This window comes from Streptopelia decaocto (assembly GCF_964273445.1).
Source record: "Streptopelia decaocto genome assembly, chromosome: Z".
Lineage (NCBI taxonomy): Eukaryota > Metazoa > Chordata > Aves > Columbiformes > Columbidae > Streptopelia > Streptopelia decaocto.
In genome coordinates this window covers 45,938,450-46,010,538 of record NC_138657.1, presented here as the reverse complement: position 1 = coordinate 46,010,538, position 72,089 = coordinate 45,938,450, and the positions used below count along the sequence as shown (strand labels likewise).

Genomic DNA, 72,089 nt, shown 5'->3' with positions numbered 1-72,089 from the left:
GGCCACAGAAATGATCACAGAGATGGAACACCTCTGCTATGAAGAAAGGCTGAGAGAATTTGGATTGTTCAACCTGGAGGAGGCTCTGGGAAGACATTATTGTGGTCTTTGAATACTTAAAAAGGGGCTCATAAGAAAGATGGAAATAAATGTTTTACCAGGGCCTGTAGTTAGCCACAAGGAGTGATGGTTTTAAACTGGAAGAGGACAGACTTATGTTAGATGTAAGGAAGAAATTTTTTATGCTGAGGGTGGTGAGGCACTGGAACAGGCTGCCCAGAGAAGCTGTGGATGCTCCATCCCTAGAAGTGTTCAAGGCCAGGCTGGATTTGGCTTATAGATGAAGCTAATAGATAAACCACATTCTCTGCGCCCTCGGGGCAGCTTAATAAGTGCATTTTATGTCTTAAAAATATTTTTGCACCATACTTGGGCAAGGCACTCACTTTACACTTTTTTTTTGCATGCAAATCTGAAAGTGATTTCATTCTATCAGTGTTAATCCTTTCGGGAACTCAGAGATCCTGTACATTGCATCTGTCTGGGTCTGCTAATATATAGAGAAAGAAGGTCTCTGCTATCTTAATTTCTTCCCATTGCAATTGTTTTAGATGTTATTGAAATGACAAATCTGTCTGATATTTTATATACAATGTTCTGTGATAACTTGTTAAGGAGGTTCAGATCTAATTTGACAAAGATACTCAAATTCCTTCCTAGATAGAAAGGCTAAAGAGTAAAATATTTATATATTAAAACTAAAGCCAGTTGGGGGTTAATTACTAGATGGTCTGCAATAGCTCTACTCATTAGATCTTACTCCTCAGGAGCACATTTTCATCATTTTTGTTTTCAAGGATGCTTAATTTTCCCCCAAGGAAAATTAGCTTAGTGAACCAGGGCCTGAATCTTCATCTTTCTCAGGTAATGTCTTCAATTTCTCAGTGAACACTGAAAATAAAATGCTACTCTGCAACAGCACTGACCCAGGAGAAACTGGGAATGCTAATGATTCCATTTTTGAAAGCCAGTCAGATCCAGCAGCCATTATTAATGTTTTACTCCATCTATACTCAGGGTTCAGTGTTTCCTCCCTTTGGCATTTCTCCCTTCTTTCCATAAATACTACGGTAAAGGCCAAACTGCTACTGATGCTGCAGAGATAAACCTATACAATTACAAAAAGACCTATCACACCAGATTTCAAATACTAATAAAAAAATCCTGTAAAAAGTCCAATATGTAATGACCAAATTCCACATTTTAGCTGTAACCTTCATGGTTTAAGTCAGTGCGAGATAAATTATCAGATTCTGTGTTGCAGTATGATTTTGTCTCCCAAACTGATAGCAAATGAAAGCTACTGTACAACAAAGTACATTGTATAATAAGGCTGCCACTGAACTGGAATGAGGGCAAGCTGCCATACTTTATTAATGTTGCAGCTGAAACTAAAATAGAAGAATAAAAGCCAGATCCTACCCTGTGTGCTCAGTCCACCCTGGCAAGCAACACGTCAGAAGTGTCATTCAGCCTATGGCTTCTGCTGCTGAAGGAGCATTTAAACTTCAGCACCTTCCTCTCCAGAGGAGACTGCAGCAGAAACATGAGAAGATAGCAGGATGGGAAGGCCTATTTTGGCTTTCCCACAGACCTGGAGGTTGAAGACTGCAGATGGCTTATGCGGCCTACATGGAACAGATTTACCTCTGTATGTGTGTTTCATGTATTTTATTTAATACAATTAAGGCTGAATCAGAATTTGGCTCACAGGTGAGAATGCCACACATCCCAGTTCTGGTGTACAACATCTATGGCGTTGTAGCACAGCCTGGAAGTGAGTTTGTCACAGCCCTTGGCAGCCCTCAGACTAGGCATAGACAGCTATAGCTGCTGTGCTCTTTCATATGTGTGAGATAAAATTCACCATGCAAATCCATAACATACTACAGTGACAGCTGTAGCTAAATAATGAGCAAAAACAAGTTTCTGCTTTCCATTACATTTGCACAGCACTCCTTCTGATTCTGAGGTTTTGTCAGGCTATGGCTGGAAAAAGAATCCGACCCCAAGATCTGCCCTGTGGAAAATTTGCAGCTCTCTATGTTAGAATAGAAACAGATAATACTTCTGTTGCTTCCTAGTTATAATCAGGCAGCGTCTATACCAAGTACTTTTTTACTACTTCTGTTGGCAACTGTATTACATTTTATGTTTTAAGAGTTTGCGTGACTGAGTTTCCAACTGAGAATTGTTTTTTCAAGCTAAGCACAACAGAGGAATAGATGAGCAACTGTAAAAAGTTTACAGAAATAAGATATCGTTCTTCAAAGAATATTTAAAATGCTTTGTGCATATGCTCAAGATTTTCAGTAAAATCATACAGATGGGCCAAATCTTTGTCCCACTGAAATAAACTCCTATTATGGTGGTAAAAGGTGGTGTAGCCTGTGACTTTTATCAGGACAACTGTAGCAATATTTACCTGATAAAGCTATACACCAGAGAAATTTTGAAAGCATCCAGAAGTCCCCTCTTTCTTCCATTAGGTCACTTAGTGTAGCTGTTGTTTTAGTGACTCTTCCTAGATAGGACTTGGCAAGATGAAAGCAGTAGTAAATGCACCAAGAAGAATAAAAATAGCAAATGTACAACAGTACACCAGAAAACTGCAAAGCCAAAAAAAAATGCTAGCTTGAAAATTCTTTGCAAAAATAAAAAAACTCTGGCCACCCAAGTGAGGACCTGGAAATGGAAATGATACTGCAAAACCAGAAATTATCACCTTTTTATAGACTGAAGAGTTAGAGCACAGTCGTGTGGTGTATGTCTTTTTTTTTTTTTTTTTAAGTGTTGCCTGGTAATTTGTAAAATTTTGAGGACATTGACTTTTTTTGGCAATTACAACACCGAATCAAAGAAGAAAAACTATTTGCTGCAGAACTTTGCAATGCATTTGGTTTCCATGATTTTTAATAAGAAATTGTTAATAAGAGTTTGTTTTTCCTTTTATAATCTGTAAATTATTTGTCTGTTTACATCTTTTCATCAAATGTAATGGCTGTTTAAAAGAGAGCAATGGTTGCAGTTGCATTACCTTATTATGCAATCAAATTTATATTACAGCGTTGGCTGTATTACGACTCATGAACAACAGCAGCTATTTAAATTCACAATTCAGATTATACAAAACAAAAATATATGTATTAATTGCTATGAAATACAAACACTATCTAACGCTTCTTTATCAGTCCAGTTCAGCATTATGTGCCACTAAGATTCTAGCAAATGCTTAAATTCAGTATGAATCTAGTACTTCCAGTGCACAGAGGATTTGGCATCACAGCATAGGCACCATCACCCACACGCGGCTTTCCTGCATGTCTGGTAGCCCCATGAGAGAAGTAGCTGCCAGTAGGCCAAAAGTCACCTTCGGACATGTGGACATCATTTCTGGTTAAAAAACTAATAAATTTCCTGGAGCATCAGGCGTCACTCTTCTGGTATTTGAACTGTTCCTCTACATCTGCACTTTTTGCCAGAGTGGGAAGTATCCTGATAGTTCACTTTGCCTCAGGAATGGAAATGATGCTGAGCTTTAAACAATGAGGTTTCATTCACACAAAAATCATATTCCATTGGTGAATTACATCCTTTAATAAACACAGATGGTAATTTTCCTAGGGGTAATACTAACACTGAGATTAAATCCTTACTCATATACAATCCCTTCTACATTATATCAGTTATTGGCAGTCTGGCTTCCTGACAGAGAATATTAAACTCTTACAAGTAATGCTTCAGCTTAGGCACTTGATGTCTTCGGAAGTTATTTTTTTCACCCAAGAGTGTTTAAACAAAGGAAACTCAGGAAGTTTAAGCAGAAGGTATTGTACCAATTCTCTGTGGTAACTGCTGGGACTAAGTTGATAGGACCCTGCATACAGATTCCTAGCAACAGTACCCCTGTATATGCTACTGCTCTCATTAAGTTTGTCATGGACTTAACTGCAACCCCCAAAGAAAATAACATTGGGTTTCAGAGAATTCAAGCATTTTCAGACAGCTACGGATAATTAATTTGTCTGCATTAGAGTGACTTATACCAGGTGAACATTCTTATTTTCTGCAGCTTTGTTAGAGCATTAAGTAGATAACAGATTTTCCTAATGCCAAGCCATCAGATTTATTAGTACTGTGGGACAAACAGATGGTCAATGCCCATCCTACAGTGACACCTTGGTTGCCACAATGCTGTTGTGATATAAAAATAATGGGGATCTTTTTGGTAGGAAAGGCCGATACAATGTAATCATACACATCAGTAAAAATAATTCCATGATGCATACTGTAGCATAGTGAATACAAGTGAAATGGACTTGTTTTTCAAGATAGTGAATTTAGCAAGAGAGACTGTAGTGATACTTTTCAACTGTAAAATATAATGTGTAGGTGTTTTCCTTACCCTTTCCTCATATTTGTGGAATGAATGAACGTGTTACAAGAATATTCCTTTTGGGAATGTTTAATTGCTTCAATGTGAATGATGCTAAGCCAAGCACATAGAAGGGTATAGCATAACTCCACAGATGCTGGGGTGAGATACTGGCATGCAGCACATAAACATGATATGATCTTGTGAGCATGAGTTTGGGATAGCTGTAAAAGGGATAAATAGCTACGTTGCAGTGGACTTAGCCAGATAACTAGACACATCATCACCTAATGCTGTTTTTGTTAAAAACTGACCCTTTTAGTCTTTGCTCTCAGCCTACCCAATCTGTTTCAGAAAACGCAAACTGTATCACCTTGTCCTGTACAGATAGTGTTCAAAGAAGAAGGACCCAGTGGTGGGAGCTAGTGGCGAATGTTTCCACCAGGAAAGTATTTTTTCATGGATTCAGTAACAGCCTGATGAGACAAGGTGACACTGGGAATGTGTTGAATATGTATCTCTACCGACAATCATCTTAACTGTGTTCTCTTCAAAGAGAGACACTTGTTTTTCCAACAGTTCTGGCAACCAGTCAGACCCACAACACACAAGCAGTGTGTTGGCATCGCAGGTACCTCCAGCGTCCACCTCTGGCTTTTCCTGTGATGAGCCCGTTCACCAGCAGGTACCACCCCTGAATTGTTTCTGGACACTTCTGTATCTCTCTGTAGCCTAGTGCCAGCCAGAAGACTGATGCCTGCCAAGGTGCATCACAATTATTTTTCTCTTAGTAAAAAAAAAAAAAAGTAAATTTAAGTATTGGAGATAGTGTTTTTTATCTGCTGCTATACTCACTAATTGTGGCTGCAATACACAGTTTATCTGTTGGCCTGAGTTGTATGTACTCTTCTGCCATCTGCAACTCACAATAGGGGTAGAATTAAGGTTTAAATATCAAAAAAAATCTCTAATTGACAGATAATGATTAAAAACCCAGGTGTTAATTCCCACAGACACCTCTGCCTGGAAATTTGGCTTCACTTCATGAATATTTCCAATGATGATGCTAAGTCTATATGCAGGTCCTGGTGCCATACACCTTTTCATATTTTGAGTATTCATCATAAGAATGCATGCATAGTAGGTGTCTATGATACGTGAGCAAAAAAATTATATCTTGGCCACCTAGGCGTACCAGGGTCATTGTCCAAGCAGTATTAATAATAAGGTACTTTTAAATGCAGCAAAAATTAAGACTGACTCCTCCCACTTCATTTTTATTGCTGTTTTCCTGTGCCTTCTCACTCACTGTTCTCTCCTCCTATGTTTGCTTAGTGTAGATTGTGTGTGTTATGTTTTTCAGCCTCTTAGAGAAAATAATAAACAGGAATGAAGGGTCGGAGTCATCCTGTTTCTTCCTAGTTCTGGTAGTGTGAATGGTACTTCTACTCTTGCCTCTGTCAGGGTTATTTTACCTCTGTCTTCCAGGAGAACATCTCAACATTCATTTGTTATGGGTATTTGCTCTGTAGGTATTTGCTTGTATCATCCTCAGTGGGAACAGGAGAGGTGGAAGGATGCCTGCTTAGATGTTGGTTGTGAGGCTTAGGTTGGTCAATGTCTGGATGTCAGCTGGACCTCCTCTAGTCTGTGTTTACTTACTGAAGTAAGGACAGTTCTGAAAAATATACAGTGACCATTCAGCATGCCCAAACATGGCATAGCATGCTCCTTGAGACATTTTCTGGGAGGGAGAAGACCAGAAAATTAAGTCTGTGTCTGCCATATCCTAACTTGCTATCAGGCTGTGCCCTCTTTCACTGTGAAGTTAATGCTGAAAATATGAGTTTCTTTTATTACATGGAAAGCACTTACTGAAATGGGCACATATTTGTAGAAGTTTCAGGTGACTGAAATGCCATATTTTGGTGAATAAACTCTACTTACAGGGACTGAACGCAGCTGAAGTTGTGCAGCTCTCTTGGTCTACACAGGCTCAATTGCTCCACTGCCTGCAAGGACACAGTCCTCTTCCACAGGGCCATCCCATGATGGGGAGGCGGACTGTTGGTTTTCCTCAAGATCCAAACAGCAGATCTGAATCAGAATTAAGACCTTCCCTGGGTCCTTGCTAGGACCTCTGACCTTGATCAGTCCTAGACACACCATGTTTCTCCACAGTAACTGTGAAATGGACTTCTGCCCCTGAGAGAGACCTCTGCTCCTAGAAGAGCCCACAGACAGTGGTGGCCCTAACTCAGGTCAGTTAGAAAGCAGTTTGGCATTCTTTCAGGTACATCAATAAATCGGTGTGTCTCAAGTGAGGAACACATTTTAACACTGCATCCCAGGAAAGGCCTCCAGAATTAAAAAGTCTTCTGTTATGCCTGGTGACTTCTGAAATGCTTTTACTCTTCTTTTACTCATTCCATTTCTGTTGCCTGTCTTCCCTCCACTGCACCTTCTGCACACCTGGCTGTTAAAACCAGACACACATAAGTGTAGATATGCTTAATGCTGTCTAGACAAGCACACTGTTAAGCTGGGTTGGGGCAGCAGTTGCTATAGTGATGAACAAACAAGGTCTCGTAGCTGCAAATGAGGTAGCGGGAGATTCATACTTTCTTTGCAGTATAGTGGTGACACCAGAGTGAATTTACAGTGCAAGAAACAGCAACTCTGTGTCAACTATTAGCAGAAGAGCCATAAATAGAAAGGGATACAGCTGGTTAAGGACTAGACCTTTCTATTTCACAATGAAAGTGAAAAATCTGAGTGTTGAAATAACAGCCCCAAAACTGCTCCTGAATGCAAAGAAAACTACTAATTTTGCATTTTTTCAATTCCTGTTGGGTATAAAGCAAAACCTTATGTCATATGCTGCTTTTACTTTAACATTTGAAGCTTACACTGAAGTTTTGGCTTAACAGGTGGTAGCTTTTCACTGGGGGCAGAGGGGGAGTAGGCAGAAAAGCCCTTTCCAGTTTTCACACCTTTTCTGACTGAAACAGCAGTGCTGGGGAATTGCTGGGTCAGACTCCAAGAGAAAACATGAGATTTTTCTCACTGCAACAAGGATTCAAGCGAAAAGTTTTTCCCCTTTTCACCATATTTCATAATACCAAGACAAAACAACTCTCACTTCTCATGGAAGAAGTGAAGCTTCAGCAACCTGTTTACAGGTTACCAAGGGGAAGGGCAAGTGGTCCTGAAGCAGCAGCACATCATGGTAGCTCCTGCTCCTTTGCTGTCCCCACCATGGTGGTGCCCAGGACATGGCACCGCTGCAGCCTCTCCATGGCTCACACCCCCCTCTGCTCCATGCATGGTGGCATGGGGTCCATCATAAAACCATTTTGGTTGTAAAGGAAACCAAGCACAATGCTCACATGGCAAATTTCCTAAACAAATTGTTTTTATTTTCATATGAAGATCCTGAAATATACTTCACTGAAGAGAAACATATTGCAAAATAATTGTGCTCAGAGGTAATAAAGCAAGGAAGTACCATTTCAGGAACTTATGAGCTCATGCTTATGGGCTCCTTTTCTCTTTATTCCTTTTGCATAATGTTTGTATCAGGCTGCTAGATGTAGCTAAGCTGTATATTTTAATATACATATTAATGTACACAAGCCCATGAGCTGTACGACATGAAGGAAATATTTTTCTAATAGAACAAGTTGAAGCAAATATTAAATAGTCTTTGTCCCAAATTTTTCATCTGTTTCAGAAACAGGGAGATGTGGGGTTACAGATTTCAGGAGAAAAACCACGCATAGAAGCCCAGATGTCTTAAATTCGTCTTAGTGAGGTGTATGCTTGACCTCAATGCTGCTTGTTTACTTCAAAGTGGGGTGGATAAGCTGACTGTTTCTGGAAGCTTCATTTCAAAAGGAGAATCACAGGGGTTATAAATCACCTGAAAATTCTGGGGGCCAGAATGACAATTAGATGGGGCTAGACCATTCAGTCATATCTACAAATATTTTAGTGTAAAAGATTAAAAATTAGCAAAAGTAGACAAGCTTATTAGTACATACAGATAAAATTCCAGTGTTTTTCCAGCCATAAATCTTGTTTTATTACTGTTTGATTGCTGACTGGTATGAAATACATACTATTGGAGATTACTATTTCCACCCATTTCTCATGTCAACTTTTGACCAATGTGAAAAGTTTGCTGGTTTTGGTGTACATTGGGAAAAGTTTGTAGGTAGCATGAGATGTGTAGAAAGCACTGTAGCTGATTGTAGCCAAGGCAGTCTTTTTGCCAGTGTACCCTGAACCAGGTCCATCAGTTGTACAACTTGTATCACTGAATAAATGTTTGTGACAGGATAACTGAGTCTGTAAAATCTTTCCGTTGCGACAGCACAGTTGATGAGGTATGTATGCTTTCCTGGCTCCTTACTAATGTAGTTACATGGCTAAAAGTGTGTGTGGCCCACATCTCAAAACCGGATACATACGGAGAAGACTGAGACTTGTCATTCTTGCTTAGATACACTCCTACAGAGTTAGGCAAACTCAGAATTTAAGGACATTTTCCTTGGGAGTATGTTAAAAAAATTATTGCCAGAGTTCCTGCTATAAATACTCAGGTTAGCAACTTCATCATGTATGTGCTGTTACTGAGGAATTATCCATCTAGTCTGTAAGAATGAGTTCCTTAAACACTGCAATATCTGCACTGCTATTTCCAATAAATGCCCCTGCTCAAGAATAAGCTCCATCATTATGAATAGTGAACACAGGGTGGGGGGAGGGGGATATTCCGGACTATTCCGTTATGGTATATTTCAGAACATTCATTTCAAAGCCCCAGAGACTTTGTGATTTTTGAAGCTGTTCACAAGCTGATTTTGTGCAAAATGAGAAATAACATCTATATAAAGGCCTCAGTTTTGACCCACGTTAAGAATTTTCCAAACTCATAAAAATTGCTAGATCCCTATGTAAGCCCCTGATTTCAGCATGTTACTAAATTTGAAAAATTTTTGGCACAGTACTATTTTAGATACACTTTGTTGGTCAATATATTTATATTTCTCAGTATATGTGCATTTACCTAAGTAGTTCTGGTTTGTCAGTGTGTTTGACTTACCTTCTCTAGAATTTATAGTCTTTTAAATAACTCTTCTTTGGCTTCTAAGACCCAGATTCTAATTCATTACAGCCTAAACTTTCTAAATTAATTTGAATATTTTCTCAGAAGAAGTGGAAACCTGGATTGTTTTGTTCAGCATTGTTTTGTTCTCAGAGGAGAGGAAATGAAACAGGAATTTATTTCAGGGAAATGCAAGTATAATATACACTTTCAGGTATATAGGGTGGCTTCACGTAAATCAATGATTATGGTTGAGGCCTTGTATGCTTCCTAAAAACTCATGTGCTCTATACTACATAGAATCTCTTACATATCTTTTCATTGACTTTTCTTGGAAAAGTCCATTCTATTTGTGACTTTTGTCCTTTATGCCAGTGGACAGCTGGAAACGTATTCAACCTTCTGTTTACCACCACCTCTTGTCTATTAGGGTCCAACCTGTAAGGCTTCCCCTGTACCCTTTTTTTTTGCATTCTGGAAAGGAAAACCCAGAAAGAGAGTAGCGGAGAGGTTGATATTGTGAAAACTTCTCTTTTGGTTCTGGAAGGTAGCCCATGTTATAGTGGATGCCTCAAAAATAACACTCATCAGCTGTGGCTACATCTACATCTACATCTACATCTACATCTATATCTACATCTACATCTACATCTACATCTACATCTACATCTACATCTACATCCACATCTACCTCTACATCTACCTCTACATCTACATCTACATCTACATCTACATCTACATCTACATCTACATCTACATCTACATCTACATCTACATCTACATCTACATCTACAGGATGCTTTCTCACTCTCTTATGCTTTTATCCCACCCTTAAATATCTCTGTCAGTCGACAACAAGAAATAGAGAAATAATTAGTGTGCTATTTTCCTGAAAAGTTTAAGACAAGGAATTAAGAAAGAAATTGGGAAAAGAAGGAGCAGAGGAAAATAGCAGATAAATGAACCTCCAGAGTTATTGAGTCTAGCCTTTTGCTGTGAGAGGAATCATAACATATAATCTCTTTCACAAATGTACCAAATTGTATATTAAATGTTGGTGATGTGTATTACTCCCACCACTTCTGTGGAAGAGGTTGTTCCAGAACATGTGTTCATTCCTAGCACATCTCTGGCTACATCTCCAGTTTGCCATTTGTCCCAAGCAGACCAGCTGTGAGCAGCACTTCTCCACTGGAGTGAAAATGCCGTCCTTCGATGCAATGGCCTCTTACCTCTTGTTCTCTCTGTCTCTGCAACCTTAATCTCCAGTTTTGGCTCATTATGAATGTGAGCTGTCCCATTGGTAGCTACTGACTCTGGAGTCACAAAAGTGAGCTTTTCAAAAAGTGTATTTAATCTGTAGAAAAAACTCTGAAAAATGTCATCATCTTCTACCTGCTTAGAGATGGCTAATGCTATCTCTTGTGATTAACAAAGGTTCTAGCATGATTTGCGACTTTTTATCTAGAGAAACTCCAAAGAGATCAGTTCAATCTTCTGACATGAAAACTAACATCTGTCTCTTTCACAGTGTGATGGGTTTGCTGTTGCATTCCACAGTCTTGGAATAACAAAAATAACTGAAAGTACTTAAGTTGACTTAAAACATTTCAGAAGCTTACAGATCACATAGCCTTCAGATAACATGAGTTAGTATGAGCTCAATGGTAAAATTTATGGCATAAGGTGTAATATTGTTTGGCAAAATATTTTTTCATTTATCAGCTGATAGAAGTGTGAGTTCTCCTGCTGCTGCCACACTGGAATTATGATTCTGACATTGTACATTTCCTTTGCCATTGTAAAATGTATATGATGTCTTAGGGCTCAGCAAACAATCAAATAAGGAGATGGAATCAGGTTCTTCCCAGTGGATGAGGATGAGGGACAATGGGCATGAGCTGAAATGAGTGGTTCACCTTGCATGTAGGAAAAATCTTTTTCTCTATGAGGACAGTCAAGCAATGGAAGAGGCTGTGCAGTGCCTGTCCTTGGAGAGTTTCAAGCCCTGACTGGACAAGGCCCTGAGTGATCCTGCTGTGAGCCAGAGGATGGACTAAAGACCTCCTGAGGTCCCTGCCAGCCTGAATTATTTTGCAGTCACTTAATCTGAAATAAAATTAACCACAGAGGTTGCCATAATTTCACAGCTATGAAAGAATCACCTGCTAACAGCAAAAAGATCCCTCCTCCCTGCCAGGCTGTTAAAATAAGTGTTTAATTAGAGGTGCCTCACACCATGCCCTGATGCACACATTATGAAAGTGCCATCCAGATATGAACTAAAGCAGTTTGAATGGCATAATCATTCTGTTATGAATGCACAGTCTGCTTGTGGATATTTCTCTTCTAGGAGAAAAGAACAAACACATCTTGGTCATCATCCTACAGGCCAAGAAACACATAGGTCAGGAAAAGTTTCTGAAAGAATCAAAACTTGCAAAAATTCAATTCTTGCAGCAATTCAGACTTGTGGATTATAACACGCAGGGGGAAATACAGGCCACTGAATCTAAGCAGTAGAGAAACCCAGAAGTCCACTCCAGGCAAAAGATGAGCTGCTGTGGTAAACATTGTCTGAAGCCTTCAGTCCTTTTAAAAACCTAATTAATGGCAAAATATTTTGCAGTCCTATGAGACAGAGCTGAGGAAGTGTACCAAGGTGACCAACTTCTGGATAAGGCAGTCTCTTGGTTCAAAATACAGGGAAGCATTTAAAGTCACCATGGTTACTTTCAAATTCAAGCTATAGTTAGTATTCCAGTAAAATCCTGGGTCTGCAAACCACTCTGAAATAATAAGCCCTTCATTAGCTGGACAGATAAACGCCACCCTATCTATCAGGTTGCATGACTTTCATTCTACATGGGGTGAATTTGAGCTGAGCAGCTTGCAGTTGAGCACCTGTCATTCTCAGGCAGTTGGAAAGCAGAGACCTTGAGCTGTTTTGCTGAAGATGAGACCAAGGGCTTGACTGGAAGCCCCACTGAGTTCAGCTGATGCTAAATCAAGCCGCCAGACAAGAGTGTCACCATAATGAAAGTACTGTAGGTTAAACCACCCGGCACTTTCCCCCGAGCCATATATTTAAACCCAGATAAAATGAGGAATATGAGGGCTGCATCTGTGACAAATCAGTCTGTACTTAATCAGTATGAACTGTGATGTATTTTGGAAAAAAAAATATGTTCTTGCTAGGTGTTACCTTATATGGTTACAATCTGTAAGGAGAAAAATCAGATGGAAAAGCTAAGAGTTCAGTTAATTTGTTTAAAAATAAAAGTATTGAGTTATTCTGTATTTTTTTCACACTTTATTTTCGTAGATGCAGAATGTTTCAAATATTTTTTTTTTCAAAACAGTATCTAAAGTAATTAAATAATAATTTTAAAATTGTGATAGGTTTGAAGTCTGAACATTCCTTATAAATCTATGGCTTAACACACTATTTTTCTTGGTCATCCTAAAGATGTTTAACAGAGAAAGCATTGTTGTTAAACACAAAAAATGATATTTTGATCTACACAATCTACCTTTAAATTGCTATTGTGTGGGAGTACAAAGTCTGAACTTTGCCACTAGCCATTTTCAGGGCAATACACTGTGATGATGTAAATTCAGGATTATGACTTCATCACAGGATCAAGCAACAGAATCTGAACAGGGATGGAAAGCACTTATTTAAAAAAAGAAATAAATAATAATAATAATAATAAATATATATAGCAGTAAAAGTGGAAGGAAAACATACAACAGTATGTATCCTTTTCTAACTTAAAGTTTGGAAACAATGCCTTTACTCTGATAATACAATGTTTCATGATGCATAGTGGAGTAACAGAAGAGGACAACGACATTATGAAAGGCAAGACAAAAACAAAAGGCACATGGTTGTGTGTTCATCCATCCGGCTGATGGAGTGTCACAGCACTGGCCTGAAGGGACCTTCTCCATTTTTCTGCATTGCTTTTTAGTCCACCACCTTCCAACTGTGTCAGGAATTGAGAATGCCAGTTACTTCTCATTGCAAGGTTTGAGTGAAATGATAATAATTATGAATTAAGCAGATCCACCAAGTCTTTCACACACAGTTGTTAACTGTTAGCCAGATGATAGTCTGGCTAGATTCAAGAACAGTAATCTACTAAAGACATCCATAACCTATGGCTAAATACTGGGATTCACTGCTTGGTTGATTTTTTTCTTCCTTCTTTCTCTTCACTTCCTTGCCATTCAAAGTTCCTCTTTTCTTCCAGGAGCACAAAATTTGCTTTAAAACGTGGCACTTTAGCCTTAGATACAAACATGATCAAATACAAATGAACAATTAATTTCTCATAGGTCAAGCAAAGGGATACTTGTACATTCTTATCAATCTGTATTGATTTGCAGACTTGTATCAAATCAGAAGTGCCAGACATCACACTGATAAATGGAGTCTGTATCTACATCAGTTTTCAGGTGAGATAGAAAACTATCCAATTATATTAACAGATAACACTTCAATCATATAAAAGGGATCAAAACAATTCACAATATTCAGTAGCACTCTTAAACGTCATCTTTGCATCCTGTCTTGGTGCGCTGTACCACGGAATCACAGAAGAGATATCTCCGAGGATGGACACGCCACAGCCTCCTTGGGCAACCTGTGCCAGTGCTCAGTCACCCTCACAGTGAACAACTGTTTCCTCATTCTCAGAGGGAACCTCCTGTGTTGCAGTGTGTGCCTATTGTCTCTCGTCCTGTCACTGGGCACTACTGAAAAGAGACGGGCTCTGGCCTCTTTGCACCCTCTCTTTAGGTGTTTATATATGTCAATAAGATCCCCCTGAGCCTTCTTTTCTGAACAATCCCAGCTCTCTCAGTTTTTTGTCATAGAAGAGATGCTTCAGTCCCTTCATCATCCTGCTGGCCCTTTGCTGGACTCTCGCCAGTATGTCCTTGTCTGTCTTGTATGGGTGATCCCAGCACTGGACACAGCACTGCAGGTGCGGCCTCACCAGTGCTGAATAGAGCAGAACCATCACCTCCCCTAACCTGCTGGCAACAGTCCCCTTAAAGAAGCCCAGGACACCACTGGCCTTTGCTGCAAGGGCACATTGCTGGCTCATGTTCAACTTGGAACCAAATTCTGTTCTTCCCACTTGCTTTCCAGCTGGGCAGCCCCAAGCCTGTACTGGTGCCTGGGGTTGTTCCTCCCCAGGTGCAGGACTTTGCACTTCCCCTTGTTGAACTGCATGAGGTTCCTGTCGGCCCATTTCTCCAGCCCGTCCAGGTCCCTCTGAATGGTAGCACAACCCTCTGGTGTATCAGACTCTCCTCCTGGTTTGGTGTCATCTGCAAATTTGCTGAGGGTGCACTCTGCCCCCTCATCCAGATCATTAATGAAAATGTTAAACATTATAATATTACAGACCAATTTAATATTATGTGGAACTACAACTACATGTGACTGAATGTAACCCTTCAAACTTCAGCTTTTCCTATTCACTTTAGCAGCCACTAGCCATTCTTTACCCCAGTAAAGGCACTGAGCCAAAGTTCTTCAGATTCAACTCTACTGTGTCAGTGCTTTATCAAAAGATCAATTTGATTAATTTGAAATACTTTTCAAAGTATTTCAGCAGTGAGTTCAGTTACCACATTCTTTCTTTGAAGAAAATAATGAAATGCACTGTTAAACAACACAAGGCAAAACATGGTGCTCTGAGGGTCATTTCAGTTTTGTCACTGACATTACTACAGTAGAGCACAAGCATAATGCCAGAACTGCACCCTTACAACAAACTGATACAATTACAGAGAAAAACGAAGAGCACTACTTTTTTTTTTTTTTTTTTTTTTTTTTTAAGAAATAAATACATGAACTTCTTTCTAGTAGGATATTAACATCTTAACCTTCATATTGTTTCTGATACTTCCACATTGTAGTGTCAATGAACATCACATGAGATAAATTTTTTTTTTGTTTTTTGACAGCTGGAGGTCAGATTTTAGAAAGGTAACAAACAAAATTCAGCAAATAACAAAAAAAAAGATATGACAGGGTCTTCACTAAGTAGCTAGCTCAGTATTAAGTTATAAAGGGGACTCTTCAAGATTACATTTGGCATTCCAAGGTCTTAAAATCAATAAATGGTTGGGCATGAAATCAGTTGGTGCCCTAGGGACAAAACAAAAACGATACAAAGATTGATTTAACAGAGACGAATATAATAGCAGCAGAAAGGACTATTACAATCAAGCATGCAAACCTTTTATATTACACAGGTTATAGAACTCGACTGAATTAGTGCCACATTTACATTCATAACTAGACTCCTGGACAAGAGCAACTTGCATGCCAGATGCTGGGACTGGGTTTGGTTAGCCACTCTGCTGTAAGGGAGAGCGGCCTTAACAGTCACATGAAGAGAGGCAAGCAGTGCTTCTTTCCCCACTCCTCCAGGTTTCCTTGCATTTCCTCCCATCAACATGACAAGACAGCCCAGTGCAAAGATGCCTTCTCCTTCCTTCAACACTTGCTGTGTTCTGGTAAGCATGGTGACCTTTCTCAGCTCTACTGCAAGTTTTTTGCTTCCAACAGGCACTGTAAGAGTAGACAGTGGGCTTGTCTGTGTAATCAAAGCCTGTCAGTACCTGAGTCCTCTGAGGTGAAGTCTCTTACATCAGCTCATACTATACCTAGAAAGAATACCCCCCAGGTTCTTGGATGACAGCATCTTCCTTGAGACTCTCCTGGCTAAGGTTCAGAGAGAGCAATGACTGTCACTGAAGTGGCTTAATTCTGTATCTTTTTGTCAACTAGAGCTATGACATTGCAGAATTATGAGGTGCAGGACTAATCACTCTGCTTGGCTGATGCTTCCTCTGCATTATGGACCACTCCTTGCAACCTTTAAAGCAGCAGTTCTAGCTTTAACATAGAAAATCTCTGATCCATGTTAAGCAGAGCAGTAAAAGGCCAATGCCCACATCATCTTTCAGTACATACCCACTTATTTGTGAACAACTACATTTTGATTGCCAGTGATTAGCTGGGGTTTCATCCAGGCCATGGGGATTTTGAATTTATCTCACTTTTTAATCAAAACATTATGAGTGCCAAGTCAAATGCCAGACAGAAAACATCGCATCAACTTTATTTGCTCTATCAGTCAAACTTGTAGTTTCAGTCAAATGACTATATCAAGTTACAGTTTACCTCTCTAACAGTGTAAATAGACCTTGAAGTGAGTGTCACTCACATCTGCTTTAGAAATGCATCAAGTACCCAACTGTTAATTAGAATAAGGATCTTAAATCCTCCATCAGGCACAAATGGGTCAAGATATGCACCAGTTTTCAAAGATAGAAAAAAAACCCTTAGATTTTAGTGAAGTGAAGAAGGATGGTATATGTTAATCGTCTTTATGAATCAAGTCACTTTGTAGGTATACAACTTCAGATCTTCCCATTGTTGTCTCCACTGGTTACTTGACTTGAGAAATTGCTTTTCAGTCTAATCGGCAGGTTCCATGTTGGCCTCATAGCAGAGGAGCTTGTCCTGCTCAGCATAGTCCTTCAAGGAGAAGCTGGTGCCAGCCATGCCTATTGCCTCTGACAGTCCTCCACTGCTTCAAATCCCTGTGTGCTGCCTGTGTCCCCTTCAGCAGCACCACAGCAAGCAAGAGAGGGCCTTTGGCACCACAGGAAAATCCACAATGAAAATTTCCACTCTTAATTGCCAGCTTGTGTCTCTACGGCTCTGTCTTTGCTTTTTAAAACATAAATTATGATTAAAACTAGCCATTTACAAAACCACAGAACTGAAGCACAGCTTCATGGAGCCCACAGCTGGACTGAAAATTCTGCAGTCAACATCTTAGCAAAGATTAGTAATTATTTTTCATAACAAGCCTGATGCTGACTACACCATCTTTTAAAAAACTCCCTTGTTCTTGCTTCTCATTTGCAATTGCCAACCCAAGATACATGGATGGAAATGCATTTGGCAAAGTGGTTTTGAGATTTAGGACTTTGAAAGGAAGTACGTTTTTCATTTGGGATAAAGTCTAGTATTTTTAAAGTTTGGGGTTTTTTTTTTGTTTGTTTTTGTTTGCTTGGCTATTTTAAGGGCTTACAGTTTTCAAATATGTTTCTTACTAGTTCTTCATAAAAATACCACTCATAATAACTTAAGATTCTGGAACCCTCTCCTATTGCTGCTGGAGACGGTTCTGCTCTGAAAGTACACATTTTTGCAAATGATACAAACTGCGTGATGTGAACATGGAGTGTTCAGAAAGACAGAACACTCGTCAGAGATGCTATGTATGAATAACTGAGTGGGTCCAGAGGAAGGAATATCATTAACATCCAACATTTAACTTGAAACTTTCCAACTGCTTGTCAAATATTATTCCACACTTCTGAGGTTGTCCTGTTTCATTTCCATCCTAAACTTTTTCATAAAGGTGGCTTTTTTGTTTGTTTGTTTGGGTTTTTTTTAAGGTGGAAATTCCCCTCAGCTGTGTAATTTTTTAATAGCGATAACTACTTAGCTTTGAGCACTCATCAAAGTTCAGATCTGCTTGTAGAACAGATGGTGGAGTACAGCTGCTGAGTTAAAAAAACACAACACCAAAAGGATGATAATGAATAAAGCTCTTTTTAAGTAGTACCAGACAGAAACCAAGAAAGTTTCCACTAAAAGTCACTGGAAATGCATTGACTTATTAATAGCAAGTAACTATTGCCATCTGCAGAGGTGACTACACTCTGGATTGTAACATGCAGCTTCCAAACTATACAATGACACTCTGCCCTCAGTCCTCCATCCCCTGCACATGGTTTAAATACTTCAGTTGCAGCTGTTCAAGAGGAAGAAACACTAGTTTTAAGAAGGACTAATCATGATTATCCTTGAAAATGATTCTGTCATTAGGGTTTTTTTCTTCTTAAAAATGCATAATTTCTTTTTATGACATGCTGGGTTTGCTGAATCCTGGGCTTCATCAAAGTGGCAAAATAGAAAGAGTGACTTCTGAGAACACACACACACAGACACACAAGTGTCTTTAAGGAAGCAGCTCTGTTCATCAATTTAAAAGAGATCTTTGAACTTTTTCTTCTAACTTTCATCTTTTAGTGTCTCGTTCTTTGGTGACTATTATGAGAAATACCAGGAAAAAGAGAGAATTATTAGATGAAGGATAATGGACTGAAGCTTACTCTCTTCAAGATGAATGGGAGATGTGTTGTTGGTGAATGGAGTTGTGACTCTTTCCTGCTGAGTAAAACAACATGGCTTTAAGTGAAGTTCCAGATATGCCCTGCAGGCATTTGAAAGAGGCAAAAAGTAAGGATGATACAGTTTGTGATAGAAAGCATAGTGCAAGGCTTTGAAAAAAATGAAAAAAGGAGAACTGTGAGGCAAACAGGTTCTGACCATCTCTTTCTGTAGTGAGAAAGTTATAACTCATTATGGTTACAGGGAATTTTAATTTTTGGTTTTAAGCCTATGAAACTAGCCAAAAAATGTAACTAATTCCACACCCATCACTTCCACAGCTTCACATTTTCTTGATACAAGTCCTGAAACACTCCAAAGGACATGTTACGGCCTATAACACAGCATTAAGGGGTCCCTGAACTGTAGCAATTTCACTTATTCCCTAGGTAGGGTTGGGTACATTGGCTGATTATTTCCCTTTATATATTCCCCAAACACAAATATTTATGTTTGTGTCTGACCCAAACTGTGTTCCATTTGATGATTACTTTTATAGAGTCTGTTTTCCAGGTCTGGATGCAGAAAATTCAGGGATATTTGTTTTCTAATATAATCACAATGCTGCTGTTGTAACACAGTGTGCCCAGATTGTCAAAACTGTCAGTATGATTGGCAGTGATGAACCTGAGTGTTTTTGTACTTAATCTAGAATGAAATTTCCTCAATTCAATGTATTTACTCATGTTGTAATGAGAAAAAAACAAACAAACAAACAACAAAACAATCCAGACATTTGAAAATAAGCTGACAGAAAGGATACAAATCAAACTCCTGTCTTTTAATCCTGCTTTTCAGGAATTGGTGAACTAGCAACATGTGTTCTTGCATTCCAGTTAAATTAATCTTAAACTCAGCTTTATAGCTAAACTTCAGTTGGACTTAAACTCATCAAGTGTTGACTCAGGTAATCTTGCAGGTTCTCAGTAAATTGCTGAAAATAATTGAATGCATGGCCCTTAACAGGAAGACTATAGATTCCAATTTTAATTAAATAAATACTCATGAATTTAAATTAAGCATACTGTGTTTATTTAATTGACTTGAATAGAAAGGCTCATCTCTTGAACCATTACCTCAACAATATTTAACACATTATCTTCTGTGAAACCACTGGTCTGAATAAATGCTACTTCAGAAGTGAGAGTCATGGAGTTAGGCTTCAACTCATGTTTCAAACAATGCAAGTACGACAACATCACAAGTATACATATCAGAATAACATTCACAGCGCGTCAGTGTAAGTTAGGAAAGGTCTCAGTGGTTTGAGCAAAGTACACACATATACTGTCCAAACTGCTATCTGTTTTGGATGTGATTTGGTTGCCTATCTTTCAACAACATATCCTGTGATTTGCATTTTAACTTTCTTCTGAAGTTTGATAATGTGTAAGACTTTCTCTGCTGTCTCTCCTGTCTGCTCATGGTCTCTCTCTCCATGGAGAATGTGCTAATTTTTTATCCCAGTTGGAAGAATTAGCACTTTCTAGCTACTCTTAGTCAGAATTACATGTTTTGCCACTGTTTTCACATTAAAGCACCTGAGTTTGCAATGAATCAAACACAAACTGTAAATTATTTTCCAAGTTCCTGAATATTTCTGTCATATTCAAGTAATTTATCATAATTTCCTTACAAGAAAATTAGGCAATAAAGTACATACATCACACTCCACAGAACTTTGATTAATGGTGTCTCCAACACAAAGATGGCAATGTCATAAAACAAAGCAAGCCATATGCTTGAGAGTGACCACACGTAAGGGTCCTCTTTAGAATTCAGGAGATTCTGTGTTCCCTACATGCAGATATTGCCTTGAATATTTTGGCAAAACAGCTGCACAACTGAAGGAGAACACAAAGTCAAGGTCAAGCCAAATTCTAAAGATTTAGTCATCCAAATCTTGGTTAGCATCCAAAGTTTCTTAAAAATTTAATTCACTGTTCATGAATGCATCTTTTGATCTATCAAGGTTTAGTACTTGGTGCAAATATTTGTATAAATAGAGCTGGTAACAAATGAATCAAAGTGTCCCAGAAGTAAAATGCATGTGGCTCTGAAAGATAATGAGACAGACCAACAAGTTTGTTACATGATCCACTCATTGAGATAATAGTCCATTTTTGCATTTTGGGTCAGACTCTACAATAGAAAACCTAATTTCCTCTAAAACCTATGAGAATTGTGAATCATTATTCTGCTTTACTCAAACATAAGAATTAGCTAACAATCAATGGACTTGTCAGGCAGGAGATATGAGACTTTTTTTTTTTTTCATATAGCACAAATAGCCACAATTTATAAGAGCCACTTAGATAACTGCTATAATTTAAACCTGACTAGGGCTTGCTGGAGTTAACCAAATCACAGAGGCAGTCTGTTTCAAAGCAGCACCCTTGAATTAGGATCCAGGAAGAGCATACACAGAGGAAGAGTACCAGGCAAGAAAGCCACTTGCGCTGCAAGTGCAAAGTAGGACTTTGCCTGAACTCTTAGGCCTATACTGGTACTGTGAATACCGCTTTCCAAGTACATGACTGCAAAGATGGAAATCATGAATTGCTATTGACTGAAAAGAAATGAACACAGTCAGTACCAGTATCTTTTTCTCCCCTTCTATAGCAGCGCTATTTACCACTTACTGTTGCTTTTAGAGCTCTGCTCACTTCACCATGTCTCAAGGCTGAAATTTTCTCCATTTTTACACTGTTTTTTTTTTCTTGATGGAGCCAAAAATGATGGTCAAATCATACTGCTTTTTCTTCTACAACATTCTCAAATTATTTGCCTGGTCTAATGGAAAAAAACACTTTATCCCAGTCCATAGAAAAATGCCTACTAACTTTAGTGGATCTAGAATTTCACTTTGGCTTACTTAACCTCAGCAGAGTCCTTGACTGTACACATGTAGATAGCTCCATTGACTGATCTAACTGTATAGGCCTCACCATGATTTTCCTTCCTTTGGTGTATTTTTGAAGGAGTCTGAATATTCTACATCTTCCTGTCAAGTGTTCAGTGTCAGTTATTATTGCAGAGGAACTGCAACAGGTGAAAGAATAATCCATTCTGGAAGCATGAGGAACTTCAGTTTGTTAAAAGTTAACATGTTCATATAGCAGTTGACGTGTAGTTCTTCCATCCAAGCTGTCCTCTGTCGGAGCACTAGTAAAAAATCCTTAACATTTGGTTTATTTAATGACAAACTAATCTTAACTGGAAATCTTCCAAATAACTCAGTTTCATCACTTATTTATGCATAGCTCATTTTGTTTGGCAATAAAAATAAATGAAAACAAAACTCTTACAGACTTAGAGATAAGCAGGAAAATGAAACCTTCTGAATCCAGCACCCAGAAAACTAAACTGGAAATAGAGTCCAAAGTCTATGTCTTCTTAAAAAGTCAGTTAGTGGATACTCTTCCCCTTTAACTTCTATCTATTAATAGTTGCTGCAGAAACATCATACATATTTCTGATAGCTAGTTTATAATCTACATTGCCCCCTTTATGGCTATGAAAATCCGTTGAAGTTTTTTTCTGTAGAAATGCAATTACCTACTTTCTTCCTCAAATTAATTTATTGATGAATAGAACTTAAGAGTAGGAAAAGTGCAAGAGGCAGAAGAACGGGCAAGAAAGGAAAGCTGTCATTATATGCTCTATCTTTATGCCCTTACGGTGAGCTTCTTTTTAGTGCTATGTGGTGCTTTTACGATATATCCACGACAGTGCTGCAGTGGTGCAGCTATTATTAGTGGAAGCTGCATATTCATAAAAGCTACAAACAAATGGAACCACATTTGGAGTTTTGGATGTTTTTACAATAAGTTGTGTGCACAACCTGGCTGCAGTTGCTAAACCATCAGCTTCACCTGGCATCTCATGTACCTTCTTATTTCAGGTGCTCCAGGCAATCCACAAGTGATTCATTACATGAGGGTGCAGCTCATCCCACTACCTCTGCCATGCTTGAATCCGACCCATTTCCAGACCAGAGTCATGTTAATTTCATGTGTTGTGCACAATGTTGGAATTGGATAGCTGAAGAATGCATGGGAGAAGATGAGTGGCAATTGTGGCCTGCAGTGGAGGACACAGCTTCTCTGCTCCCTATCAGAACAGGGAAGGACAACTCCAGAGTGATTCTCCAGTGACTATTTTATGGCTATTCATTGCAAGCTATGGAGTTTCCCAGCTGCTGATTTATTAAATCTTTGTAACTTCTGCTACTTTTACCTCCTCCTCAGCCATAAGAGCCTGTTCTGCTCTGTCTGCTTTGCAAGCCCATTTTAAGCTATTAGTATAATCATAATGCTTTGTATGTCAGGGCTTTATCAATTTTAGGGCTTATAAGTCAGGCCAGAGAAAGAAATAAAGAGAAAAAGAATAAAAGGAAATGGTCACAGGTAAGAGGTAGCAAAAGGAAAAAACTTTCCCTCCCTAGCTATAATTGACCACAGAATAAAATCAGACTGGTTTAGGTAACCACAGGGTACAAAAATCAAGCTTGAGGTTAAACCTATTTTCCTGAAGACAGCAGGACAGTTTACCTGAATGCCACATTTGTAATAATGAAGTTTTATATGAGTGATTAGAGACTAAAAGGGGGAAGGCTGGCACTGGACTCACAGTGAGGCTGAATGTCCCACCTCAAGAAGCAAGAAGATTTCCACTTGCTCACCATGTATCACTTTAGAAAAGGCAATATTTTTACCTAATAGGTGGGTTACCCATTGATGTTTTTCAGCATCCTAATGCTCTTTACCTTGTTAACAAAGATATGATCAAAAATTTTAGTTCTTCTCATGCATTTCTTGACAAATAATTTCAGCCAAGTGTTTTCGAAGATATTTTCAGTTCAGTCTTATCAGTTTGCTTGAATTGATTCTTAACCGTTATTGGCTTCCACCTCATTGTTTGGGGTCAACATCCTCCATATTAGGCTTTTGTCTCGCAGACCTTGCATGTGTAATTACATTTCCAGAACCACGAGTGGCAGAACCTCTCCTGGCCCACAGTGGGGTCAGGCTGCCTCCTTCTGCTGCTTCATTCTCCTCTCCCATGCAGGCTTTTACCCTCTTGTTCCTGTTACCAGCTAAACCTTAGTTTCCTGGTTTCTGACAGAGCTGCTAATGGAAGCTGGCTAAGAGAAAGGAAATTCAAGACACTGCAGCCAAACTAAACAGTGCAGACTTTGAGCAGATCCTAGCAACTTAGTTTGTCACAGCCAACAAACATGTGGGACTTTTCAGATACAGTAAAGCACAAACTGGACAGCAAACCAGGTTGCTTACCTGGGATAAGAAACCAAGCCACTGGGAAGAAAATGAAGGCTTTAAAGGCTCAAATGGAGGTTCACATCCATCTACAACAATTCTTGTTCGTTCCAGTAGGAACTTCAGGGTGTAGGTACGTTATCAAATGGAGTGTGAGGAGGGAAGAGGTACCTATGGAGAAAGGACTGCAGAAGCTGGGCACACAAGGTTTTGAGGCAGCAGGGGAGAAAGATATCACAGCTTTAGCTAGGAGCAAAATCCTTTCTTCCCCACAGCGTTTCAGGAAATGCCACGTAACATTCAACATGCTTTACACTACATTTGGCATGTCCAGTCCACTTCAGCATTTGTGACCGGTACTCCCTGCTCCCAGTCCCCGGTAGTATGGTAAGAATACTAACACCATTTTGTAAGGCAAGCAGCCATCCTCTGTGGTCAAAGGGGTCATGTATTCATTCCCTCATTATCAGGCCCTGAAGGCCCTGTGAACCAAACAAACAAACCAAACAGTTTTGTTCTTCCCCCATCTGCTGGCCTCAAGGTTCCTGGGCGCCCAGCCCATTACTCCTTGAAGGTCCCAGCCACCCAGCCAATATGGTGCTGGTGATGGCCTCACCACAGAACAGGGAAGCGTAACGGCACCCAGGGCATTGTCCATAAAATCACGCAGTTAGGAGTCCTAAGTGGGGAACTCAGACCGAAGCTGCTGCTGGAGAGTTAGACCCAGGACCCACTGTGGCCAGGGACACCCCCATCACACCATCTGCTTCCTCTAAGGACTGAGCAACTTGTATTCTTTTGTATCATTTTTAAGTCTAGATAATGATTGTTATACTGCTACAGCGAACCATGTATTAAGATCTGACCTGGTCTGCAGAGGGACCAGGTGATTAGAAATTATGAGTTAAGTTGTATTATAAATTCTGTATTATACTACTTATGGGTTGTACTATGTTGATTCTGCTTGTAGAAACCTTGTGCCATTCTAATAATGAATTTTGTGCTATACTAATCATAATATCCTGTTAAGAATATAAAGCTTTAATTGTAACTACAATTTAGTGCCATCATCATTCTGCTGAGGATCCCTAAAAGAACTTGTCTATCCCCTTAGTGTCAGGTGCCAGCATTGCCCTCTTCAGCTTCTTAGGGGCTTCATTAACACCAGGTTCCCAACCCATGAACAGTTAAGTCTTTGGTATCTAGCTTCATTCCCCCGTGTCAAATCCGTACAAGAGCTGAATTTCTGCCACTTCACCAGCTAGGACACGCACCCCCCATGTCAGAAGATGCACCTAAGCCAAAAGGACACCATTGCTCTTACCAGAGTGTGTGCTCTGAAGTGGCTGCTACTTGCACTGGGCTAGTATTTGTTATTCAGTAAAAGATGAGAACAGTGATCCTTCAGTATCTCAAGGTAAAGTTTAAATGTACAACCTCTAATGTGCTTCAGTCCTAACAGTTGATCAGTGACAACCTGTGGAGGAGGCAGGCATGAGGACACCAGCAGTAGTAGCTATGTACTTCTGAGGCTGAAGATCTGATCCTAGTGTGCTAAAGTCAGAACTACGACCATAGCTTACCAGGGGTTTAAATATCAGGGGCTGCTTACACCTCATATTTCTCCCTTCCAGCTGCCAAATTTTCCTTAGACTGGCAGGCTTGCAAAGCATTCCAAGATGCAGTAGCTGGTCAGGAAGATGCAGAGACATGATGGCAAGCTGATTCCACTCAACAAATGGAAACCCTGTGTGGACAAAAAAAAAATAAAAAGGAGTTTCATGGGGGTTAAAATAAAAGTGCATTTGAAAAACAAGTTTAGTTGCTCAAAGCCTAGGCCTAATAGAGAAGACTTAATCTTCTTTTAGCCTGCAGCATGTATGATTTCCCACCATTTTAACCCCCTTTGCCTCAGACATTTTAACCTTGAGGAAGGTAACTACACATGCTGCAGGGTAACAGAGAATCTTCTTACCACTTGTTTCTCTATATTTTGGCCATACATCCTTGAATAACATTTTAGAGAGAGACACTGTACAGCACCATGCTGTCCCTGTCACTTTTCATCAATGTGCTGTGTCTACATTGCTCCATTTCCTCTGGAGCCTATGTGGCGGGGGCCTTCATGTAGTGCTCTGTGTCACGACATTGCAGTTCACTTGGCTGTTTCTGTCCCTCGCCCTGTGCCCCTACGCTGAGAACTGGGGCCACTGATAACGTACGAACTGACACGGCTTTTGCAAAACTCATGGGACCCCCACCGCCGGGCTGTACCTGACCCTGCACACATCCTCGGCAGCCGCCGCTGTGCCGTGTCTCTGCCCGCCGTGCGGGTGCCCTTGCAGCGCCTGTGTGTGCCTTGCACTGCGGGACGCGCCCGGACTCCCTCCACGCACTGTCTCCGCACCACAGGCGGTGGCTGCGCCGGCTCTGCGGCGTGGTCCGGCTGCACCTGCGGGTCCGCGGCGACCGGCCGCCCTCCGCTCACTCTACCACGCGAGTCCCGCACGTCCGGCTGGCGGCGGGCTGCCCCGTGCTCTCTCCCGGGTTCCGCCGCGCTCCCCTGGTTGGGGCGGCGACTCGCCGCCCCCCCGGCATGCGAGCAGGTCGCCAGAAGAGCCAGCCGGGGACTGCTCGCTCCATGCCTGCCCTCCCAGCCGGGAGACAGTGGCCGCCCCGGCGCCCCCTCCTCCCCGCCCACCGTTTTCTTCTCTCCCAGACAGGCGCAACCGAGGGGAAGCGACGGGCGACTGCCTCCCTCTCCCTCCCTCCCCTTCTCCTCAGATGCCCTTTGCGCCGCTGCAGGGTTATTATTACAGTATGTGGCTGCTCGCTCCCCCGCCCCTCCGCGCCGCTCCGCGCCGCTGGCCGGGCGCCGCCGCTGTGCAGGCCCTTGGCCCCGCTCCGCGCCTGGCCGCCGCCCAGGCCCGCGCCGCGCTGCTGCGGGAGGGGCGCCGGGCCCCGCGCGTGCGGGGCGGCACGGGGACACCAACGGCTGATCGCCAACGGCTAACGGCTAATGGTTAATGGCTCCCCGCCCCGCCGGTCCCCTCAGCGCCGCAGGCGTCGGCGCACCTCGTGGGCCCCCGTGCCCCCCGCCCCTAGCGCTGCCCGGCGGAGCGCGGCCGGCGGCTGGGCGGCCGCTGCCCTGGCTGCCAGACAGCGCGGGGACGTGGGGCTGCGGATTATTGCAGACTAAGCAGTCTGGCGCTGCAGCAGCGGGCGGGGGAAGGCGGGCGGGAGCGGGCAGGCAGGCAGGCAGGCAGGCAGGGGGAGTGTGTATGTGTAGGGAGGGGACGGGAGGGGTGGGGGGAGAGCTGGCAGCCAGCCAGCTACCATCAGAATTAGCTCATTGTTCCGTACAACCAGCACTGGCAACCAAAATCCAGCCTTAGAGAGAGGGAGAGAGAGACTTTCCCCCAGCCACCCCCACCCCTTTTTCTTTTTTCTCCAAGGCTGCACTTTGGAAGAGGTGCAGTCATTCTTCCCCACACCCCCTACCCTCTCTCCACTCCCCCAACTATAAATTCCCTTCTGTAGCATGCTGCCCTTTTTAAATCCACATTTGTGTTTCAGATCATGTAGAAAGGACAGAAAGTGAGCAGGGAGCGGGGGCTTTTGTCTGTAAGTATATGCAATTCCAATCCACAAAATTTTATTTTATTTTTTTTAATTAATCCTCTCTCTCTCTCTCTTTGTTTCTTTTCATTTTCTTTTGTCCTTAGCTGGACTTTGCTGCAGCTTGCCTTTCCCCCTCTCGGTGCACATTTCCAAACAGGCTTTCTTAAAGAAGATGAGGAAACGTGCAGTATATGTATTTAACTCTTTGTCTTTATGCTTTACGGCTGAATTTCTAGGCTGGGGATTTTTCTGCACACATGCAAGAGGAGATGAGAAGTGGTTTACTAAAACTGTTTCCTTTTTTTTTTCTTTTGCACTCCACAAACACCAAAATGCATTTTGAACCTAATGCATTTAGCTTTTTTAGCATGCATGCAAGGCTCTAGGATTGTTTTTTTGTCTCTTTTCTTCTCCCTTGTAAAACGAATCTCCCTCTTCTCCGCCCTGACACTGGATTCCTCTCAGGCTGCTAGGGTTTATTTTTAGAAAGCAGTCATTCTTGCAACAGCCTTCTGCCTTTTTGCATGTGCAGCAGTTAAATTTCGGGTTGTTCTTTTGAGAAAAAACAAACAAACAAACCAAAACAAAGCCAAATATATTTTCGTGAACATGTAGTTATGTGCTTTCTTTCAAACATTTCTGTGTACATTTATAGATATATTAGTTTGCAGTTTTAAATTCAATATATATGTGTGTGTTTGTGTGTAAACATGACTCATACCTAATTACATTTCATACATACACACTATAGGTAAGAAATATATAATCAATAGAAGAGAATTTTAGTTTTTCTCAATAGATGAAAACTGATAAGGGAGCTATGCTACAAATTCGGTCAATTAAGAGAGTGGTAATTTAAGGTACCATTAAATGAGGTAGGACCTACTCTCTTTTTTTCTCTCTCCATTTAAAATAGGGAGGTGTGTGGAACAGAGAAATCTGGAGGTTATGTAATGCAGTGCCATTTCCAAAAATACCTGCTCTGTGGGCCATTACATTGTGGAAGCCTGACACTTATACTTGTTTCTTGATTGCAAAAGAACTCACTTTATAGTATATCTGAGAACAATGGACTACCTTTACAGTAAGCATAGGGTGATGGGTTTTGTCCTCTTCATGGATTTTTAGGTATGTTAAAATTATGCATAGTGCTCTTCAGAGATATACCAAGTACTAAGAATAGCATAGGGTTCTGCAAATCCAGGTACCGGGGATTCCTTTGTCCTATATTTAAGCCTACAGACCACTGAAGTGCAGAGATGCATGACAGATAAGCGTCAATGTGGTTAGAATAATTTGCATGACTTTAATCTTAACCACTGAAGCGTACACTTGGTTCACCCACAGTTATGCTGGCAAAAAAATACGTATTAAATATTGTCACAGTTGGAATTACTTTTTTTTTCATTTTTTTATTTTCTAAATTGTTTTCAGGTTATTCTCCTTGTGCTACTTCAGAGAAACTGCAGTCCCAAGACTTAACAGAATCTAAAAATGGTAAGAATTAGTTGCTTTAGCAAAGAATTTTTTAAAAAATAAAAATAAACCTTATTTCTCTATCCCCAATGTTTATTTATAACTATGACCTTTGTAAGACATACTTTTTGAGGCTATGGGGATTTGGCACACAATGACTGATGTACTCTGAAAACCTTCGTATGTTTGATTTTCTTGCCTTTTTTTTTAATAAAAATGTGAAATCCCTCTTTGTGCAGTAAGGTTTATTTAATTGAAACAAGAAATGTTTAGGTTACTATGAAAAATACACATCATAACACATGTAGGAATACATGCAGACAAAACAATATCCAGTAATTTCAGCACCACCACCTTCCTCCCAAAAAGAAGAAATAGGTCATTGCACTTAGAAGTGAAACAGATTTAATGTTAAGTCTATCAGGGAAGTTCATAAGATGCAAGGTAAATTTTCTTGTTATTTGGTAATTTTTTCAGGTTAGCCTTTCTTTGTGGTACAAATCTGTTCCAGAAAAAAATGTCTAGGCCTCAGCCCAACTGAACTTACAAACACTTAGCTGAAATATAATTACTAAAAAATAGTGAACAACGATCCATTTCCTTCAGTGATGTGTTTATATTTTTACTGATTTAAGCCCATTTGTTATATTCTGAAATACTACTGCTAACAAATACCTAATTTTAAAGATGAAACTTTATAAATATAGGTATTGTGTAACTGTGGTATTCTCTGAGAAGGACTTTCTTTGTTTTTAATGAAAAAATACATAAATTAGGCAAAATTAGTTTAGATGCTGTATAGTCATATAGCATTCTTGATTGAAGATGCAGCTATTCTAGAAACATGTCTGAATACATGTACTGACATAAATGTGATATATTTTAGGTGCTACATGATAATATCATGGTCAAAATCTGTTAATTTGTGTGAGGCAATAGCTTGTCTGAAGTAGCATTGCATAGGGTGTACATTAGAACAGAATATTTTCCAAAGTGTGAAGTTCTCAGGAACATATTAAGATTGTGTTTAATTAATTGCATTAACTATATTATTCTTGTCTGGTTCTTTGGGTTTTTTTTGGATTTGTGGGAGGAGGGATGATCAAAAGATGTTTAAAATAAGCAAATATAAAATCTGTTATAAAGGCTTTATTTCTTTTTGGCTCTTTGTTTTATATTATTCCTAGCTGCAAAAATAAACCTGCAAATTCTGGAGTTTTAGTCTATTCTGGAACCTACTTTCATCAAAGTGCCTTGCTCATCTATGTATAAATGAATAGTTGGGGGTGGGGAATTAAAAGAGAAATGATTCACTTAAACTGTGAATAGAAATCATGTTAAAATACATTTTGTTCACAGAACTTTGGAATATTAGATAAGGCAACTGTTTTCCTACCAACGCCAAGGTGACAATCAGCCCACATTTTTGGATGGTATACAGGCTGTTATGTGCAATATATGCCTATCTGTGGAACAAAAGATTATTTTAAGTTTAGTTGGGCAAAAATAGCCACTGATTTTTACCAGCAGATGGTTCTATAAAACTAGTAAGGTTCCTGTAGTAGTCAATGAAACCAGTTTTGTAAAGCCAGTCTCTGGACCAGAACATAAAATGCAATTTATAGCTATCCAAATGCATAAAATAATAGAACTACCTACCTGTGTAGTCCTATTGTTTGTTTTGCATTTTAACATAAATAAAAGTATAATTTGGCTGGTTTTGCATTTTTGTTGTTACTAAAAGGCCCAATTCTACTTTTGTGATTGTTGATCAGAATTTCAATGTAAGAAAGACTAGGTTTTGCCCCAACTTGCAAGGTTTACTAAGATGTGATACTTGGCAGAATCTCTTCCGCTACCACCACCCTTTTTTTCCCTTTCCATTTTTGGCACAGTAACACCCAATGTAATTTTAGGACAGACCACTGACACACTTTCCTTACAGTAGTGGATGTACTTTTCATTGGCATATTTCTATTTATTGCAAGTGTTTCCTTAGCCATTCTAATCTGCAGGAAAAAAGTCTTCTTTGCATCTCAACGCTTTCTACACTGGAACACATGATTGTTTAAGGGCTTACTTTGTTTTTGATGAAACAGCATATGCAAAGGCTCTATTCTACTCTCACTGGTCAGTGAGAATTTAGCTGATGCATTTCACTAGGCTGAACTAAACCTTGAAAAATGGGGAAAAATGACCTGCTTATTCCTCTGCTAAACTGAAAGTTCATTAATTCTTTAGCTAAGCTACAGTAAAATTAAGAGTGACTAGAATAAACTTGTTGAGTGAGAACAAATGAATTCTTGGTTTAACTTCACTTGCTTGCCTTCTTAGTTTCTTAATGTTCTTATTCCATAAAATGTTTCTTAAACTGCTTACAAGTAAAAGCAAATAACTTAGCAGCTTAGTTTTCAATATTACTTTTCTTTTTCCTAGACTTGGAATTATGATTTCCTCTAACCTGGTTAATTAATCTTTCTTGGAGCTGTGTAATAATAACATCATCAATAATTGAAAGTAAATAGAAAATCAGAAGAGCAAACTTTCTATTCTTCTTACAGTTTTAACTCGTGGATATTTTGAGTCATCTTATACAGGAACAGCTGCCATTTGAGGATCTGTCCTTACTTGTGTGCATTTCCTTAAGTGACCCCCTAAAGGAAGAAAGAACCTTTTATGTTTGTTTGCAATGCATGAAGTCCTGAGGTGATTTAAATTGCTATTTTTATTTGAAAATCTTAAATTTCTGTATAAGATCTTCATAGAAAGTGCTGTATTTTAGTGCTTATTAAGGAAAAAAGAAAAAAAATGGAGCTAACTACAAAAAAAAAAAAAAAAAAAAAAAAGTTTCTTGGCCTATGTGATCCAGTCATTGAAACAAAGGATCTTGTCAGAAGAGTAAGAGTATGGAAGTCTTAATTCCAGTTTTCAGTGACCTCAAAGAAGACTTTTAGCAAAACCAGGAAAGGCTTTTTTAATGGTAAATGTTTGTTTTTAAAGAAAGAGATCGAACAGTCATTTCAGAGACTTGAGAAAGTGGTCTGTTTACTTCTGAAGCACTCAGGTGTGTCCTTTTCCCCTGCTCATCTTGCAGTTCATTTCCGGACTTCAGTTCTGAGAGTTTTCAGTGCAGGTCCTAAGGAATTTAAACTAATGTAAAAGTGCATATCAGTAAACAGATACATCCTTAACAATTTTATTTTGACCTACCTGAAGATAAACAAAATATATTCTGGAGCATCTCATTAATTTATTTCTGTCTTACTGTGATTAGATGGCTTTCTTCTTAAGCACTAGTGGTATGGAATCTCTAGTGTAGGTGTCATCTCAAAACAAAAAGGCCTTGGAAGGAGGTCATTTGGACTGAACACATCTTGTAGCATATCCTTACCTGAACTGGATCAGATTTGAGGTTTTTCTATTATTTGCATTCTCTGCATTTTATAGTCTCAGAGAAAAAAGAGAAAAATGAGATTATGGCCTTTCAGAAAACTGTTAGGGAAGAAGCTTTTCCTCATTAAATCAGAGAGAAAGAAATGACAACTTGTATTTTGTTGAAGAGAAAAAAAATCATCCAATTTTTTCTTTTTGCAGTTCATAGGGAAATGTGTAATATCATTTAAGTTAGGTAAAGGTACTTATGAGGCAAAGCTTATATTTAAGATTTCGTCCCAGTTTAGCCATTACAAACCTCTTTCCAGTGAGCTATATGCTGGTATCTTTACACATTCTGTATTATTTGGTGTCTATAAAATGACTTAAACTTACTTGGAAAAACTGTTCATAACTTCAGGATTATCTGTTGAGAATGGAGCCCGGGATTGGTCTGGCAAACGCAGGCTTTATTTTGAACTTTTATATGCTCTGAGGAATAAAAACAAAGCTACTAGGATGATACATAATGTCCAGCCTAATGCTGGATATACACTGGATGAATGCAGCTCCTGATCTGGCATGAGGAAACTCATGCATCTTAGTTGATTATTACCAAGTCTGGAACTTGAATTTCCTTTACAGTAGTTCAGAGCTGTATAGGAGCTGTAGGACTATATCAGATCCTCTTCTTTTCATGGGCAGCCATGGGCAGAATTTGATCAAGAGCAGGAATTAAGAGAGATGAAAGCTAAGCAGTTTTGGCCATCTGAATGTGTATATTGTGTTTTTTTATTATGTTTATGTATTGTGCATGAAGAAGGCATTGGATGCAGTTTGCTCAATACTACATGATTCCTGAAGACTTATGGAGAATTAAAGGCTTTCCATCTTACAAAATAAGTAAGCAGAAACACAAACCCACTTTTTGCAATACTTCTGCCAAATCAGCTGTTCAACTGTGCAGAAAAATAACCCCACCTTTACTTGATTCTGTCCAGGAAAATTTAAAATGGGGTTTTAAAAAAGGTAATTTTTGTCCAAAGCTATAGATGCTGTGCATATTATATGCACATATAATATGCACATGAAAAAACAAAAGCTCTGCGTATATATGTTTCTATACAGTCACAAAACATGCATGCTCTGGGTGCTGAAATTTTGTGATTATGTAACAGCATACTTCATTTGAACAGAACTGTGTTGACACATGGAGTTGGAGGTTTACATACTACTTTGTCCAGGACAAACCTTTACTGAACTTTTTTTGCACAAAGTCTGAAATCTTGGAAAATCAAAACTAAGAATTAATATGCATCTTGTAACACTATAGTCATGACGTTGATTTTTAAGTCACTGGGTCTAAAACCCTCACCAACAATCTTTACTCTTTTTTTGCTGCCCCACACCTGATCCTTATGTGCAGGGCTAAAGAGAGGGACTACATTTAATACCCGTAGAGCAACTTCATAAACATAATTCAGTTAGTATAATTGACCAGGACAGGATATTTTAATAAAAATATTTAAAAATATTTGTATTTTGTTTTTATTTCAAATTTTTATTCACCTCATTAAACCATATTGGTTAAGGGTGCAATCTGGAAAGGTGCAAAGATGTTCTTTTCAAATGTTTAATGTAGAATCATACTATGAATCATTGTTCAAGTCTTAGATGAAATTCTATTTAGACTGCTGGTCTGGCAAATTCACTGTAGCACTACTGAATGAATCCCTATGTAAATGTTCCTGGGAGGATTCCTGATGTTTCCTTCTGTAAATACTGCATTTAAAAAAATAAAAACCACCCTCAAAACTGGTCGTGTTTTCTCATCCTGCAGGAAGAAATGTTTCTGGATTTTTTTTTTTAATACTAACCTTATTGTCTGTCTAGTTGTGTAGCATACCTGTGTAAGAAAAAGTTGAAAAAAGTTATAAGAAATTTGGGTATTCTTAGTGAAGGTGGTGTAATGCTTGGTTTACTATGTACTTTTTCAGAAAAAAACTCTCAAATTCTTGCAGCATTGATGTTTAGAAGGCATGCATTGGCATCATAGAGCTACTCAAGTTAAAGGGGAACAGATCTTCCTTCTTTGTTTTTACATTACTATATCTGTGATAGATCTCCATCATGAAAGAGTATGAGTTTAAATAGCTCTGTTCCTGCTGACAGAAGAAAATCCTGTGGAAATATTGGTAAATGTCCTTACCCTTAATTTCTCAGCTAATGAATTATATAAGACAGCATATACATATCCCAGAAATAGTACTTGGCAGGAAAGTTGTTTTCCTGTGTGTGTCCTCATTAGAGGAGTTCCAGAACCCATAGATATTAATTTCAGCCTACAGAACATACATGATAGTTTGAATTTTTGTATTTGAAGTAGCAGTTAAGCTACGTTAAATGATACTAGATGCTGGTAATATGGTGACTGCAGGTAAATGTACCATAATGCTTTCAAGCACCTGTTACGATATCATTAGCTGTGGTCATTACATCTCTTTTAGTGAGGTAAGTACTGACTGTACAATGTGGTTCTGTCTCCTATTTCCAAGAGATTACTGGGGCTTTTAATACTTGCCTGAAATATGCTGGTTGGACAAAAGGTTGGTATCTCATGAGGGAAAAGGCTTTCATGGCTAGGCTCTGCAGCAAAAGCAGTCAGCAGGGGCAGTGAGCTTGCCAACACTTGGAGAACAACATCACTTGTTGGATTTATGGTCATTTTTCTGGTATGTGTGAGAAGTTTAAACAAAGTTAAACAAAAATCAAAACAGTTTTTGTCTAAAGCAGTGTATTAAGTCTTCTGTAAGTTATGGTATTCAAGCTATTAATTTAGAAAATTTTTAGGGAATTAAAAAACAAAACATGTTCTGGGATTCAACTCGGTCTGTACATTTTTTGTACCCGAAAATTGAAAGGGGGGAATTGGGAGAGCACACAGGAGAAGCATTATTCTGGGCTGTCTCTGGTCTTATTCTTTGTTCAGGATTGCCCTACTGGCCGCTATTATTGCTGGTCTTTCCCTTAAAAAAAAAACTCAAGCAAGGAAACGAGGCTAAATGGACGTTTTGGTCAGGCTGTGACCATGCTGCTTTTCTTCCTCCTCTGTTGCTCCCATAATTTGGCAGTGTGGCATGTGGAACTACTGAAGAACTTACCTGTGCAGCCTTTGGTCATGAATTTTGCTGCCATGCTGAGTGTTCACCTGACTTTGTAACTTGGGACTTGTTTCTGGTCTTGTTCTGCAGTAACCATTAGATGTAGATACAAATGGTTACTAATTAAACTTTTTATTACCTTATTGCACTTGAGCAAATTACAAACTCATATGTAATTGACTGAAAACTCAAATAATATTTTAATTGTCTGGCTTGTTAACTCTTGTTTTTTTGTGTGTGCATATTAAGTAAAATAACAAAAGCTGTCATTGTAGTACAGAGGCAAACAAAATGAAGTGAAAAAGGTGCTGGATTGCACTGGATTTTGAGTTTAGTTTTCTGGAGTAATGTTTTAAGTTTTCAGAGTCCACGCACAGAAATTTACTGGTGGAATAGTTCACAGGAATTTCCTTGGTTAATGAAACTTTCTGTATGATATATATTTGTTTCTTCTTATTGTTTGGGAATAATTGCATTTCTTTTCCTTTCAAGGAGTGTGATAGTCTGGTAATGAGCATCTTTGTTAAATTCATTAATTCAGTCAGAAGTTAGATGAGTATTTATGACAGTATTCATGATGTACACCTTGACATTTTTTCTCTTACTCTTCATATATATGGTAAATATTAACAAAGCTTTCAGTGGGTTTTGCATATTAATGAAGCAAAAAAGCACCATGAGAGGAATTGCAGCACACAAGCTAGATTCATCCTGAGTAGTGCAGAAAAGTGCAAATTGATTTCTGTGCCCAAAATTTACATTGCACTCAGGTGGTGTGGGAAGGATTCTTCTCCAGGGAAAAAGAGTGTTGTCTATAGCTAGCCTCATTCAATCATGTATTGCAGAATACAGCTAAAGTTTCTGCTGAGGGTTCGGGTCAGCTGAAGAATTTGGCAGAAGTGTGCTGACTATACTCAAGCTATACTAGCTTGTGTTTTCCCTCTGCTCAACACCATTCTCACAGAGTTTTGGAGGCCAGTAGTCACGTAAGACGCCTCTTGGTTAAAAGGGCCTGCTCCCAGTGCTTACTGTCTAGCAGCATCCTTTCCTGCAGCAAGGCTCTCTGCAGCAGTAGAGCCCATTAGTCTTAAAAGCATGTTTTAGCAAATTTTGCGGAGTCACTCAGATAATTTTCTTATATATGTCATGGGTTTCTGTAAGTACATGTACGAAAGTTTGAACCTATATAGTTTGGATGAGGGCAGGAATGAATTATTCCAAGAGGCTGATACAGATGGGACAAAATAGGAGACTACATAGGAGCAGACACTTACTTATAAACTGAATAACAGAAGCTTTAAGAACTATGAAAGAAAAAATGGATGAAGATGGGCTTATATGAGAAGCTTTGTACCTAAAATGTAGAAAAACTACTTCCAAGGTCACTTTCTTATGTTGTGTAGGAAAGGAGCAGACTTCTGTGAAATTGACAGAAATTAAAGAAGTGATGCACAGGACTGCAAAAAAACTCTAATGAATAAACTTGCCAATTCATGTGCAGCATGGAGAGGGGGATGCAAGGAAGAGCATACTTGTCTCATTTAGGCTTTTTCATCTGTTATGTGGTTGTGAGTTTGAGTCATCAGATGGAAAGGAATAAAAAGCAGCAGTAATATCTTCCCCGTGAAAAGGCAGAGCCATCAAAGGATGCTGATGCACACAAGTCAAAGGCAAGTTCAGATGTGCAGTTGTCCTGCCATGTTCTGCTGTTGTACTGCCATGTATTAATTCTTACTGTAATGGTAAGTAAAGTCTTGCCAAAAAGGTGGGCCACTTGGAGCAATCCCAGCCAGGAGAATGATTGTGTAATTATTCATCAGTTCTCTTAAACTGTTTAGCTACCTTTCTCTGCTGTGTGAAATTAACCAAGTTTAGTGATTGTGATTTCTTTCCCCCACTGATTTTTCAACGTTCATGGCACTGATAGAAACACACACTGCCCTGACAGTATACTGAAAATGTGAAGACAGTTTATTGGTAACTGTCTCTGTACCTTAACCCGAGGTTCAGACTTGTGATGCAGAGCCACACACACACACAAAAGTGATCAAGTTCACAAAATTGGCAGGCCTCACACCTGCTAAACCACATGTTCACACTATTTTTAAATAATTAAGGTAATGTAATTAAGTTGCATTTTAACTTGGGCAAGTTGTGGTTTCTGATGTTTCAACAGGCAAAGCTTTCCTGCCTAGGCTGTTTCAGTCAGCTTATCACAACAGCAGCATCTCATTTGATCATGAGTACAGCTTCGCAAATAAAACAAAGATTAATCAAAACTTAACTGACTCTGAAATAAGGAGTAATGATGAGCACTCTTGATGTAGCCCTGTCATTGCCCTCTCCACAAGGTTCAAAAGACAAGGCTGATTGAAAGCAGAATGCCACCCAACTAAACTCTTGAGAAGCAACAACCATTCACCTGACAGTTGCTTTATGTATTAAATCCTGCGTGCTAGGTTTGGAACATGGTGGACATTAATATTACATGCTTTCATAATGTTCCCCTCACAGTGTTAAAAATAAACTACTGCAGATGGGAACATTACCACTTGCACTGAAGTAAATGCATTGATCCTAGCACAAGCTTTCCTTCTGGTTCTGTTTAAATTTTTTTTTTTTTTTAACAGAATTATTTATTTGGTGTTCCAACAGTGGTGAAGTAAGATTTTCTGTTTATGCATCTGGATTGTGACGGTGGGCTGTTGGTTACAAAGAGAACTTTTTACTGCAGTGGGAGGCATTTGAGGGATTGAGAAGCACGTGGTAGAATGTGCTGGGAAGAGTTGTTACAGCTCAAACCAGCTGGTAACTAAGAAACTTAAAAAAACCCAACAACCTGCAAAGTTATAACTCTTTCATCTTAGAAGGCAACTATGTTATCATTTTTTGGAAAAGAAAGTGCATCACGACTCCATTTGTAAAGAAAATGTGGGAGACACTTTCAGTGATGCTGAGACCAGCCACTAAGGAAATAAACTGCAACTTTTCCTCTAGGAGCCTTAATACCATTGGTTTGTGTCATCACAACAGAGAAATGGTGATGAAAAATCCCCAAACTAAAGAAATATTAGTACAGAAATTACAAGCAGTGCTCCTATCCAGCTACACGGCTCATCCCCAGGGGAGCATGGTAGAAGGATGGTTGCTCTCTGTTCTGGGTTAGGTGCTGCAGGCACACAGCCCTCCATCCTCGCAGCTGTGCAAGTGTAGTTTGAGTGTTGCGAAGGGGAACAGCACACCCCTTCTCTTGATCATTTTACTACCCCGTTCCTTGGCATGTAGCCGTTTGTGCCTGCTGTTAGTCTGCTAATCCATACAGTAAAGCTTTTCCTCTTTTATTTTCCTTTTTTTTTTTTTTTTTTTTTTTTTCCTTCCTTTCTTCTAGGTAGGCTAGGGCAGAATTACTACAGATGGTCAACTTTTATTTGGAATTGGGAATTTCTAGAGTGCTTGTCATCATGTCCTTTTTGTTTTAAGTTTTTCCCACCCCAGAATTGGTTTATATGATGAAAAGGTTATCTGAAGGTTCTCAAAAGGTGGTTGCTGATGTACTCAGAGCAGAGTTGGTCTTCACAAAGCTTATAGTTTGGGAATCGAGACTGTGGTTAAATCCAACTCCTGTAAGTCTTGAATGAGACTTGATGAACAGGAATTCAGTTGTAGTCCACATGAATAAATAATTTTTTTAAAAAATTAAAAACGATATAAAAAGTAAGTGTGGAGGTTTTCTTGCTTGTTTCTTAACTATAAAAGCCTTAATGGTAGTGTGCTCATTTTACTAAGTTTAGCATGCCTTAAATCTGTTTATGTGTGGTGCTTTTTTTCCCTCTTGATGGATGTATCTGAAGGTTTGAAAGATGCTTTCAGTGAGTAGTAATGAAGAGTGGGTAGCACAAAATTAATTTTAGCATTTTAGTATGACTGATACAGTAGACTTAGTCCAACTCTGTTGAAATTATTTTATGTATCTGTTTTAAAGCTGGGCAACAGTTTGTGCTCCACTACTATTGCTCTTAAAGAGGACATGGCTTAAAATGGAAGAATGCTGGTTAAAGAGAGCCTTTGCAACAACAACGACAAAAGTTTTTTTGTTTGTTGGACAGAGGAGAAAAAAAATGTACTCTAGCAGTCCATCTGGTTTGACAAAAAATGTAGTAGTGAGTAGTTCTGGAGCCTGAGTGCAGTAAGAGCCAGTAAATAGACTGGGCATTTATTTTCCTCCACCTTTGCTTTTTCTGATTTTTAATCTTAATTTTTATTATTTGTATATTTTCAAGAGAATGGAGGCTTAAGAGTTCAAAACATGTTCTTTATAGATCAGAAATCCTTATTTCAAATTGGTGGTGATGTTTCAGGCAGAATTGCTTGTTGTTGTAGAACACTGTGTCAGACAGCACTTCCCAGATCACTGGGTTTCTTTCTCCCTGACTTCTCAAAGCAGAAGTGAATGGTTTTGTGTATCAGATGCTCTGCCAGGAAGGCAAACTTCCAAGGGTCGTAATGCTGTTAGTCAGATGTTTAGGGATGATCCACTCTGATAATTTATGGATGAAGTTAACTCACTTCATTTTTTTCCTAAAGGTTATCAAAAACTGAGGCTATCAGTTTGAGTCAGCTAATGATTCTTATGCCTTGTATAGATTTGCAGTAACTTCAGTTTTCAGTCCATCCTAAAGTTCAGTAATCCTGTTCTGAATCCTGATACTTTGGTTATTTAAGCCAAGCCTGTACTTGCATAGTAGTCACAGAGGAAGTACTAAGAAATGAAAATATGGTGTGTATCAATGGAAGCATTTATTTAGAAGTGTTTGCTTCTGCTAACTGCTGGAATGTTGTAAGCCTTATGCCCTACTCTGTAATGAACATTGCTTTGCACTTTTTCTCTCTCTATAGCTCAACTTGCAACATTATTATCAGTTGTTTTGAGCTGATGTAATGAACAAAAACGTTCTTGCTGTGTGTTTTAACACCCTTGTTGTCAGTGTATTTGAACATCTAAGCAGTTTCTGCATGTTATAAAGCATGTGGTACGGTAAGTTGTTGTAGTTGTCCTTTTTTTTTTTTTTTTTTTCCCTTTTATTCTCCCAGTAGATTGTAGTCAGTCCTATGTGGACTTTTCTATACTGGCATCTTTTTTCCATTCCAGAATCTTCTTCCAGTTAGCCAGGATCCAAACCACGATTCCCCAGCCTTTCAGCTTACAAGGCAGATAATTACAGTCTTTTGGCTGCCCATTCAGGACTTTGGTAGCTGTAGCAGAATAGCTACTGCATGTAGAGTAGGTCTACATTATTATAATCTACCAATACTGGCCACAGTAGTTGGTTTTGAAGAGATATTAAGAAAATAGGACATTACTGATTTTTTTTCTCCACATAAAATTACTGTGAAAGATTGCTGGGGTATTGTGTACAGGTGTTTTTTGTGGTGGCGGTGGTGGGTTTCGGTGTTTTTGTTTGTTTGTTTGTTTTTTACTGTGGAGCATAGTTACGGACCTTTTTTACAATTTACACCTTTATCCTCCTGCCTCATTCCCAAAATCCACCCTGAAACTCCAGTCCCTCTAATTTCTTATAAATTTAAGTTGAGGATCCTTTCTTTGTCATTTAATTGCAGGTGCTTATTTTATTCCTATTAATTTCTTAACAGAAATGACAAGTCCCATAGACTAACCTGAATATATCTCACACTGTATGGAAAATATAGAAGCTCATATTCATCATAATGAATAGTATTGTATTCTGATGTTTATCCTTGCTCCTGTAGGAAAAAAACCTATTTTTGTACAGTTTGCTGGTTTGAGCACTCGTGTCTTGTTGTAGAGCTGAACTGCTATGGCTGTTCCCCACCGTGAGTTTTCATACAAAGAATATGACTACACAATAAAATCAATGCACAGTTGTAGGATGGGTAATCAGTGATTATAAATAGCAATAGGAGAGCTCAAGGGTTACTTGTTATCTTTCATTCAAGTGTCTCGATTATTCAATGTGAGCATTAACTGATAAATTCAGAGTGCCCTGTCCTGTGTATTAGTTATTCTCTGTCAGCCATACCCAGATATTTTAACTGGCTTGTCTGAGATCATACTGTAATCTAAAACACAAAATAAAACCTGATGCTTTAATAGGTAGAAAGCACTGTAGTTTGTACTGTGGAAAATCATGGCAGAGTGTATCAGAGCAGCCTCTGCCCCAGGATCTGTGTTTTAAATTTCCCTCCTCTGCTACCTGCTTTGTAGTAGAGTTCAGGATTATCTCTTGGAAGATGATTTAGTAATCTTCTAATGATTTCTCCAAGCTACATCTAGTCCAGTTGTGGCAACTCATAGGCAACATGCAACTCCACAGAAAGGAAAACATTCCTCAGGTTTTCATATAAATACAATAGTAAGCAGGTCAGTAAAGCTGGTCCAATAGGAGTTTAAGTGACAAGGCAACTTTTGATTCCCAAAGTGCAAACAAGTTTGAATGGTGTAGTTTATAATGCGTAGCTCAAAACATTTACAGTTTGACATTCAGGCATTTTACAGAAAGAGTTCAATTCATAAAACCCTAAAGGCCCAGGAGGCAGACCCAACAGAAAAATTTAAGATCTTCAGTGTGGTGTGCAACTTATACTTGACTACTTCAGTGTTAAATGAGAGCAAGATGAAGAAATGCTCTGATCTTCATCCGGAATTTGAGAAACTGAAGCACAGGAGGTTTCCAGCTCAGATTCAGCGTAACTGAGGTGTATTAGCCTGGCATTTATTCACTCTAGCTTCACACTGTAGTCAGTGTCTGCCGTTGGATCTCACCAATTTTCCATAGTAAAATTTTCCTATAGCAGTCATAGGCCAGTACCCTAACTATTAAATCCTGCTGCTAGCTGTTTTATTGTATGTCTTTTATAATGTGCTGAAATTCCTTTAATATCTAAAATACAGGGTGCTAACTCAGAATTATAGCTGTGTAAATGATTTTAGAAAGTAGTAAGTTCTAGTTCACAGTTGCTTGTGAAGGGATTATCAAAGGTGTGTTGCCCTTCTCTCCTGCAGTCATCAACAAAGGTAATAATCTTCATTAAATGGTCTTTCATTGGTGACTTCTGGCAGAAGAGAATGACCGTGTGGTCTCACAATATTGCCAGTAAGTTTATTAGTAAGGACATCCTCTTATACATGATTTCTTCAAGAAATTTAAAAAAATCCATCCTACGCTCTTTTAAAAAAAGCCTGTTGAATGCTGATTGCCATAAACAATATAGTTGAAATACTCTAGGGACAGATCTTGTTGTCATGGGTACTCAAAAATAAGTACTGAGCATAAAATGCAGCTGGGTATCTCAGCCAAGCTCAGCTGACATACTCTTGGTTTTAGTAATGCAGTCTGTCACATGAACACCATTTGATTGCATTTAATGAATCACTCTTTGTTAGTAAGAAATTGTATATATTTATGTCACTACAGGTTTATCAACGAAGGTTAATGATTTGGGTAAGCCAGAAAATCTTTCCAACCAGCCGAGGGAATGGGGGATTTCCAAAGGTAAAGTTACTTATATAATTTCTATCATCTAATTAGCTTACTAAGATGAAAGTTTTCTAAAAAATAAACAAACAAAACCAAACACTGTAAGTTCAAGGGATTTCATTTTGTGACTGCTTCAAGAGAGCAGCCAGCTCTCATGATTTCATCACATGGTCTCATGGTATTCTGTTTTTCTTAAAGCCTTGTCTCCTTGAGCCAGGCAGTTAACTGAGGATTTCAGCTTTCATTTTAAAATGATGTTTTTAGCCTTCAGGCTTGCAGAAAACATGGACTCTTGCTGGCTACATACCAGAAAGAAAACACATGAATTTTCAAGAGCTCATATTTCTTAAGCCTGTTGTATGATTTTACAAACTTGACATGCTTGATTTTGGCAAGTCTGTCTTAACAATGCAGATAAGAAAGTCAGTGATAATGCAGGAGGAGGAAGGAGGTGTTGTTTTTATTTTCTGTTGTTAAGTTTGCTGCTTGTGCTTTACCTGTCTTGAGTAACAAGCATACAAAGCATGTCAGTTTTCATCTGAGTTTGATAATAAGTACTCCAACATAAATGTAGAAGTTGTGGCTTGTCAGACAAGATTCATAAGGTTTTGTTCTGCTACCATTGCTGGTTTCATAGATGTGAAACTAGATATGAAGTTTGAGTAGGCAAATACAACAGTTACTCAGAACCACAGAATGTACATGTTTTATTTCCATATTACCTTTCATGACTGACTAAAAATCTGTGAAAAAAAAAATGGCAGGTAAGTAAAGGAGAGAGCTTATGGAAAAATGTTTTGATTGTTTCAATTATTATCTAGACTCCAGCTACTTGTTAACAAAACTCTGCTATTCCATCTGGATGACATGATATTTTCCACACTTTTTCTTTATAAAGGAACTTGTTAAATTTAGAGCTGGGCTATTTGCAGTCTGTTGTTTGCAGACTCATGTGCCAGCATGCCAATCTTTAAATTAACATATATGGTAGTACTACCATTCTTAACATTCAAAGTATTTCAAAAGTTCAGCTGAGTAGGTTGACAGCAATGCCAGATAACAATGAATGTGCTGTACGTGGTCATACTTACATTAAATGAATTTGCTAATTTAATGAATCAGCTGTATGTTAACTACATGATTTTTGTTCAAAATTTTAAGCTAGTAGCTTTTAGTGAGTTGTCATTCATCATTAAGCAGAGTTGCTCCTGAAACAGAGGGATCAAGCTGTGAACTCTTGCAGCATAGTTAGTAACAATGGTGCATTATATTTGATTTATGAATACCCATGGTTTTATGCCATATATAAATTTTAAAAGTTTATCAAAAGGGATAATTGTTTCTCAACTAGTCAAAAATATTATATTATATTTCTTTTCTTTTAAAGTGATTGGACTCCTGCTTTTTAAATATGATGGATTTTTTCTAGCATTTATGTAATTTTTCAAAAGCTGTTTGACATATGCTATCAAGGACCAGTTTTTAGAACTAGATTTTAAATTTTATTTCACAATTGATCTTCAAAACAACTTGAATATTAGCTGCACACAAACTAGGTTCCAGAAGAGTATCAGCCTTAACAGAGACTGGGTGTCTTTAGAATCTAATTTTTTTCATCCATCTTATAAAACTAAATTGCTGAATAAGAGAGCAGAAAGTGCTCAATCTTTTAGCTCAGCTGTTTTGTATACTCAGTGCTAAACAGCTTGAACTACTGAAAGAATAATGTAAAATTAATAGAATTTTTTAAAACTGTTATTTCACATAAAAGTGCTTGTTTGTTTGTTTTCATGTAACCAACAAATGTAAAAGGATACATTTCTTAAAGACAATTTATTTCCAGACCCAGAAGGGTCATATGGAACTTTTTATCTTATGATTGTATGGCAGAATTTCAGGATGAGATTGTTTTCACAGCTGAAAAGGAACTGCCCAACACAATGCTTTTGGAAATTTGCCCAGAACTTTGGTCTGTGTAGTGTGCCTGTTCACATGTGTAAGTTTCTAGTTTTCTTCTCATATCCTGTAATGATACATAAGTATCAAATTCAGTCAACAAAAAAGCAAAAATATTATCATGAGGATGGAATTTTCTAGAGTCCTGTGAGGAAACATATTTGTGCAGCCGCTAAAATGTAAATGTTATTTTTTTGTTCTGAAATGGTCTTTTGCAAATCCCCTATTTGGCTCTGGCAAAGGTAAGGCATGTTTCTAAACCTTCCCTTGGCTTGCAGAGCCCTTCTGCATATGTGCTGATCGAAGTCTGCTCAGTTTCTCCATTTCTGATGCCCTGAAGGGAGAGGCACCATTTGCCCCTAGAAATGGATTTTACTCTGTGTTCAGCCAGAAAACTGCTCCTGGCTGTATGCAGTGCAGAACCCTGTGGGAAGTTCATCTACCTGAAAGCAGAAGTTATCCTGTAAACTGATAAAGACAGTGGGACAGCCATGGGGTGGCTTCATTCCTAGCACAGGCAAATGTAGCAGATATGGGTATTCCAGTGAAAATTATAGCTTTGATGAGCCAGGAAAGAAAAATTGCTGAAAACTGCACTTTCATGGTAGTTGTGAGACTGCTAGGTGTTTAATTCCTAATTCAGAAATTCACAACTCTCAGATCAGAAAAATTGAACTCGGAGAACTTCAATTTCTTAAACAAACTAAAAGCAATCTGCTTATATGACAAACATGTACTAAGCAATAAAGGCAATAAAATATATTTACAATTCTGATTCTTAAAAACATAACCCACAGTGTTCTGTTTTGGTTTTGTTGTTTAAGGTCCCATAGTGGCATAGCATCAACAAAATACTTCAAGCATGTGTTAGCCTTTAGGCTTCCTTCTGAGGCTTAAACTGAATCAGAAATTTAAATAATTTGCTGAATAGGCATTGACTTCAGCCAGTGAATGTTTAAGTATGGTTAACAAAAACCTACCGGAGACAGCTGGCTGATATGGCACATGTGGTGTCTCCTTACTTGTCCAGAGACAAGTAACACACTACATTGTCTTTGAGTGCTCTTTTCAGTGACTACTATAGGAAAGACACTTAATGGTGCATACTAGCTGCTTAAGCTGCAAGGTGTTTAAAAGATGAGAGATCCAAGCTGTAAAAGGTTCTCTTAACAATAAGATGATATTTTATAACTAAGACACGCTTTTATGTTGAAGGCCAAGTGCAGCATAAAATGCAGCTCGAGGGTTTAAAAGGGCAAGCAAACAACTTTATTGGTAGACAATACCATTAATGTCAGTTTTCTGATTACCCAAGTTGGTACTGAGTTGTACATTCTAAAGGCCTTGGTGCCATCTGTCAATTTGTGGCCATGAATTTTGCATTCATGACACCGTGTCTATCTTCTGTGCTTCACATGTGTAAAACAGGTAATTGCTCATTTTCAGCCATATTCATATTCTAGAACTACTGCACACAAAGCAACTGCAGGTACAGTTTTAGACCTGAGCTGTCCCAGCCATTATGGATGGCACCTTGGTTTGGCAGAAGTGAGAAAAATAATTTTGAGGAATAGTGTAAGAAAGTACAACTGGTGGTGAGCTGCAGAAAGTGTTGTCACTCTATTGCTTCTTCTGTAACTTTGCTGGGGTGGTTGGGGCCACCCCAGGTGTAGCAAATGTCCAAATTCCCCAGTTCAGCGGGGTAGGATGGTTGGTGGCTCAAGACTTGCATTTCGGCTGCTAGGACACACTTGTCCATCCCCAGTTGCAATATTTTCCTCAGATGCTGTAAGTCTTACCTGTTTTTAAACAATCCTTTCCTCTCTGTGGAATTACTATTTATTATATCAATTCAGCCATGTTTAGTAGGCATTTACTTCTGAGCTAAAGCTAGGGAACTATGGAAACCTTAGGACAGGAAAAGGGAGGACCTTGCCAAATGGACTTCACAAAGCACAGCTAATACTGTTTTTTTTCTCTCCACAGGGAAGTCTCCCCATTTCGAAGGAAATAAATCGTAAGAAGGAAAGTGAGGCAGGAGGGGCATGCCTGGTTCCAGTAAATGGCTATGGACACCGTTTCACCAAAACTGATTACCTCTACTATTTTTAATCATAATTTCTCCATTTGTATTACATATGGTGTATGGGTTTGATGAGGTCATGGTGTCATATATTGGGAATTGTTTCTGTGTAAATCATCAAGTGTAAGAAGAAACTATGGGACTCTGAGCCTTGCTTTAGAGAATAACAGTGGACAAACGTGTACCATAAAAAATAGTTTTTAACATTCTGACTCAAGTGAAAGCTCTCAGAATTTCACACTGTGAATCCATGTTTACAAACATTACAGGTGGGCCTTCAGGCCTAGTTCTACCACAGCAATGTCTTCCACTACTCAAACTCCACTGCTCACACACAACCGGTAAATTGCTCTCTCCATTTCCACCATCCCAAACTGCTTCTTGCAGAGGCTGAGAGTCCCCCCTTTTTTTTCATTTAGATGTAACAAACCTAGTAGTTTATTTTCATTGATTGTCTGTATATCTCTATATTTTATCCATGTACTCTTTTGATGTATAGAAGTAGTATGAAACTCATGGTTTCCTTGTGGTAAGTGATTGTGATGCTGCCACGGGATTTGAGACACTGATGAATGGTGCTATTTTGGACTTTAAATATGCTCCTTGGCAAGGTAGCTCTGATGGAGTTATTTTTTATTTCCATATTCTGAGAAGGTGTTGGTACTTTGTTTTTCTGAATGTTGTTCTTTTGACTGGACTGACTTGTTTACTTGTGTCTTCAGTGTGGCTTTCTTATTCAGTGCTGTAGGTGAGTAACTACTTATAGTGTACAAGTGAGGAACTGATTCCCTATCAGGGTCCACTCACAAACGTGCAGTTATAGTGGGAGCAATCACAAAACTGTAATTTACGTAAAATCTCCTTTCTGACTCCTATCCACCTAATGGAGAAAAATGAGCAATAACTTTCCACCAACCTCTCAAAATCTCTTTTGATTTTTGCCTTTAAAAAAAAAAAAAAAAAAAAAAGCCTTTTTTTAAAGAAGGGACAAGCTGTAATGCCCTCTTTAAAACCATAAAATAGGGGATATAGTAAGAAAAACACAGCAGATTTCTGGGAGAAGTCCTAAAGGGGAAGAGTACATTTCCACAGTACTGTCAACATGTGGACTTTACATTTTTGCTCTTGCTCCCAGACTACTATCAATACAAAACAACGCAAAACACAAAACTAAACAGTATCATCTACTCATGGAGTGTTGTTGTGTTAGACACAGTCTGAAAGCCCACCTTAATTTTTTATATAACTGTCTTTTAGCTCTTCCTTTTACAGGGCAGGCCTTGTTCTGAACTATACTAGCTTCTGACTGTTAAATACCAATGCATGCACTGCACTTCCTATATTTCTTTCCTTTCCCCACCTTCTGTATCCCTTTTCTTGTACCTTTTATTTTCCAATAGATTAGATATGTCTACTGTGCTGTATATAGGGCAAGAAGTAATATTCAGCAGTTGTGGCATTTATGTATAGTTGCAGTTGTGTACTGCTGAAAATGCAGGCTTTTGTAACAATGTGATCTTTAATAATGCACTACAAGTACCCAATGTATTTTAGCTATTTTAGTAGGATTTGTTCAATAAACATGCAAGCTCTAAGGATAGCCATGGTGTCTCTGTTTCCTCATTACAATTAGGGGAGGGCTCATTTTCTGTTTGTTTGCACCTGTTCTTTACGTGATTTCTGAGGTGGTTTTTTTTTTTTCAGTAATATCTGGTGAAGCAAAAGGTGATTCCTTTTGTTGTATGCTAAACAATAGCTATTAAGATAAACTAAATGCCAGACCTGGATCTGGGAAATTATAGCAGATAGACAATGGTAGTCATGTACTTCACTTTCAAGACTGCTGAATGGCTGGGTCAGATGTGATACATGATGCCATTTTTAGTAATCTCAGGAGGAGACTCTGGAGCTGTGCATGGTAAATACAACATATTTAATTTCCCACCTCCAATAAACTGAATTGAAAGGCTCTTTTCCTAGTGTGTGTAATATAGTTTAAAAGAATGTTTACATAGTCCTCTCTTCAAAAAAACAAACCAAAACAAAACAACAAAAAGAAACAACCAAACAAACAAAGTTCTATTGGTAGAAAAAGTAATATCTGCATTTCTAAGTTTTAGAACATGTATTGACCTAGAGAGGTGGCAGTAGGGCACGGATAGGGAACAGAGGAGGTTGGTGCTTCTCAGGTTGGTGAGGGGCCTTTCTGTAGCTGGAAAATTGATTAAAACTATTGGGAAAAGAAAAAAAAAAGCAGTGTATGTGTCTCACAGTCAGTTGATGCCGTACAGCATGATGGGCTGCCTTTTAAAATCCCTCATTAAATAATTACTTGTGCAATAGAAAGGCTAGTAAGAGTATTTTTAAAGCTTTGTGGTTAGTAAATTGATTCAGGAAATGTTGGTTCTAACTGCATACCTGGTAATAATGTACCATGGAGGATCTGGTGAATCAATCTTTATCCCTCAGCAAATCAAACAAGAAAAAGAAGATTAATTCTCCAAAATAGGAATAATAATGGATAGCTGTTTTTCACAAACCATTTTATGTTATGCGGATAAAATAATAAATTAGGAGCTAGCTACTGTTATCACCAAGCACCACATTTTAAAAGAAAAATAGGGCAGAACAACATGCGTTATCAATCTCATTCTAGTACTAAAAAGCTGTATTGTTAATTACCAATTGAAGAGACATCAACTGTTACACTTTGCAGTTTATGCCACCAACAACATCCTGAGGAAGTGGGTTAAAAAAAAAGATCAATATTTATAAGTTGATTCAGTGGGAAGTTAGCTAAATTCTGCCTGCATGTGGGTAAAGAAATGCAAAAGAACAGTAGCAGTTTAAAAGTAATATTACTTTAATGCCAGGCTCCAATTAAATATACTGCAATTAAATTTGCACTATTAAAGCTGTACTACCATATCACAAAAGAAAAAATAAATCAGATTTGAATACAATGCAAATGAGTCCAGCTCTGTCTCAACAGCATCATGTTCCTGTCAGGGGAAAAAAATAATAACCTGGAGTAAGCAAGCCAAGTGAGGTAGTAGTTTAGCACTACTCAGCATTGGCAGGGCTACAGCTGGAATAAGACATCCTACTTTGGCACCCCAGCTCAGAGAAGATGGGTGCCCAGTGGTGAGAGTCCAGAAGAACACAGCAAGTGTGGTGTGAACGATGGCACAGAATGTTCTTGATGGGGAGCGACTGAAAGAAATGGGTTGGTTTAGTCTGAGGTGAAGCTAACAAACTGCTCTTTGTGAGGACAGAGCAAGATAGTCTTGAGTGTCATAAGAGAGGGTGGGGTGATATCTAGAAATCTGGAAAATACTTTCAAAGGTGGAAGGATAGGAATGGGCTGGAGTAGGGTGACAAGGAGAGGCTATTGGATGTTCATCTTCTGAGATCTTTCAGAACAGGTTGGCGAGTATCTGTTATTTGAGTTACCTGTAACTCCTATCATGAAGTAACGATAGACTAGAATCAGCATTTCCTGCCTTTTTATGGCTTCCTATAAACATCCCTGGCAAACATAGTGTGGCCCCATACATTTGCAAAACCGTGCACACAGGAGTTGCATTCCCCACTCACCATTTATTCATTCTGCAGACTGATTCCAAGGGGGCTATGAGCTATATACTAAGGCACAAACCCCCTTTTTATAGTCACTCACATCCCTGTTTTCTAAGATTCATTTGAGTCCTGGTGAAGGCAAAAATACAGGAATGTATATGGGCTTTGCTGTTACAGCCATGAAAATGTGAGTAACTTACACTCTAGTTGAGAGAAAGACCAGGAGAAAACCAAAACAAACACCTCCCCCCGCCCCCCCCCCCCCATTAAAAAAACCCAAGCAAACAAAAATAAACAAACAAACAAAAATACCCAACCAACCAAAAACAAACGTGGAGAGTATATGGCAAGCTGTTTAGGGGAAATAAGAAATTCAGAAGCATTTGTGCCTGTCTGAGCTACAGCCCAAGAGATGCAAGGTTTGCAGAGACAAAACATGAACGTTACACTCCTACTTGCAATAGATATTTTCCTTTTCAGATGCAGAGCTCTGAAATACCTTGTTAAAAACACACAGGAAGCAAACTTGGCTTTAGAGGACAGTTGTTGACACTTTTTCTCCCCACATTTTGGAAGAGGGGAGCTGCCAGAGAGGAGGCAGGCTGGAATCCCCGTGGGAAAAGATGTAGCAGATGAGACTCTTGGCCAGCGGCGTGGGGAGCGGGGGCTGTACCTTGATCCCCCAGCTGCACCTGCTTAGCCCAGCTTGGGCCTCAAGACCCTGGCACTGCCTCTGCCCATGGGCATGCTTGGTAACACTCACACAATGGCCACCACAGTCAGATCGCTTATCTCTAGTCCCAGGCTAAGTGGAGGAACATGGTAAAACAGAACAGACTTGCTGTAGTTTACTTCCTCCTGAAAAATGAGTCCAGTATTTGGATACTCAAATACTGTCTAGCTATGTTGCAGAATAAAGAAGAAAATACATCATGCATTTATAGTTTAATTGCTATGTAAACATAACGTAAAATCCTCAGGTAACCTACTAGCATACTGACAATCCTGACTGCCTACACTTGTTCATCTGAACCATTTTGTAAGTGCATCCAGAGCTTCGAGCTACCATCTGCTAATCAGGGTACAGTTAGAGCTCAAAGTACTGTGTAAACTGGGGTAAATGATCTCAGGAAGCAGTGTAACTGCAAAATCAGTGCTGTGGTTTTTTTAAAAAAATTAAGTCAGAATTATGCTCTTGCTCTTTGTGCATTCATTTCTACTTTGCCCTTTCTGATACTGCCTGAGTGGGTTAGCTTGATCCCATTTGTCAATTTGCAACACAAATTACCTTTCAGAGCAGCTTAACTCTATTCCTGCTCTGGAGGCACCAATTTGGTGTTTTTAAGTTGTGGGTATAAAGACTTCACCCTATATGTCACTTGGTGCGTGCTGCTTTTCAAAGCTCTCAACTCCTTGTGACTCATCTAATATTTTCCAGCTGCTGATTCCAGAGGAAGAGACGTGACCCAACAGCTGATGTTTTATACAAAGAAAGAGTATCCTGTTTGCACAGCACTGTTTCAAATTCATATTGCATGTGTTTGAAGTTAAATCCATGTTCAGACAGATAATTTTTTGATTGGGGAATTTACTTTATGTAACTTAGAGAAGATCCTGGAAGTTTCAAGAAGTCACAGCAATAAGGACTTCTTTCTTCCAAGACACGTCCTCAGTGTTGAGCAGGTTTCTTCTGCATTTTTTCCTGTATTCTGCAGTCTTGAGTCTTCACTTTATCTCAGCAGATTTCCATACCCAAATATAAGAACCATAAATCCCTTTGTACCATGATTTCTGCATTCAACACCTTGTCTTCCTAAAAGCTGAATTACTTAGCTGGAAATTTCACTGTTTTTTAAGCTCCTGTTAAAATTCTCTGTACCCACCCACTCAAGACTTATCATTGACCATCCAGGTCTCTACAGCAAAGCTACTGGACAGCAAGTCCTAGAGGCTGCCAAGTTTAGGACTAGACTGCCACAGGATTATGGCCATATTGAGATTTACTTTTCCACTGGTTATGCAATAGGTCGCATCACTGACTGTAATGATAGCTGCACGAGTGTTGTTAGAGTTAAGTGTGTTAGCAGGCTGTCAAAGCAGCCTTGTCTCTGGAGGTTTCATTTCCCTGTGAGTCATTTTGGCTTTGTCACTTTTTCCTCACTACCATTTGCTCAGAGGTGAGTTTCTGCCCATGAGTCACTAGCACCATTGTAGAGCCCCGTCTGGCGAAGTCCCCTGGGAGTCTCAGGCGCCGGAACGTTTCCAGCACAGACTTCAGTTGGCCGTTCAAAACCACCTGTAGCCTCTAGCAAATTCACAGTCCATTTGTTTTCTTTTCAAGCCCAGCAAATTCTTGGTGTTTCCTCGGTAGCCCATCCCAGCTGGCAGTGCTGTTCGCAGGAAGGTTGCATGAGGACAGGACTGTACAGTAGTGAAAACACCCTCCAAAAAAAGAAAGGGGAGGAGGATATAAAAAGGATGCCTGGACACTGAGTTTGTAAATAAACAGCAGTGAGCTAACTGTAGCAGCAGGAAACATTTCTGTCAGATTCAGGAAAGCTACCCATGGCAGGAAACAGATATGTAAAGTGCAAAATTGCTACTATTTAAAAGTGCACTTTGATCAACAAAGTGATAAAAGATGTATTTCATGCTTTTTACTCTGAAATACAGCAATTTGAGCAATTTGCAAAAGTTCTTTTCAGTGGGAAGCCCTGAGTTAGCAGACTTGCAATTTGCTATAACTGGTAAAGCTCACAGCATTGCCTGATCACACATGAGAACAAAGGAAAAAACAGGGCATTCTTCCCTGAATTTCATTTCCCATTTTTCCTTTTTACTGAAGGAGCTGAGCATCTGAAGTCAGAAGGGAGGAGCCGGGCACTGGCAGCAGCGTACACAGCTGTGCACCCTACCTCCCATCTTGCACAAGCCCATTGCTACACATCTCCATTTCTCTAGTTTCCTCTGCCCACAGGGTCACAAAGAAGAACATTTTAGTGATAGCAGCCCAAGTCTAGCACCTGTGTGAGTCAAATAAGCCACCCATGTTCCCTACATGAAGCATAAAACCCATTCCCACACACTTCTTGACCAGACCATCTCTGTAAGTATAAGCTCTCTCTCAAGATGATATAGTGCTGTTAAGTAACTGGATTTTTGATGACTGCTAGAATATTTACCTGTGTCCTTTTTTTTTTTTTTTTAAATTTTCATTTGGAGAATAGCATACTGTTTTCTGGTTGACCTTAAAGTCTTAAACCCAAGAAAACCATAAGAAAAGCAAAACCAAGAAAAATCTTTCCCCAGAAGCCCCACACCAATAACAAACTATTGCAGAGGCAGAGACATTAAATTCAGAACATATAATTTTAACACTTTAACACATATAAATAGAACATTCCATCGTTTTTGACACTACAGTGAGCAAAACTATACTCAGGTGGTAGGCATATCTGAGGCAAAATATGTACTTAAAACAGACCATGTTGCTACATGTTATGTAGAGAATTTTTTGGCACTAATATTCTTAAAGCAAACTGCAAGAAGTATCATGGTGAACATCACACTCTCCTGCACTTTGGGAAACTCCTTCTGGGGCAATGCAGACAGTGGGCTAGAGTTTCCCTGGATTATAAATAACCAGATTTGGCCTGACTCTCTCGTGTGTTATGCAAGTTGAGCGTGAAAGAGGAAAGCAGATTAAGGGCCTCACATTGCCTATTTCTGAGCCAGGAGTTTGCTTTCACAATCTGGGCAGGAGGCAAAGGAGCAGGACAGGAGTGACTGCTGTCCCTCTGGGAGTGGGCAAGGAAGTGAACAGCGCTGGATGGACAGCCCCCTGTGTCCTGTGCACTGCGAGCAATTCCTGTACTATGGAAGAGATCCTTTTTGATAACTTGGGTTCTTAGAGGGCACAAACAAGCATGGTGTACCCTTAAGTATGTCAGTGTGCCAAAGTAACTCGAGGCCACGACAGGTGCCCTTTATTTGCACCTGAGAGAAGGGTGACTTCTGAAGTGGCTCTGGGTAGCAATCAGCTTCCTACTGGCAATAATGTATCTGTGGTTAATTGGGACTGCACTATTCACTTTCAATCTAGCAGGCCTCAATTTGTACTAACCCAAAGTGCACCATTTCCATGCCAAACCTGTGCCACACACTGATTTTCTAATTTCATTCTTATTTCCAGAATGATATGTGGATGCTACTGGAAAGACAGCAAACAAAAAGGAAGTAGTAGGTCACAGAAACTACTTTATCCAGTGCACTCAGAACTTCATATCTTCTACTAGTTGCTGAAAATATTTTTTCTTTTTATTTCATCCCCCGCCTTCTGAAACAAAACTACATATGTTGCTGTCTTAGACCATGGCGTTTGCAGGAGTTTGCACCTCATGTTGCCATCCTGAACAGTTATGTGTGTCCAGTGCCACTTCTTTTCTTGATTTATTTCTGTATTTCCCAGCACCCATAAGACGAAGTAGAGAGAAAGCCTAATAGCGAGTAAGCTTGATATCCCAGCTTGATATCCAACCCACACAGCACTCTCTGAGCAGTCACAAAAATTATTAATTCTAATGAAAGAAAGCAGTTGTAAAAGCAGAGTTAAGATCCCTGAGGGAAGAACCTGTTCCCTAGCATCAGAACACCTGTGCCAATTTCTGCAGAAGAGCCAGGAGGATGCACAGTGGTTGCTGCTGCCTCCTGTCCAGGAGCAGCTACAGATGTCATAAGAGGTGGGTATGCTTACGTCCTTCAAAGCCACAGTTCCTGATGCACCAGCAGAAGAAGTTCCCTTTGAAAATGTAGCTTAACTATTCTGTGCTTCCTTCTTACAGATATAAGCAGAGAAAACACTATTAGGTTTTGTAATGTGAGCGGCTGTAGAGTTCTCTGAGGATGAGTTAAATGTTTGCATTAAAAATAGCCCAAAGGCCAGAGCACAACACTAAGAGGATATGGGAAACTGGTCAAGTTCACTGATGCCTTATGCAAACTAAGACAAGTCACTCTGTGTCAGATCTAAAAAAGAAAAACAAACAAACCAACAACAAAGCACACAAAACACAAAGAAACAAACAAAAAACAAATAACAAAGCAAACCAACAAAACTACATCCCCCACCCCCCACCCCCAAACTAACAAACAACAACAAAAAAAAGAAGATAAAAGAAGCCATCTACAGATTCCATGTTGGAGCACACTTTGTGGCACTCAACCCACCTCACCCTGCCTTGCCATGCTGCATGGCCCATTTTTGTTACAACTCCTCTATGAAACACAACCTTCATCCTCACGGTGGTACTTCAGAAACACCTTAGTGACTGTGAAACACTAAACATATGGCAATTTGATTCATGGAACTACGAGAGATACATGCAACAGTTGCCGTTGTTCATTTCTGTACACTTCTACTACAATGATTCAAGAGACTTGTTACTGATATCTCCCATCTCTGCAAGTACGAAATATCTGCTATAGCTAACTGTACTAGTCTCAGCCCATACGTTTTCCCTGAATTATATTCCTTTATTTTAGTAATAACATTTTCTGTGCTCATCAATAGCTCTTCCTCCTCCCCGTATGTTCAGCTCTGACTTATTTATCAGGAATATCAACATGTTTGTTGTACCTATGTTGGTTTTTGTTGCTTTTTGAGAATACTCTTAATGTAAGCTGTTCTCTGACTGCCTGAAGAGTTTGAATTACTCACGGCTTTCCAAGATATCATCGCACAAATCCTACCATAGTTTTTAATAGCAATAGTCACTATTGGTAGTCAAAACTTGGAGTAATTACCTTGACTAATGTAACCGAGTCTTTCTATGCCTTTGTTATTCTCCATGGGTGAGTTTCTTGCTAAGAGCATAAAAGTCGATTCTTATTGCTGGCCCTGAGATTTGGAATTTGGTTATTTATCCTATGTCAAGTAATCTATTCTTTAAAATAATTCGAACAGGCTGATCTTCCTCTAGAGTCAGCAATGCCTTGCAACAGAAGTTTCCAAATCCTGCTCTATACTTTACGGTACTGTGCAGAGGCCTGTACTTTAAGCTGCGCAAGCTAAGAGAAGTTTGCCTTAGCCAATTAAATTAATTAATCAGCAAAAGTTTTAAGAAAAAATACTGGAAGTTTGAAAGTTCAAGACAAAAGAATCTACTGATATTATACAAACCAATTTTTAACTGTCAGCAAAGATTCACTGAGAACAAAATCACATCCAACCAATCTCATTTCCTCTACAATAAGGTAAAAGGCTTGAGAGTAAGCAATAGAAGCCATAAATCTTGCCTTTCATTATGGTTTTTACATTGATTGATGTGATCTTTTTATAAGTAAACTAGGCAAAGCAGGTCAGGAGGGGTGGAAGCAAAACTGGAGAACCATATCCAGAAAGTGTTCAGCTGTTTACTACAATAGCACAGATGTAGACTAAATCCTTGTCTTTGTGCAAATCAACATTTTCAGCAACTAAGATGCTGAACTAAGAAACAACTCTATTGAATTTTAGGCACTGAGCTGAAGGTATAGGCAGTGGCACTAGTGAACAGCCTGAACACTCAAAATTATCTTAAAAAAATCAATATTTTTCCTTTTAAAGCAGGTAGTGTTCAATAGGAAGGTACTACACACAGACAATGGCATCCAGAGATTAGATAACCTCACATTTTTGGATAGTACTTCTGTAGAAGGTCTGGAGGTCACAGTGGATCTGACACTAGCAGCAGTTAATCTACTGTTGTCAATAGAAAAGACAATACTGTACTGGAATATATAAACAGATGCATAACCTACAGGGCTCATACAGTACTTGTTCCAATCCAGTCAGCATTTGCAAAACGTCAGCTGAACCACTGTATCCAGCTTTAGGCAAAGCACTTCCTGCAAGATGGGGAGAAGCTGGAGGGAGTCCAGAAGAGAGCAGTGAGAATAGCCAGAGGTCTAGAAAATGCACTGAGTGAAGAAAGACTGCAAGAAACAGGACTGTTTAATTTAATGTGAGGGGAACATGACAACACTTCTGAAGTATACAAAAAGCAGCTGCAAAGAGGCGGGGGAAAAATATTGTTTCCTGGTTCATGAGAGTTAGGGTAGGAAACAAAGACCCTAAATCCTCATTGGGGTTTTAGTTTTAGGAAGTATTTTCTAACAGCACGGCCACTGCTGCAGGATACACTCAAGAAAAATAGCATAAATTTCTCCCAGCAGTATCACAGCCATGCAGGTAGTTCATACTGCTGCAGAAGGCTGAATGTCTTGGGACACCTTTCCAGGCTAGTAATGACGAGCAACCATTTTCCTTATAGCAAACAACAACAAAAAAGTCAAACCAGATGAAAGATAGGTGCCAGAGTTTAGAACCTACTGGTAAGTAAATTGAGGGATGAGGTTGCTCAGGCCTCCATTCCACTTTGCAGTAATTTAAAAGATCTCCAAGAATAGTCACCTAACACATCTTAACTGAGTTTTCACTTCAAATGGGAAATTTTTGTTCTTTTTAATAATATCTGAAAGAACAGGATTTGATAGGTGGTTTTTGTTTTTTTTTTCTTTTCCTTTTAGCAATCTCTTTCTACCCACATGGAAAAAAATAAGAAGAATGCAACATCATGTTAATAAACCAAAGGAATCAATGCTTTATACTTGAAAATTTTTATAATTTTCTTTCTCATTCTGTACCCTATTTAAAACAATTAGTGTATTTTTAAGTGCTCTGGTTTCCATGGGTATAATCAGACTAGTATGTGAAACTCTGACCCGTGACTGTTTGCTTGTGACACTCTGATGGGGCTGTGCTAATACTACTAGTTTTGTGGCTGCATGTGACTTGATAACATCATTAGACAAAGCAGACACGGCCTGTAGCCTCTGGCCTGCTGACCCTATGGTTTAACTGGAAGTAAGCTGCACTAACTGTAGCCAATGTGAGAGAGACAACAAACAGCGAGTGAAACACAACTGACAGGATCAAACTTGCTACTCCCAGTTTCCATTATTTCCACAACCTTCAGTATTTATGTTGTTCCAATGATGACTTTAATTTTTCACTTTAGCTCACTGCCTTAAGAAAATGATTAATTAAAAGTAAGGAGTTTGGTTTCTTTTAAGACACCTACTCAGATAGCAAGCCAGTTTTCCCCCTCAAATCACCCGACTGATGTGCTGCCAAGAAGCGCAGGCAGTTCCCCATCTTCATCCCTCAGCCAGGACCAGCTGCTGTTTCCTGCACGTGCAAGAGATAAGCAAGGACCAAACTACAGCTCCTGGTGCTGGGCTGAGCACAGCCCCAGCTGCCCGCAAGGGTTACCTGCTTCAGGTCCCCTCTCTGCCACCCTGCCACCTACCCCTACCCCCCAGGAGCTTACAGAAGTGGTAGTGAAAGCCACATTTTAATTTTTTTCCAACAACTTCTGCTGCTTTAGGCCATGCAAGTGCTAACAACAGCGACAGGGGTATGGGTTAGGTGCTTATGACTGCAGCAGATGGGTTGCTGGGGAGAACTGTCTACCATAAGGCTGTGGAAGACAAAGCATTTGACATGCTGGCTATGGCTGCATGCCCTTTGAAGAAGAAACATGGGAACACCTGTATTTGCATGCCTAGTCCTAGAAGACACAACCTGACACTCAAGAGGTGAAGGACAGTTTCTCTGAGCTCAGCTGGTAGCATTCAATGTGCCTCATGCTTTGACGAGGCACATGTAACCACCAGGATAATTGGCTGTCCAAAAAGTAAACTTTAATTCTAGCATTCAGATCAGCCCTTAGAAGTATATTTATAGCATCTGCATTCTACCCATTAATTCTGGCACATCAACTACCTAATATCTTACTGTTAGGAGGATTATAGTAATTCATATACATTTAAAAGACAACAATTTATTATGCATTTCACTGAATATAGAAGTGTAGATCTGTTTCTGGGAATCATTCTTGCTTAATCCTGAAGTTTAGTCCTCTAGTATGCTCAAGGGGTCAGTCAGTATCAAACAATAAATAGATGTCAAATTGTACATCCAGTCCTGAAATGCAGTTAAAAATGTTCTTAATTATAGTAAAGATAAAAAAAAAAAAAAAGAAAAAGAAAAAAGGGTTTTTTTTCAGACTTTCCACAAGGAAAACTTGACATGAAGAAGTCATTTCTCTGTTACATGAAAGCAGTTTATGTCAATTATTTCTCTTTTCCTTGTTTTCTGAATTTTAAAGCACTAAGAATACTTTGTACGATTTTCCTCATTTTTGAGCCAACCCAGCTATTACTAAACTTCATTAAAGAAAGCTTTGTAAGTATTCTTCTTCAGAGGTGAAGCCAAGAATTTAGGAAGGTTTACAGAGCTTACTTTCATGCAGATAAGAGGACCACCATCAAACAGTGTCTATTTAAATTTTAACTTCACTTTATGAGTTCCATTACTTCTGCTATTTGAGATAAAAGGAAAGACCTAAAGTGGCAGAAAAGATTTCTTCCTACCAGCCTGCTTTTTTGCACAGCTATCAAATGCATCTGCATCTACTCACTCTAAGAGACAGTGCAGTAAAGGAATTAGGCCTCAGATCTGATTTAGTACCTATGCATTAACATCAAACTAAACTTACTGGCTTCTACTGCAATGTGAATGAATTGCTAAAAAGCAATTTATAATTATGAAGGGAATTCTCCAAATCCTTGTATGATTCACCTTCATGAATGTTTCAATAGATTTAAGGTTTTTCATCCCAGAGGTCTGGAATACAAAATAAAGTCATAGCAAAAATTCCCATCCAGAATTTTCTTTGCAGTATATAGTCACTGTATTTGTTTTTAGTACAGGTCTTTGAGTTAAATCTGAACAGACAAGACCTGAATGAATGTCTGGCTGGTTTCCTTCACCTGCAGCTTTGATCGCTTTATACAATGATGTAGCCAACAGCTGTTTAGAATCCCTGAACTCCACTTTTACCAGCAATTGTACCGAAACTGCAGCAAAGGACAAAATAATTTTTATTTCCATTTCTGCAGTCAAGAGATTATGTGCACTTACCTTGTTTAATGCTGGTATGGTCACAAAGAATAGTGTAAAGATTAAAAGAGACTGCAACAGAAAAATTCAAGGGAGAAAATGAGGAAAGTATGGAGGAAGCGGACCCGTCTTGAATTTCTAGCAGGCTTTTATTTAACTTTGGCATGCTGTTCTTCATAGGGATATAATTAGCAAGGTGTTTCTAGGTATTTCAGATTAAATATGCAATTGTGAAGCTAGGTGTCAAAGGCGAAGTTCAATTATAATGAACGTTATTCTCTGCAGATTGCTTCTTGCTCACTAGTTATATTTGTGGGAGTAGAAGTAGTCATTGTTTTTCTGGAAATCCTTCATGAAATCAGACTGGTTTCAGAGCTCCATCTGTGGCAGCTGGTAAATAAAAACAAGAGACATGTAACTTCTACACTAGGTTATTATATGAAATTATTCCTTAAATATATTGTTCATATGGAATATTTATACTGTTAAAAGTAGCTAATAAATACAAGCATCACTGCATCAGCACTGTGAAAGTGGGTGCTAAGCATAATATTTGGAAGGATAATACTGCTGATCTTGCTTCCCAGGAGAAATGCTGTGTTTTATGTTTATTTCATGCCAAGAAAATTCCTGGATCCTAAAGGTCACAATTACATGGAGACCATCAGCAGCCACTCAGGTTTTAACATGACATATTTTCAATATTCATCTGACATAAAGATACTGCAAGCAAAATTGGGATATTCTGAATGAAACAAAGATCTTGAAACTGGTGAATTCAGCTCACTTCAGAGGACTTTTTCTCTTTGGTGTTTTGCTGGTTTTGGCTGGGATAGAGTTAATTTTCTTCATTGTAGCTAGTATGGGGCTGCTTTGGATTTGTGCTGAAAACAGTGTTGATTATACAGGGATGTTTTAGTTGTTGCTGAGCAGGACTTACACCAAGTCAAGGCCTTTTCTGTGCCTCACATCACCCGACTGGCAAGCAGGCTGGGGGTGCACAAGAAGTTGTGAGAAGACACAGCCAGGACAACTGAGGCCAACTGACCAAAGGGATATTCCTCGCGACATATGCTCAGCATAAAAGCTGGGGAAAGAAGAAAGTCTGGGGGGACATTTGGAGTGATGGTGTTGTCTTCCCAAGTGACTGTTACAAATGATGGAGCCCAGCTTTCTCGGATAGGGCTGAACAACTGCCTGCTGACAGGAAGGAATTAATGAATCCCTTTTTGCTTTGTTTGCATGTGCGGCTTTTGCTTTACTTATTAAACTGTCTTTATCTCAACTCATAAGTCTTCTCACTTTTACTCTTTTGATTTGCTCCCCCATTCCACTGGGGAGTGAGGGAGTGGCTGCTTGGGGCCTAGTTGCCCGCTGGAGTTAACCATGACAAATGTTCACCCAGGAAATAATTTGCCTTTCACTCGGAGAGTCTCCCCTCTCCATTTTAGGCCAGTTGACCTTTTCAGTTAACATTTCTGAATTTATAAGCAAATACGTCATTTCTAACTAAAATGTCAATGCTGTTTAAAAACACAAAGTGAAACTTCTGACAAAAATGTCATTAATGTTGAGATGTATATAAATGAAAAGCCTCAACATTTATGTTTCTCAGCAATGTGTTTGTTTTTTTTTTTTTTTTTTTTTTTTTTTTTGTTGTTTTGGTTTTGGCTTTGCTCTTAATCTAAAGCCACTGCCAAATTTGATCGTCTTCTGTAAATCATTTCGGTCTGTTGAGAACTCAGGAGGAACAAGAAAGGGGGAAATTCATCCAGTCCTGCAGTTGTCTATTTCTAAAAACTTGCCTCTGGGGAGCTTCTGAACCAAGTCCATAGCACATGGCATGTGTGACAATGTAACAGTTTCTGTCATTCACAGGGCCTGGCCTGCATACTTCAGACATCAATAATTTTCCCAGAAGTTTCCTGGTCTTCACCAAAGTAATTTTTTCATTTATAACTGAGTATCTGTGCTATACATTGCCTTCATATTCATGCACTTTTGCATATTCTCTGCATTGCTGTCAGCCATGATCATTTTAAGAGGGCAGGGGAGACTACCTCCAGGTTAGTAGCAAATATGTAGTGATACTTTTCTAATAGGTTGGAGATACAGGCTACTCAAGAGGAATACAGGAATGCCTTGAAGTTATGCAGGGAGAAAATTGCAAGGGCCAAAGCCCAGCTGGAGCTGAGCCTGGCTACTGATGTGAAAGTCAACAAGAAATGTGTCTATAAATACCTCAGCAACAAAAGGAAAGCTAAGGAGAATCTCCATCCTCTGGTGGATGTGGGGGGAAACATAGTGATAGAGGATGAGGCAAAAGCTGAGGTACTAAATGCCTCTTTTGCCTCAGTCCTTAAGACCTGTTGTGCTCCAGCTACCCAGCCCCCTGATCTGGAAAACAGGGATGGGGAGCAGAATGAAGCCCAAATAAACCAAGGGGAAATGGTTGATTACCTGTTACACCACTTAGACACTCACAAGTCTATGAGACCAGATGGGATGCTAAGGGAGATGGTGGAGGTGATCACTATGCCACTTTCCATTGCCTATGAGCAATGTTGGCTGACTGGGGAGGTCCCAAATGACTGGGAGTTGGCAAATGTGATGCCCATCTACAAGAATGGCTGGAAGTAGGATCCAGGGAATTACAGACCAGTCAATCTGACCTTGGTGATTGTCCCCCCACATTCAGTGCTGACGAGGCTGCAACTTGAATACTGTGTTCAGTTTTGGGCCTCTCATCATAAGAGGGACATCGAAATGCTGGAGAGAGTTCAGAGAAGGGCAAAAAAGCTGGTGAAGCATCTGAAGCACAAGACTTATGAGGAGCGTTTAAGGAAACTGTGGCTGTTTAGCCTGGAGAAAAGAAGGCTGAAGGGAGGCCTTGTCCTTCTCACTCTCTACAACTACCTGAAAGAACGTTGGAGCATGGAGGGTGTTGGTCTCTTTTCCTGAGTAGTAAGTGATAGTATGAGATGAAATGGCCTTAAGTAGCGCCAGGGAAGGTTCAGATTGGATATAAGGAAAAATTTCTCCAAGGAAAGGATTGTGAAGCAGAAGAACAAGCTGCTCAGGGAAGTGGTGGAGTCACCATCCCTGGAGGTGCTTAAAAATGGTTCTTTGGGACATGGTTTAGTGCTAGAGTTAGGTTATGGTTGGACTCAATGATACTGATGGTCCCATCCAACTGGAATGAGCCTATGATTCTATAGTCTGCTAATGACATAATTTGGAGTTAATGTAGCAACCTGGACTTTTATCCACAAACTTTAGGCAGTTTATCACCTACCTCTCTAGATTTAGTTCAGAGAAAGGTAAAGGCTTCTTTGGTCTTCTACCATGGGTAAATGTAATGTGAAATTATTGGGACAACCTCAGAACTGCAGCACTGTAATTCTGTTGCCTGGTGATGATGTAGAAGAGCAGTTAGTGTGCAAGCACAGAGTACCTTTTTAAAGCCATAAAACAAACAATATCAAAAAGTTAACTTTTGCCAGAATACACAAAAATACAAGTGTTTACTTTTTAAAGTACTATCTCTTAGATTTCAATCCAAATCAAAGCACTTCTTTAGCTAAAATTTCAACTAATTTTGAGACATTTTGCCAAAACCCAGGAATACCACAGTATACACGTCATTGTATGGACTGCTTCTTCTCCAGCCATAAATCTTCTACTTGTATGCTGAACATAAATAGAGCATTAGATAAACCCTAGCCTTAAAGGAGAAAATAAAACAGAAATACCAATACATAAGCTAGTATTTCTTTATTTTAGTTGTTTCTTTCCTCTCTATGGCAGGACCATTACTCTCTGAATCAGTTACTTCTCCAGTAATTCAATTAATTACAATTTACTGGGCTGAAACTGCACTATTCTGTGCAGTGTACAAATAAATGGGGCAGGAAGCAGCAAGCAAAGAACAGATCCAAAGGTCAGGTAAGGTATGAATAATAGTGCAGAGAAATGGGGATATTTGTCTTCCATCAAATGTGCTGGAGTAAGCACGTTCTGTTCCATTAACTTTGCTAGAGCTATTCATGTGCATAATTGCATATATGCATTCATGTTTTGATGGCCATAGATTTTTAAGAATAAATCTAAGAAACTGGAGGAGGGATTGGAGAGGAAGTTTGAAATTCTTATATTCATTCAAGTGTTGCCTCTGAGTTTATTCTGACTCAGTGCAGCAGTACCAATCACTTTGTTGTGTGGGCAGATTGGAGTGGAAAATGCATGCACACACAGGTGTGTGTACACACATGCACACACAGTGCTCTGTTGACTCCAAACTTACTTTATCCAGTGACATAGTAAAGACAGTTCACACAGGCAAAATGTGCTGCATAATGGCCAGAAAGCAGCCCTCCTTATCTACCCAAGTTGAAGGGAGCCTGCTGTGCCTAAGCAGCAGTGGTGTCCTTAGCAGAGGAAGAGAAGATTGTGATCAATGGTTCAGAGTCTGTTTGGGGGCGTGTAGTTGGTGGGCTTCCCCAGGGGTCAGTTCTAGCTCCAGTCCTGTTCAGTCTGTTAATCAATGACCTGGATGAAGAGAGTGAGTGCACCCTCAGCAATTTTGCTGATGATGCCAAACTAGGAGGAAGCATTGATACACCAGAAGGCTGTGCTGCCATTCAGTGAGACCTGGACAGGCTGCAGGACTGGGCCAAGAAGAACCTGATGAAATTTAACAGAAGCAAGTGTAGGTTCCTGCGCCAGTACAAGTTAGGGGCTGACCTGCTAGAAGGCAGCACTGCAGAGAAGGATGTGGGAGTTCTGTGGAACAAAAGGTTGACCATGAGTCAACAATGTGCCCTTGTGGACAAGAAGGTCAACAGTATTCTGGGATGCATTAAGAAGAGTGTGCCCAGCAGGTAGAGGGATGTTATCCTCCCCCTCTGCTCTGCCCTGGTGAGGCCACATCTGGAATACTGCATCCAGTTCTGAGCTCCCCAGTTTAAGAAGGATAAGGAATTACTGGTGGGAGTCCAGCAGTGGGCTATGAAGTTGATTAAGGGCCTAGAGCACCTTTCTTATGAAGAGAGACTGAGAGAGCTGGGTCTGTTCTGCCTGGAGAAGAGAAAGCTGAGAGGGAATCCTATCCATGCTTATAAAAATCTCAAGGGTGGATGTCAAGACGATGGGACCAGACTCCTTTCAGTGGTGCCCAATGAGAGGATGAGGGGCAATGGGCACAGACTGAAGCACAGGAGGTTCCATCTAAACATGAGGAGAAAGTTCTTTGAGGATGACACAACGTTGGAACAGGCTGCTCAGAGAGACTGTGTAGCGTCCTTCTCTGGAGACATTCAGAACACATCCGGACTTATTCTTGTGTGATCTGCTCTAGGTGAACCTGCTTTAGCAGGTGGGTTGGACTAGATGATCTCCAGAGGTCCCTTCCAACCCCACCCATTCTGTGATTCTGTGAATTCCTCTATTTCCCTTACTCCTTGATTCCCATTCTGCTAGGGGTTGACCATCTTTGACATCTCCCTGTTTTCTCCTGTGTTTTTACCATACATGGGATTTTTACACATGGGATACATATTCTTTGCTTGTTATCACGCTGTACATCCAGTTTCCCCAACTCTCCAGGCTGCACTCTTTTAGTGACTAGTAACTAACCATTTGTGATTTGTGTTCCCACCCTTGGCCCCTGTTACCCTCTTGTGCCCGTATCTTCAGGGCGTATACCGTCATCTTCTGTTATTATACCTTTTGATCATATTCTTGAGGACCCTTGCTACAGAGTAGGATGATCTTAAAGCTACATTATCAGAGACCCCATCCCAAACCCTAACATTCCCACAGTAGGAATATATTTGAGAGATTTTAAAGACTATTCTAGAGTATGTACTTCACAAATGTAAATAAGAATGAGCAACAACTACAGGGACCTGTAAATAGTACTGCCTTTCACTGTCTCCAGTGGGGTTTCTTTTGTGTCAGGAAGCATGCCTCCAGCACATTAGTAGTCTTTAGCCAGATCTCCATAAGAAGTAGGACACAGCCTTGTTATGCAATAATAAATACTGTAAAACCCAGAACAAACTCTTCCTGACCTTCAATGACTTTCCAAGAAACAATTTAAGTATTTTTCAAAGAGGCAACAGTTATGTAGGAAGTTGTCCACCTTGGCAAGTATGTGAGAAAGAGATACCAGAAGTCCAATCTGATTTGCCAGCCTCAGGAGTATATCATCTATCTGCAGGTTTCCATTCCGTAAATCAGAGATAAGCATTAGCCACTTTTCACATAATGAGAACAATGCATCTACATAAATATACAACAGTCTCTCTAGTTCACTATATTTATTTTGGTTGCTATGTTAAACCATATGAAGATCTTGCTTAAGCATGGACATTTTGGTCTGACTTGCCATTCTATTTTGAACAGTGAAAATTCCTTTACTAGCATCCATTAACATAAACTGAAGTGAAAGACAAACAAAGGAGAGAGGTTTTCAATAATGATGCTGGAAAAATTGTTCCAGCTTTTATCAGACAACTAACCAGTTTGCGCAGCCACAATGAGGGAAGAGAGTGGATCTTTCACTACATTTCTTTTTCAAATCACCCTTAGTTATTCTGGGAAAAGAAGAGTACATGATGTAAAAATATGTATTTTGAGGGCTATCAAGCCCACTTACGCTCTTGATCCTCCAAAGCAAGTATACATGACTAATTTCAAGTTGTATTTGTTTTCAGGTCTTTCCTACCTACAGAGTCATGCAATCTGATTTAGAGGCGGCTGCATTCCAAGCAGTCTGCAAGCAGAGGACCCTAATGCTTCAGGATATTGTGGCTGATAATATTTTTTCAATGCAAAAATACCACAGATGGTTACATAATCATGTATGCTTCATCTAAAAATAGTTTTGCTATCAGGAAGAAAGAGATTTTTTTTCCCCCACCTCTAAAAATGAACTAATTGCAATATGTTTAGAATGACTACAAGTTGTCTAAAGCACATGAAACTTATTTGTTTAAAATGCTCTTTTGAAAATTAGGCATGTTTCCACAACAAGTTCTTAATCAGCCCTTGAAATATTCCCTTGAATACATCAGACAATTATTTGTTGGTTCTTATGACCAATTCAATTGTACTATAAACTTGATGCACAACTGGCACATTTTGAATTTGAGAAAATATCTAGCCACAGAGATCAAGGGCTGAGTTCTGAAACACTGCAATGCTTGGCCACAGTCCAGCCAAGCATTCACATCCTCCATTTAAAATAACCAGATCCACTGTGGACTGTTCACTTGCAGAAAGTCAGGTAGTACAGCTGTGTTGTGTATGCAAGGGAAAAGTCCTGTCTATGGAAAAAGTTGCTTGAGGTAGCTTTATCTTTAAATGGACCTTAGGTCAAAGAGAAAATATTTTAAAAAAGAGAAAAGTAACTCTGCTACTTGAGTTTTGTTACCCACCCAAATAACTAGTAAACAGTAAAATGCATCTAGGTCTACCATGTTTTCGTTGTCTTTGAATGTGTGATTTTTCTTGCTTGGAAGCTATGCCTAGGAGAAATAGTAGAGTTTGGTCTTATGGACGGGAGATCAGACTGTCTGATTGGAATATACGCTGCAGATGCCCAGAAAGCCTGCGCAAATATCTTGCAAGTACAAGCAGATCAAAACAGCACATGAAAAAGTACTGCAATTTTATTGAATGGACACTGCCCAAAATGACACACAGTCACGTCATGTCGCAGCAAATCTGCCACATTGGGACACACTGGTGTCTGAACAGCAATCACACACAGACTTCAGCTGAGAAACTGGGGAGCTAAAGCAGCCATGAATGTGCAGACAAGATATGCTGCTGCCTGGCTTTTAATTATGTCATCTCTATTCACAGATGCAAAGCTGAGTATTACATAGCTCCTAACACACAAACTGTAATGATAAAGTAGTAAATGAGGGAAGACACTAAAACTACAAAGTAACCATAGAAAACCAATTTCAAAGATAAAGTGATTTTCTGAAGAGTACTTATTACTGCCACTTGTTTCATCTGCTTCTGCTCCAAGAGCAAAATATTAACAAAACAAAATAACACCCTCCTCCCCCACCCCAATTGTAATAAAAAAACAGTAAGGTAAGAAACATCAGAAACACTGTCAGTAGAAACAGTCACTGTATTTAATGTGTATAGGATGGAGAATACAAAAAGTAACATCTCTCTTTGCCACACAGCCCACACTCACTCTTCAGGAGGAAAAAAAGAACTTAATGTACAATGAATTTTCCAGTCAGTACAGGCAGCCTGGTCAACAGCACACAAAATAAGAACAGACTTGAGTCTGCCCCATCCTGTTAATTCCATTTGTATAGTATGCCTTACTGGTTCAAAGGGCCCCTCTGTAAACTTTTCATAGTGTCCTGCCTGTTGTGCTTTAAGTCAGAAAAAAATCAGAAATGTTAAGTTAGAGCGATTATGACATTTACTGGCCATGTTTTAAACTAACTTGTTAATTAACTTGAAAATTTAACCAATCAGCACTATCTAGTATTATTAAATTATATTTTTAATGATTGCATAAAATCAGATGTAGATGAGAAGAAGATGAAATCTTTATATAGGGTTAGTCATCTATTCTATTTTTTTACAGTATTGATTCAAACAGACAATTTCTGTTGTTATTGTAACAATTGTATGAAGTTTATAAACATGAACACAATTTCATTACTGCAAGAAACTGCTGCAGCTTCACAATTTTAAATATATATCAGGTCCGCTATAGCTGAAGGGCTATGCATGGTGACAAAGGCTGAAAGAACCACGCTGCACAAGAAAACAGCACTTCCGATAGATGCTATTCAAAAGTCTTAAAATATGCCTGAAGACCTTTTAGGACAAATACTCTGTTAAAAAAACCAAACCAAACCAAACCAAACAGCTAAAATAAACAAAGAAAATATTTCAACTTCAGTTCTGTATCAGTTAATTTATGCTGAAGAGAATTTATTATCTTTATTCTTAAGGTATTAGGAAAAGCAGACTGCAGCACCAGTTTGCTGTTGGGGAAAAAAAATATTTTCTTCTTATGCAATATGATATTGCGAAATGGAAAATTCTATCTGCTTAGAATGCACTAGAGAGTGAGGAGAATATTTCTGTTTACTAACAAGGTAATGTTTTAATTGATTATCCAGTAACTACTGCTGATAAGCCTGGATCAAATATAGGCTGATTTATTTCTTATCTGATACTAGCACTAAGAAATAGCCTTCCTTCCTTCCTTCCTTCCTTCCTTCCTTCCTTCCTTCCTTCCTTCCTTCCTTCCTTCCTTCCTTCCTTCCTTCCTTCCTTCCTTCCTTCCTTCCTTCCTTCCTTCCTTCCTTCCTTCCTTCCTTCCTTCCTTCCTTCCTTCCTTCCTTCCTTCCTTCCTTCCTTCCTTCCTTCCTTCCTTCCTTCTTCCAACACAGGCAAATATTCCCATGGAAAGAGGAAGAAGAAAAAGAGAGTAGCCTACTGGTTGAAACACTTCAGCAGAGTTGAGATAATTCTGGGTTCTTCAAGGATTATTTACACATTTTGTATTGGTCAGGTTCGGAACAAAAGCATGCTGAAGAGTTGCATGAAGACATCTTGGCATGAGAAAGTGAGCCAGCTCCAAGAACAGTACAGTCTGTGCAGCACAATCACAGTACTGTGACACTACCTGGTACTGAGAAGGAACTGAGCACCTTCTTCAGTACAGAACCAAATTAGCCCAGATAAACTGCTTTTTTGCAACCAGAGTAAACATCTGTGCATCCTAAGGTGTAGTGCTGCAGTGGAAGGGAGAGGACAGGAAGGGCACAAGAACAGAGAATCACAACCTTTCCTTATAAGAAAGATGGTCCAGACCCCTCATTATCTTCATAGCCCACTGTTGGACTCCTTCCAGTAATTTCTTGTTCTTCTTAAACTAGGGAGCCCAGAACTAGACACAGTTGTCCAGATGCAGCCTCACCAGGGCAGAGTAGAGGGGGAGGAGAACCTCCATCAGCCTGCTGGTCATGTTCTTTCTAACACATCCCAGGATACCGTTGGCCTTCTTGGCCACAAGGGCACATTGTTGACTCATGGTCAACTTGTTGTCCCCCAGAACTCCCAAGTTCTTCTCTGCAGTGCTGCTTTCCAGCAGGTGCTCCCCTAACCTGTACTGATGCTTGGAGTTATTCCTACCCAGGTGCAGGACCCTACACTTGCCCTTGTTGAACTTTATTATGTTCTTCTCTGCCCAGTCCTGCAGCCTGTCCAGGTCTCACTGAATGGCAGCACAGCCTTCTGGTGTATCAATGCTTCCTCTTAGTTTGGTATCATCAGCAAATTTGCTGAGGGTGTACTCAGTCCCTTCATCCAGGTCATTGATTAACGAACTGAACAGTACTGGAGCTAGAACTGACTCCCGGGCAACCCCACTAACTACAGGCCTCCAACCAGACCCTGCACCCTCTTGAGCTCTGCCATCCAGCCAGTTCTCAATCCACCTCACTGTGCACTCATCCCACCTGCACTTCTTGAGCTTACCTATGAGTATGTTGTGAAAGACAGTGTCAAAAGCCCTGCTGAAGTCAGGGTAGACAACACTCACTGCTCTTCCCTCACCTACCCAGGCAGTCATACCATCATAGAAGGCTATCAAGTTGGTCAAACGTGATCTCCCTTTGGTAAACCCACGCTGACTACTCCTGATAACCTTCTTTTCCTCCACATGCTTGGAGATGATGTCCAGAATGAGTTGTTCCATCTTCTTTCCAGGGATGGAGGTGAGGCTGACTGGCTTGTAGTTTTCTTGGTCATCCTTCTTGCTCGTTTTGAAGACTGGAGTGACACTGGCTTTGTTCCTGTCCTCAGGCACCTCCCCCCTTCTCCATAACCTTTCAAAGATGTTAGAGAGTGGCTTATCAATAACATCTGCCAACTCTCTCTGCACTCACAGGTGCATCCCATTGGGGCCCATGGATTTGTGGATGTCTGGTCCACCTAAATGATCTCTAACGTGATGCTGCTCAAACAAGGGAAAGTCTTCCTTTCTCCAGACTTTCTCTCCTATCTCTAGGTAGGAGAGGGGCTGGTCTCCTGAGGGCTGAGCTTAACAGTAAAGACGGAAGTGAAGAAGTCATTCAGTAACTCTGCCTTCTCTGTATCATCCATCACAAGGACACCCTCCTCATTCAGCAGCAGGCCTACATTTCCCTGATCTTCCTTTTGCTTCTGATC

General features: G+C 39.5%; 1 protein-coding gene and 1 long non-coding RNA gene across 4 annotated transcripts; one reads left to right on the top strand and one right to left on the bottom strand.

Annotated features, from left to right (window-relative positions):
• Positions 1–15,535: 15,535 nt before the first annotated feature.
• On the bottom strand, positions 15,536–27,026 carry LOC309451265. Of its 2 annotated transcripts, none has more exons than XR_014186220.1 (3): positions 26,916–27,026; positions 25,682–25,845; positions 15,536–16,137 (listed from the first exon to the last, which is right to left on the bottom strand). It is a non-coding gene; the product is annotated as an uncharacterized lncRNA (long non-coding RNA). The 2 variants fall into 2 exon arrangements; XR_014186221.1 differs by lacking the exon at positions 15,536–16,137 and adding an exon at positions 25,435–25,575.
• A 429-nt stretch (positions 27,027–27,455) lies between these two features.
• On the top strand, positions 27,456–48,884 carry NREP (neuronal regeneration related protein). 2 transcript variants are annotated; one of them, XM_082074565.1, is made up of 5 exons: positions 27,456–27,570; positions 27,675–27,722; positions 29,154–29,216; positions 43,183–43,260; positions 47,188–48,884. In XM_082074565.1, the coding sequence occupies exons 3-5, from the start codon at positions 29,214–29,216 to the stop codon at positions 47,311–47,313; spliced, it is 207 nt and encodes a 68-aa protein (XP_081930691.1). In that variant the 5' UTR covers positions 27,456–27,570; positions 27,675–27,722; positions 29,154–29,213; the 3' UTR covers positions 47,314–48,884. The 2 variants fall into 2 exon arrangements, with proteins under 2 accessions (XP_081930691.1, XP_081930690.1); XM_082074564.1 differs by lacking the exon at positions 27,456–27,570 and having other exon boundaries at positions 27,584–27,722.
• The last annotated feature ends 23,205 nt before the right edge of the window (positions 48,885–72,089 follow it).

What these genes read in the sequence shown, in the direction of transcription:
- NREP (XM_082074565.1), top strand. An exon ending in GGAATGGGGGATTTCCAAAG is followed by an intron (nt 43,261 to 47,187) that starts GTAAAGTTACTT and finishes TTCTCTCCACAG; the next exon opens with GGAAGTCTCCCCATTTCGAA.